This window comes from Nycticebus coucang, chromosome 5, assembly GCF_027406575.1.
Source record: "Nycticebus coucang isolate mNycCou1 chromosome 5, mNycCou1.pri, whole genome shotgun sequence".
NCBI classification, from domain to species: domain Eukaryota; kingdom Metazoa; phylum Chordata; class Mammalia; order Primates; family Lorisidae; genus Nycticebus; species Nycticebus coucang.
The window spans coordinates 56,086,262-56,158,350 of record NC_069784.1 but is presented as its reverse complement, the minus strand read 5'-3'; the positions used below and the strand labels follow the sequence as shown (position 1 = coordinate 56,158,350).

Genomic DNA, 72,089 nt, shown 5'->3' with positions numbered 1-72,089 from the left:
AGAATATGAAACAGAGGACCTGCCCCCAGTCTAAGGTGGTAGCAGATATGTTTCAGAAACATCTGACATGAAAGCTGAAAGGAAAGAGGGGAGAGGCCCTGAGGCCTGTGGGACAGCAAGGCAGAAAGAAAGTGACAGAAAAACTCAGCCACTGGCTCTGGAGTCCCAAACACAGAGTGGAGAGTATCAGGAACTCCAGGAATTATCAAAAGAAAAAGATGCTGTAAAAGTTTCTGAGACAAAAGGTCTAACCTCAGAGGGAGCAGATCAGAATCACCCTGAAATTGAAGGAGCAATAGCCCCAAGAGAAGAGGGAAGACCAGCTGTGGAAGGTACAGCAGAAGCATGTTCAAACAGCGAGAGTGGGTCACCAAGATGCATGACAAGCCACTCAAGGAAGATGACTGTTCCCAGAGGGAGGATCCTGAGTTGCCAGTCACACAGAATGATGAGGGGTCTTCCAAAACTCTCCATAGCCTGGCTCCAAAGACAAGCCACCACAGTTCACAGACAGGAGAACCGCCTATACAAGAGGAATCCCAGAGGCAAGTAGACTCACAGGGAGAGCCTGCACGAAGAGGTCACAGAAACCCAGATACCAGAAACAGGAAGCATCAGGCAAGAGGAGCAGAGCTTATGAGGCAGGGGTGCTGGCAGTCAGCAGAGAGACTGTGCGGCTCATGAGGGGACAGGAACTGCCCACCAGAGAAGAGCACAAGAGTCAAGGCTCAGGTACCAAAGGCCCAGGTGCAGCCGTGCAGCCCAGTGGTCACCCCGAGGCACAGGCATCCAGAGTAGGAGGCAAAAAAAAAGTCCCCGTGGATTCCAGGTTCCCTGGCTGCAGACTTCACTAACCAGCTTTCCACAGTGCAGCTCCCTGAGAAGGGAGACGGTGGAAGCAAGATAAATGGCCAGAACTCAAGTACCAAAGGTGAGGAAGGGAGAGCACCAGAGGCCCAGGACACTCTGTTGAAAAGTCTGAATGAGGACAATTCAGCCTCCCCCATAACACACTTCAAAACAGAGGAACTTGTAACATTGGAGGGGAAGAATAAAAGTCTCCAAGAGCCGGCAGGAGAAGGTGATGACCAACAAAGTCCAGCCAAGAAAGAGTACGATTCTTCAGTCCCCCAGTCAAGCTTTGAGAGGACTGGGAAAGACCAAAATCCCTGCTCTGTGGAGAGGGGTGCAGTTCATTGCCATCTGCTGTGCCATTACCTACAAGAGAAGGCACTGCAGCAAATAAACGTAACCCCAGAGAAGCACCAAAATCAGGCTCAGGTGGGCCAGGCATCAGGCTCAGAGCTTTGCAATGAGCAGTCGAAGGCTGCTCTCACTGGTGAGATCTCAGATTGTCTTGCCTTTTTCAACCAGAGCCCAGAATCCCCACAGTACAACAGGGAACTTCCACCTAAAGGGGACTCTGCTGATGAACAGCAAACATCAGCTCCCCAGACAGAGCTCCCCAGATAAGCAGGGTCACCGCAGAGAGAGGAGCCAGTGCCACAAGGAGAGGCGAGAACCACAAAGCAATGAATCATTATCCTTGTCACAGGAGGAGAAGTTGCACGGAGCTTCATACATCCCAATATCCCCAGACCTCTGTCTCATTGCCCTCAACACTCACATGCACACATTCAGATGCAGATTAATAATCTTTTAAATTCCCTTCCTAAATTTTTACAAGAGCAAACAATAAAGTATTCAGCAGTGGGAACCACCACCAAAGAAGCATCTGAACAAATATGACAGGTAAAAATCCTACCATAAAATGCTACTTCCAAGGGCCAAAAGGATTTTCCCATAAGACAATTTCTTTCAATTTACCTGTCATCAAAAATAGGAACATCTCTTTCATGTCCTTAACAAATACCAATGTTTTTCAACTGATTCACTGAGTTTTGTAAATGTAGCAGTAGAAGTTATAGGGGATTCTGCAATACTGTCTTATAATCACAAAACATTAAGTTATAGATACATATTATTTTGCTACATGACATTTCCTAGAGGAATTTCAAGTTCATCCAGAAGTTTTATCCTTCAAAATAATTTCAGGTATCACCATAACTTAAAATGATTTTCTAGCATCTAGTTAAAATAACTGTATGACACTAGGTACAGCTGAATCTAGGTACATATCTATGTACAGATAAATCTATGTAAATATCTAGGTACACATGAATCTAGGTACATATCAAAGTACCTACAAGAATCTATGTACATATGTAGGTACAGATGAATCTATGTACATATCCAGGTACAGATGAATCTAGGTACAGCTGAATCTAGGTACATATATAAGTACAGATGAATCTAGGTACATATCTAGGAATGTATGTACATATCTAGGTACAGATGAATCTACGTACATATCTAGGTACAGATGAACCTAGGTACAGCTGAATCTAGGTACATATCTAGGTTTAGATTAATCTATGTACATATCTAGGTACAGATGAATCTAGGTACTTATCTGGTACAGATGAATCTAGGTACATATCTAGTTACAGATCAATCCATGTACATATCTAGGTACAGATGAATCTAGGTACATATCTAGGTACAGATGTATCTAGGTACATACTTAGGTACTGATGAATCTATGTTCATATCTAAGTAAAGATGAATCTAGGTACTTATCGAGGTACTGATGAATCTAGGTACATATCTAGGTACAGATGAATCTAGCTACATATCTAGGTACAGAAGATCTATGTACATATCTAGGTACAGATGCATCTAGGTACATATCTAGGTACAGATGAATCTAGGTACATATCTAGGTATATCTGAATCTAGGTATATTTCTAGGTACAGATGAATCTAGGTACATATGTAGGTACAGATGAATCTATGTACGTATCTAGGTACATATCTAGGTACAGATGAATCTAGGTATATATCCAGGTTCCGATGAATCTAGGTACATATCTAGGTAAAGATGAATGTAGGTACATATCCAGGTAATGCTGAATCTATGTACATGTCTGGTTACAGCTGAATCTAGGTACATATCCGGGTACAGATGAATCTAGGTACATATCTAGGTACAGATAAATCTAGGTACATATCTAGGTACAGAAGAATCTATGTACATATCTAGGTACAGAGGAATCTAGGTACAAATCCAGGTACAGATGAATCTATGTACATATCTAGGTACACATGAATCTAGGTACATCTAGGGACACATGAATTTATGTACATATCTAGGTACAGATGAATGTAGATACATATCTAGGTACAGATGAATCTAGGTACATATCTAGGTATAGCTGAATCTAGGTACATACCTAGGTACATATGAATCTAGGTACATATCTAGATACAGCTCAATCTAGGTACATATCTAGGTACAGATGAATCTATGTACATATCTAGGTACAGCTGAATCTAGGTACATATCTAGGTACAGATGAATCTAGGTACAGATGAATCTATGCCATGGATTCATTCATTCATTTATTCATTCAACAAACTTTTATGAAATCCCATTGCTTACACGAACCTTTCCCAGCTTCTGGATCAAATAAGCAATCAATAATTATGAGAGATAAAATACAAATATAAAGTATGTTTGTTTTCATAAGAAGCTCTTATAACCAGCTCACCAGTGAGTTTGATAACCATTTACCCAGATGGTGTGCTAAGGACATTGAATTAAAAGTTGATAATTAAATAACCTGATGATTAACTTCCTTTGTTTTTTCCTTCATTCTTCATATTGTCTTGGAGACATTGATCACAAACTAAACAACCTTAGTTATTTGTGGTTTTTCAAAAGGCTGTATTATGCTCTCCGGTCTAGGTAGCTACCCAGGGAAGGAATAAAACAGTTATACAATGTTCCCTGAAGTGTCATTAATGCTTCCACCTCATGCTTCTGCCTCAGTGGTTCACCCTCCCTGAAGCGAGCCAAGGAGTTGGAGGTTAGCTGTGATGCCATGGCACTCTACCCAGGGTGACAGCTTGAGGCTCTGTCACAAAAAAAAAAAAAATTAATCAACAAAAATGAGCCAACCGGGAGCACCTTCGCTCGCCACCTGGGGACCCGCACCACGCTCCCCGCCCCCGCCCGTGCCCATCCCCAGCGCCCTCTGCTCGCTGGGGTTATAATTGCTTCTCACACCTCGGAGGGGTTATTTTGGGGGTGGTTGGAGGCGGTGCCGGCGGCGAGGAGGGGAATTTCCTTGGGCCTCCGTTCCCGGGAGGGGGGAACGGCGTTGGAGGCCACGGTTTCCAGTCAAGATTTAGAACATTTTGAGGAGGCGGAGCAAGATGGCAGCCAAGTAACAGCTTCCTTGCATCTGGGCACCGTGAATCTGGGGAGATAGGACTCCAGGCATCTCTGGCTGGTGGGATCTGCCTATCATCACCCCTGAGAGAATACAGGGAGTCAGCGAGAGACTTCTGGACCCCAAGACGAGGACTAAAACAGTGGAAAACCGGTAAGTGGTCGCGTGTGTTCAATCCGTCTAAACCCGCCCGCAAATTCCACAGGCACGAGAACTTAAAGAGAAAGAGGAAGTGAAAGGAAAATTAGGGCAAGGAAACAGATAAAAGAAATCACTCATGAGGAACAATCAGCAGAAAACTCCAGGCAACATGAAGAACCAGTCCAGAACAACCCCGCCAAGGGACCATGAGGTAGCTACTGCAGAGGATTCCACCTATAAAGAAATGTTAGGAATGACAGAAAGGGAATTTAGAATACACATGTTGAAAACAATGAAAGAAATGATGGAAACAATGAAGGAAACTGCTAATAAAGTGGAAATTAACCAAAAGGAAATTCAAAAACAGAATCAAATAAGAGATGAACGATATGAAGAATATAAAAAGGATATAGCAGAGCTGAAAGAAATGAAACAGTCAACCAGGGAACTTAAAGATGCAATGGAAAGTATCAGCAACAGGTTAGACCATGCAGAAGAAAGAATGTCAGAGGTAGAAGACAAAGTTTTCGAGATAACTCAGATAGTAAAAGAGGCAGAAAAGAAGAGAGAGAAAGCAGAACGTTCACTGTCAGAATTATGGGACTTCATGAAGCGTTCCAACATACGAGTTATAGGAATTCCAGAAGGGGAAGAAGAATGCCCCAGAGGAATGGAAGCCATACTAGAGAATATTATAAAAGAAAATTTCCCAAATATCACCAAAGATTCTGACACACTGCTTTCAGAGGGATATCGGACCCCAGGTCGCCTCAACTCTAACCGAGCTTCTCCAAGACACATTGTGATGAACCTGTCCAAAGTCAAGACAAAAGAAAAGATTCTGCAAGCTGCCAGGAGTAAGCGCCAGTTGACCTGCAGGGGCAAATCCATCAGAGTGACCGCAGACTTCTCTAATGAAACTTTGCAAGCAAGAAGACAATGGTCATCTACCTTTAATATACTTAAACAGAACAATTTCCAGCCCAGAATTCTGTACCCTGCTAAGCTAAGCTTCAAAATTGACGGAGAAATCAAATCATTTACGGATATACAAACATTGAGGAAATTTGCCACAACAAGACCAGCTCTACAGGAAATACTTCAACCTGTTCTGCACACTGACCACCACAATGGATCAGCAGCAAAGTAAGAAATCAGAAATTAAAGGACAGAACCTAACCTCCACACTGATGCAAAAGATAAAACTAAGCAATGGACTCTCACCAAATAAGACGAATAGAATACTACCACACTTATCAATTATCTCAATAAATGTTAATGGCTTGAATTCCCCACTGAAGAGACATAGATTGGTTGACTGGATTAAAAAAACACAAGCCATCCATTTGCTGTCTGCAAGAAACACACCTGGCTTCAAAAGACAAATTAAAGCTCTGAGTCAAGGGTTGGAAGACAATTTTTCAGGCAAATGGAATTCAGAAGAAAAGAGGAGTTGCAATCTTGTTTTCAGATACATGTGGATTTAAAGCAACTAAAGTCAAAAAAGACAAAGATGGTCACTTTATATTGGTCAAGGGAAAAATACAAAAAGAAGACATTTCAATTCTAAATATCTATGCACCCAATTTAAATGCTCCCAGATTCTTGAAACAGACCTTACTCAGTCTGAGCAATATGATATCTGATAATACCATAATAACAGGGGACCTTAACACTCCTCTTACAGAGCTGGACAGATCCTCTAAACAGAAATTAAACAAGGATGTAAGAGATTTAAATGAGACCCTAGAACAACTGTGCTTGATAGACGCATATAGAACACTCCATCCCAAAGATAAAGCATATACATTCTTCTCATTACCCCATGGAACATTCTCCAAATTGATCATATCCAGGGACACAAAACAAATATCAACAGAATCAAAAGAATTGAAATTTTACCTTGTATCTTCTCAGACCATAAGGCACTAAAGGTGGAACTCAACTGTAACAAAAATGCTCGACCCCACCCAAAGGCATGGAAATTAAACAATCTTCTGTTGAATAACTGATGGGTGCAGGAAGAAATAAAACAGGAAATCATTAACTTCCTTGAGCATAACAACAATCAAGACACAAGCTACCAAAACCTGTGGGATAACTGCAAAAGCAGTTTTGAGAGGAAAATTTATCGTTTTAGATGCCTACATTCAAAAAACAGAAAGAGAGCACATCAACAATCTCACAAGAGATCTTATGGAATTGGAAAAAGAAGAACAATCTAAGCCTAAACTCAGTAGAAGAAAAGAAATATCCAAAATCAAATCAGAGATCAATGAAATTGAAAACAAAAGAATCATTCAGAAAATTAATGAAACAAGGAGTTGGTTTTTTGAAAAAATAAATAAAATAGATAAACCATTGGCCAGACTAACGAGGAATAGAAAAGTAAAATCTCTAGTAACCACAATCAGAAATGATAAAGGGGAAATAACAACTGATCCCACAGACATACAAGAGATCGTCTCTGAATACTACCAGAAACTCTAGGCCCAGATTTTTGACAATGTGAAAGAAATGGATCAATATTTGGAATCACACCCTCTCCCTAGACTTAGCCAGGAAGAAATAGAGCTCCTGAACAGACCAATTTCAAGCACTGAGAGCAAAGAAACAATAAAAAATCTTCCAACCAAAAAATGCCCTGGTCCAGATGGCTTCACTCCAGAATTCTATCAAACCTTCAAGGAAGAGCTTATTCCTGTACTGCAGAAATTATTCCAAAAAATTGAGGAAGAAGAAATCTTCCCCAACACATTCTATGAAGCAAACATCAACCTGATACCAAAACCAGGAAAAGACCCAAACAAAAAGGAGAATTTCAGACCAATCGCACTCATGAACATAGATGGAAAAATTCTCAACAAAATCCTAGCCAACAGATTACAGCTTATCATCAAAAAAGTCATTCATCATGATCAAGTAGGTTTCATACCAGGGATGCAAGGCTTGTTTAACATACGCAAGTCTATAAACATTATCCACCATATTAACAGAGGCAAAAATAAAGATCACATGATCCTCTCAATAGATGCAGAAAAAGCATTTGATAAAATCCAGCATCCTTTTCTAATTAGAACACTGAAGAGTATAGGCATAGGTGGCACATTTCTAAAACTGATTGAAGCTATCTATGACAAACCCACAGCCAATATTTTACTGAATGGAGTAAAACTGAAAGCTCTTCCTCTTAGAACTGGAACCAGATAAGGTTGTCCTCTGTCACCTTTACTATTCAATGTAGTGCTGGAAGATCTAACCAATACAATTAGGCAAGACAAGGAAATAAAGGGAATCCAAATGGGAGCAGAGGAGGTCAAACTCTCCCTCTTTGCTGACGACATGATCTTATACTTAGAGAACCCCAAAGACTCGACCACAAGACTCCTAGAAGTCATCAAAAAATACAGTAATGTTTCAGAATATAAAATCAATGTCCACAAGTCAGTAGCCTTTGTGTACACCAATAACAGTCAAGATGAGAAGCTAATTAAGGACACAACTCCCTTCACCATAGTTTCAAAGAAAATTAAATACCTAGGAGTATACCTAATGAAGGAGGTGAAGGACCTCTATAAAGAAAACTATGAAATCCTCAGAAAGGAAATAGCAGAGGATATTAACAAATGGAAGAACATACCATGCTCATAGATGGGAAGAATAAACACTGTTAAAATGTCTATACTTCCCAAAGCAATCTACCTATTCAATGCCATTCCTATCAAAATACCAACATCGTACTTTCAAGATTTGGAAAAAATGATTCTGCATTTTGTATGGAACCGGAAAAAACACCGTATAGCTAAGGCAGTTCTCTGTAACAAAAATAAAGCTGGGGGCATCAGCATACCAGATTTTAGTCTGTACTACAAAGCCATAGTGCTCAAGACAGCATGGTACTGGCACAAAAACAGAGACATAGACACTTGGAATCGAATTGAAAACCAAGAAATGAAACTAACACTTTACAACCACCTAATCTTTGATAAACCAAACAAGAACATACCTTGGGGGAAAGACTCCCTATTCAATAAATGGTGTTGGGAGAACTGGATGTCTACATGTAAAAGACTGAAACTGGACCCACACCTTTCCCCATTCACAAAAATTGATTCAAGATGGATAAAGGACTTAAATTTAAGGCATGAAACAATAAAAATCCTCCAAGAAAGCATAGGAAAAACACTGGAAGATATTGGCCTGGGGAAAGACTTCATGAAGAAGACTGCCATGGCAATTGCAACAACAACAAAAATAAACAAATGGGACTTCATTAAACTGAAAAGCTTCTGTACAGCTAAGGAAACAATAACCAAAGAAAAGAGACAACCTACACAATGGAAAAGGATATTTGCATATTTTCAATCAGACAAAAGCTTGATAACTAGGATCTATAGAGAACTCAAATTAATCCACATGAAAAAAGCCAACAATCCCATATATCAATGAGCAAGAGACATGAATAGAACTTTCTCTAAAGACGACAGACAAATGGCTAACAAACACATGAAAAAATGTTCATCATCTCGGGGGAAGCAGAAAGAGGGATGGAGGGAGGGGGGTGGGGCCTTAGTGTGTGTCACACTTTATGGGGGCAAGACATGATTGCAAGAGGGACTTTACCTAACAATTGTAATCAGTGTAACTGGCTTATTGTACCCTCAATGAATCCCCAACAATAAAAAAAAAAAAATGTTCATCATCTCTATATATTAGAGAAATGCAAATCAAAACCACCCTGAGATATCATCTAACCCCAGTGAGAATGGCCCACATCACAAAATCTCAAAACTGCAGATGCTGGCATGGATGTGGAGAGAAGGGAACACTTTTACACTGCTGGTGGGACTACAAACTAGTACAACCTTTCTGGAAGGATGTATGGAGAAACCTCAAAGCACTCAAGCTAGACCTCCCATTTGATCCTGCAATCCCATTACTGGGCATCTACCCAGAAGGAAAAAAATCCTTTTATTATAAGGACACTTTTACTAGACTGTTTATTGCAGCTCAATTTACAATCGCCAAAATGTGGAAACAGCCTAAATGCCCACCAACCCAGGAATGGATTAACAAGCTGTGGTATATGTATATTATGGAATACTATTCAGCCATTAAAAAAAATGGAGACTTTACATCCTTTGTATTAACCTGGATGGATGTGGAAGACATTATTCTTAGTAGAGCATCACAAGAATGGAGAAGCATGCATCCTATGTACTCAGTTTTGATATGAGGACAATTAATGACAATTATGGTTATGGGGGGGGAAGAAAGAGGGAAGGAGGGAAGGGGTGGGGCCTTGGTGTGTGTCACACTTTATGGGGGCAAGACATGATTGCAAGAGGGACTTTACCTAACAATTGCAATCAGTGTAACCTGGCTTATTGTACCCTCAATGAATCCCCAAGAATAAAAAAAAATAAAATAAAATAAAAAATGAGCCAACAATCCCTATATCAATGGGCAAGTGAGATGAATAGAACCTTCTCTAAAGAAGGTAGACAAATGGCTAACAAACATATTGGGTAGAGTGCCATGGCATCACAGCTAACCTCCAACTCCTTGGCTCAAGCGAGTCTCCTGCCTCCACCTCCCAAGTAGTTGGTACTACAGGCACCCACCACAATGCCCGACTATTTTTTTTTTCTTTTGGTTGCAGCCATCATTGTTGTTTGGCAGGCCCAGGCTGGACTCGAACCCAACAGCTCAGGTGTATGTGGCTGGCGCCTTAGCCATTTGAGCCACAGGCGCCAACTGTTTTGCTGATTAATTTGAGTTCTCTGTAGATCCTAGTTATCAATTTTTTGTCCAATTCAAAATATGCAAATATCTTTTCCCATTGATGATTGTTTCTTTGCTTTAGTTGTTGTCTCCTTAGCTGTACAGAAACATTTCATTTTAATTAAGTCCCATTTGTTTATTTTTGCTGCAATTGCCACTGGACTCATAAAATCTTTCCCCAGGCCTATACCTTCAAGTGTTTTCCCCATACTTTCTTCAAGGGTTTTTATTATTTCATGCCTTAGGTTTTGATATTTTATCCATCTTGAAGGAATTTTAGCAAGTAGAGAAATGTGCAGGTCCCATTTCAGTCTTTTACATGTGGGTATCCGGTTCTCCCAGCACCATGTACTGAACAGAGAATCTTTTCCCCAGTGTATGTTCTTGTTTAGTTTGTCAAAAATCAAGTGGCTGTAAGATATTAGTTTGATTTCATGGTTTTCTATTTGGTTCCAGATGTGTATATCTCTGTTGTGTCAATGCCACCCTGTTTTATCACTATGGCCTTTTAGTACAGCCTAAAGTCTAGTAGGCTGATGTCCCTGGCCTTGTCTTTATTACAAAGAATTCCCTGAGCTTTGTGGGGGGTTTTCTGGTTCCATACAAACCAAAGAATTATTTTTTCCAAATATTTAAAATATGATGTTGGTATAGACATTTTCACAGTGTTGGTTGTCCCCAGCCATGAGCATGGTATATTCTTCCATTTGTTAATATCTTCTGCTATTTCTTTTCTTAAGGTTTCATAATTTTTTTTTACAGAGGTCCTTCACCTCTATATATACCTTTTTTAGGTATATTCCTGGGTATTTCATTTTCTTTGAAGCTACTGTTAAGGTAATTGTGTCTTTGATTAGCTTTTCATCTTGGCTGTTATTGGCATGTACAAAGGCTACTGATTTGTGGACATTGATTTTATATCCTGAGACACTACTGTATTTTTTTATCACTTCCACGAGTCTTGAGGTTGAGTCTTTGGGGTTCTCTAAGTATAAGAACAAACATATCATGGGCAAATAGCAAAAGTTTGACCTCCTTTGCCCCCATTTGGATTTGCTTTATTTCCTTCTCTTGCCTGATTGTATTGGCTAGAACTTCCAGGACTATGTTGAATAGTAGTGGTGATAGAAGACAACCTTCTCTGGTTCCAGCTCTAAGAAGAAAAGTTTTCCATTTTACTCCATTCTGTATAATATTAGCTGTGGGTTTGTTATAGATGACTCCACCTGAAAGGAGTGTGTTGAGATCTTCAGTAAAACTTGGGAAGTTTTCATTTATGATAGTCTCCAATAGGCTTCCATACCTTTGGGACAATCTTTTTCCCCTTCAGGGATTCCTATTATTCATATGTTTGGATGCTTCAAGGAGTCTTGTAGTTCTCTAAATACCTATCCTGCTTTTTCTTTCTTCTTTTTTGCCTCTGTAACTAACTGGATTAACTTGAACACTTTATCCTCTAGCTCTGATCTTCTTTCTCCTCCTTGGTCTAATCTATTTTTGTTTTTGTTTGTTTGCTTGTTTGTTTGTTTGTTTTTGCATTTTTCCAAAACAATTTAATTTTAAAAGGTGAAGGATCTGAAAAAAATCACAGGATTCTTTTGGGGAAGGGAAAACCCAAAAGAGCATATTGTGTAAGTCCACTGGCTCAATCACAAAGAAACATCATCATCAAAAAAAATATTTAAGTTTAATACAAATTTTATACAAAGAAAATGTGAAACAATAATTCTATATGCTAAAAGCAATTAGGCTTCACAAATAAGGCCAGCTTAGGCTAGTTTGGGGGCAGGGGAGGTTGACAACTACAATTCACAAATGTTTTCTCTCTCTCCTGTTTTCTTCTAATAGTCTCTTTATTTCTTCTTGAATATGGGTTAATTAGCTGGAAACTATTTAGTTTATCAACAATGAAGAGAAAGTAAATGAGACTAAAATGTACAACAGAATGTACTGGAATGATGTCATACAATTAATTTTCTTATATACATACATCGCCTTTTGCTTTGATCAATGATTTTTGTTTTACACAACATACAAAATGGTACTACACATAAGTAGTGTAACAGCATGACTGGGTCTTACTGGTCTAATCTATTTTTGATACTTTCCACTGCACCTTTACATTCCCCAATTGTCTCCTTCATTTCTTTAATCTCTGCTATATCCTTTCTATAGTCTACATATCTCTAATCCAACTTTTGGTTCTGTCTTTCCATTTTCTCATCCATTCCCTCTATTGTCTTAATGATCCACATTTTAAGTTCCCCTTCTGTCAAATCCATCAATTTTTTATAGGAGGAGTCTTCTGCAAGAGCTGCCTTGTGATCCCTTGGAGGAGTTGCTCTATTTTGTTCTTGGGGGGGTTGTTGTTGTTTGTTTGTTTGTTTGTTTGTTTGTTTGTTTAGACAGAGCCTCAAGCTGTCACCCTGGGTAGAGTGCCATGGCATCACAGCTCACAGCAACCTCCAACTCCTGGGCTTAAGTGATTCTCTTGCCTCAGCCTCCCAAGTAGCTGGGACTACAGGCACCCACTACAATGCCAGGCTATTTTTTGGTTGTAATTGTCATTATTGTATCACAGGCCTGGGCTAGATTCAAACCCGCCAGCTCTGGTGTATGTGCCTGGCGCCTTAGCCACTTGAGCTACAGGCACTGAGCCAAGTTGCTCTATTTTTGTTTTTGATGGTACCTGAATTTTTCTGTTGGTTCTTCCTCATGTGTTCTTTCTTTTTGTCCACCTCCTTGTGCTCCTTTTTTCTTCTCACTTCCTCCTTTGCTTCAAATTACCTTGTCATGGAGTTTAGGTGATTAAGAGGCCTCTTGGTATAAGGCCAAAAGGAGGAGAAAGGTAAAGAGCAAGGTAAAAACAAGAGGAAAAGAAAGAAAAAGGAAAAAGGAAGTAAAGAGGAAAAGAAAAAAAAAGAAAAATGCGAAGAGGGAGTAACAGAAAAAAACTTGAAGAATAGGAGATGAGGAGATCAATAAAAGAGGATAAGTGTGATGAAAGAAATGGTATTGATCAGCACAGTGCTAAGGCCATACCTGTAACTCAAGGCTTTTGAGGGGCTGGGGTGGGTAGGTTCCTCAAAATCAGGCACTCCTTATAAGCATAAGTGGAGCAGGACTCTTCCTCTGCCAAAAATAAAAAGAAGAAAAAGACCAAAAACAAACAAAAGAGGCAGTTTCAAGATGGCGGCCGAGTAACAGCTTCCCTGCAACTGGGCATGGTGAGTCTGGGGAGATAAGACTCCAGGCATCTCTGGCTGGTGGGATCTGCATATAATCATCCCTTTGAGGATACAGGGAGTCAGCAAGGGACTTCTGGACCCTTTTTCTAAGAGGAGGGGAAAAAAAAAACAGTAGAAAACTGGCAAGTGGTTGCATGTGTTCAATCAACCTAATCGCCCCAGCAAACGTAAGTACAAGCACAAGTGAGACTGGAAAGGCCTTACATGTGAACTGTTTTGGTGTTTTTGGACATCGGACTCAGTTGAACTACCTTGGGGAGAGATTGAGCAGGAGTGCAGAGAACTTTGGGCATTGGCTAGGGCCCCAGACTGACCCGCTGAGTCAGATGGAGCTAATAGTATTCAGCTGTGGGCCGCAGGGAGCCATTGTGAGAGAACTGCCCCAGTAAGTTCCACCCTCAGGATCGCAGAGCAAGGATCAGGCAGGAGCTAGTAACCTAGTGACTGAGCAGCCTAAAGGCAGAGACTGAGATGCCTTACACCTTTTACCATCGGGGTAGAGTGAGACCAGTTTTGGCACACTGGTGCCTCGGGCTGTTGCCCTGGGTAGAGTGCCATGGCGTCACAGCTCATAGCAACCTCAAACTCCTGAACTTGGCACTGCCCAGACCTCCATAAGAGCTGCTCCGCGACACCCAACCTTCGACCCACGCCCGCCGAGCCTCCGCATGCCCTGACCAGGAACTGTGGGAGCTGCAGAACCCTGCATCCTCCCTCCTGTGCTGTCCTTGCCTCCACACCGGCCCGCTCATCTGGCCAGGGACACTGGTAGCTGCAAGCCATCCAGAGCTCTCCCTGCCTCTGCACAGAGCCCTTCTCCTGGCCAGAGACTGCCGGAGCCTTGGGCTCTCTGTGCCAAAGTCACTGGGCGCCAGGGCACTCCCAGAACCATGCACACCAGCTCTCGCCCTGTTGCTGGATCTGGGTGTGTCACATTCCGGAGCTGCTTCCATAACCAGAACTCCTAGCTAAAATTGGAGAGACACCTCCCCAACTCTGAGGATAGCCAGAGGCAACGGTGAAAAACAATCACGAGGCGAAATCAACAGAAAAACTTTGGCAATATGAATAATCAGAGTAGATCAACTCCCCCAAGGATCAATGGAGCAGATACAGCACAAGATCCCATGCACAAACAAATAGCTGAGATGTCAGAAATCAAATTCAGAATATGGATAGCAAATAAGATCAAATTAGAATTCCAAGCAGTAACCCAAAAGATATCTCAAGATTTCAAAGAATTCAAAGACCAAATGACCAAAGATTTTGACACATTGAGACAAGAAATTACAGCCCTCAAAGATCTGAGAAACACAGTAGAATCCCTCAGTAACAGAATGGACCAAGCAGAAGAAAGGATTTCTGACATTGAAGACAAAGCTTTTGAATGCTCCCAAACTCTTAAAGAGGAAGAGAAATGAAGGGCAAAAACAGATCACTCTCTCAGAGAGCTCTGGGATGATTGGAACAAAGCCAATATTCATGTACAGGGATCCCCAAAAGTGATGAAGTGGCTTCACAACACACAGTCTCCTCTCCATGAGATTATGAAGGAGAACTTTCCAGACATGCCAAGAGATTCTGAAATTCAGATAGCAGACAGTTTCAGAACTCCAGCACAATGCAACCCAAATAAGACATCCCCCAGACACATCATAATTAATTTCGCTAAAGTTAATATCAAGGAGAAAATTCTGAAAGCAGCCAGATGAAAGAAAACCATCACCTACAAGGGCAAGAATATTAGAATAACTGCAGATCTCTCTGCTGAAACCTTTCAAGCTAGAAGAGAATGGTCATCGACTTTTAATCTCCTAAAACAAAATAATTTTCAATCCAGGATCCTGTACCCAGCTAAACTGAGTTTCATTTATGACAGAGAAATTAAATACTTCAATGACATTCACATGTTGAAGAAATTTGCCACAACTAAACCAGCTCTCCAGGATATTCTCAGACCTATCCTCCATAAAGACCAGTGTAATCCTCCACCACAAAAGTAAACCCACCCAGAAACTTTTGATCAAATTCCAACTTCCACAGCCACAAAAGGATTAAAAATGTCCACCAGACTCTCGAAAGTCTTCTCAATAGTCTCAATTAATGTGAATGGTTTAAATTGTCCTCTAAAGAGGCAAAGATTGGCTGACTGGATACAAAAACTCAAGCCAGATATCTGCTGCATACAAGAATCGCATCTTACATTAAAAGACAAATATAGACTCAAGGTGAAGGGATGGTCATCTATACTCCAAGCAAATGGAAAGCAGAAAAAAGCAGGCATTGCAATCCTATTTGGAGATGCAATAGGCTTTAAACCAACCAAAATAAGGAAGGATAAGGATGGACACTTTATATTTGTTAAAGGAAATACTCAATATGATGAGACCTCAATTATTAATATTTATGCACCCAACCAGAACGCACCTCAATTTATAAGAGAAACTCTAACAGACATGAACAACTCGATTTCCTCCAGTTCCATAGTAGTTGGAGATTTTAACACCCCTTTACCAGTGCTGGATAGATCCTCCAAAAAGAAGCTAAGCAAAGAAATTTTAGATTTAAACTTAACCATTCAACATCTGGACATAACAGACATCTACAGAACATTTCATCCCAACGAAACTGAATACACTTTCTTCTCATCAGCCCACAGAACATTCTCCAAAATTGACCACATTCTAGGCCACAAATCTAACCTTAGCAAACTTAAGAAATAGAAATTATGGGCGGCGCCTGTGGCTCAGTGAGTAGGGCCCCAGTCCCATATGCCGGAGGTGGCGGGTTCAAACCCAGCCCTGGCCAAAAACCACAGAAAAAAAAAAAAAAAGAAATAGAAATTATTCCTTGCATCTTCTCAGACCACCATGGAATAAAAGTTGAACTCAAAAACAACAAAAACCTGCATACGCATACAAAAACACGGAAGCTAAACAACTTTATGCTGAAGGATAAATGGGTTATAGACAAGATTAAGAAGGAAATCGCCAAATTTTTGGAACAAAAGAACAATCAAGACATAAATTATCAGAACCTCTGGGATACTGCAAAGGCAGTCCTAAGAGGGAAATTTATAGCACTGCAAGCCTTCCTCAAGAAAATGGAAAGAGAGGAAGTTAATAACTTCATGGGACATCTCAAGCAACTGGAGAAGAAGAACACTCCAACCCCAAACCCAGCAGAAGAAAAGAAATAACCAAAATCAGAGTAGAATTAAATGAAATTGAAAACAAAAGAATTATACAACAGATCAATAAATCCAAAAGTTGGTTTTTTGAAAAGATCAATAAAATGATAAACCTTTGGCCAACCTAACCAGGAAAAAAAGAGTAAAATCTCTAATTTCATCAATCAGAAATGGTAATGATGAAATAACAACAGACCCCTCACAAATTCAAAAAAATCCTTAATGAATACTATAAGAAACTCTACTCTCATAAATATGAAAATCTGAAAGAAATCGACCAATACCTGGAAGTACGCCACCTACCAAGACTTAGCCAGAATGAAGTGGAAATGTTGAACAGACCTATATCAAGTTCTAAAATAGCATCAGCTATACAAAATCTCCCTAAAAAGAAAAGCCCAGGACCAGATGGCTTTATGTCAGAATTCTACCAAACCTTTAAAGAAGAACTAGTACCTATATTACTAAACCTCTTCCAAAATGTAGAAAAAGAAGGAATACTACCCAACACATTCTACGAAGCAAACATCACCTTGATCCCCAAACCAGGGAAAGACCCAACAAGAAAAGAAAATTATAGACCAATATCACTAATGAATATTGATGCTAAAATATTCAATAAGATCCTAACAAACAGAATCCAACGACACATCAAAAAAATTATACACCACGACCAAGTGGGATTTATCCCAGGGTCTCAAGCCTGGTTCAATATACTTAAATCTATACATGTAATTCACACATAAACAAACTAAAAAATAAGGACCATATGATTCTCTCAATTGATTCAGAAAAAGTTTTTGGTAATATCCAACATCCCTTCATGATCAGAACCCTTAAGAAAATTGGTATAGAAGGGATATTTCTTAAACTAATAGAGGCCATCTACAGCAAACCCACAGCCAATATCATATTGAATGGAGTTAAATAAATAATTTCCACTTAGATCAGGAACCAGGCAAGGTTGCCTATTGTCTCCATTGCTTTTTAACATTGTAATGGAAGTTTTAGCCATTGCAATTAGAGAAGAAAAGGCGATCAAGGGTATCCACATAGGGTCAGAAGAGATCAAACTTTCACTCTTCACAGACAATATGATCGTATATCTGGAAAACACTAGGGATTCTACTACAAAACTTTTAGAAGTGATCAAGGAATACAGCAATGTCTCAGGCTACAAAATCAACACCCATAAATCTGTAGCCTTATATATACCAACAATAACCCAGCCGAAAAAAACAGTCAAGGACTCTATTCCTTTCACAGTAGTGCCAAAGAAGATGAAATATTTGGGAGTATACCTAACAAAGGACGTGAAAGATCTCTACGAAGAGAACTATGAAACTTTAAGAAAAGAAATAGCTGAAGATGTTAACAAATGGAAAAAACATACTATGCTCATGGCTGAGAAGAATCAACATAGTTAAAATGTCTATACTACCCAAAGCAATATATAATTTTAATGAAATTCCTATTAAAGCTCCATTGTCATATTTTAAAGATCTTGAAAAAACAATACTTCATTTTATATGGCATCAGAAAAAAACCTCGAATAGCCAAAACATTACTCAGCAATAAAAACAAAGCAGGAGGAATCACACTACCAGATCTGAGACTGTACTATAAATCGATAGTGATCAAAACAGTATGGTACTGGCACAAAAACAGAGAAGTAGATCTCTGGAACAGAGTAGAGAACCAAGAGATGAATCCAGCTACTTACCGTTATTTGATATTTGACAAGCCAATTAAAAACATTCAGTGGGAAAGGATTCCCTATTTAACAAATGGTGCTGGGTGAACTGGCTGGCAACCTGTAGAAGATTGAAACTGGACCCACACTTTTCACCATTAACTAAGATAGACTCTCACCAGATAAAAGATTTAAACTTAAGACATGAAACTATAAAAATACTTGAAGAAAGTGCAGGGAAAACTCTTGAAGGAATCGGCCTGGGTGAATATTTTATGAGGAGGACTCCCCAGGCAATTGAAGCAGTATCAAAAATACACTACTGGGACCTGATCAAGCCAAGAACATAGTAAGTAAAGCAAGCAGACAGCCCTCAGAATGGGAGAAAATATTTGCAGGTTATACCTCCGATAAAGGTCTAATAACCAGAATCCACAGAGAACTCAAACATATTAGCAAGAAAAGAACGCATGACCCCATCTCAGGGTGGGCAAGGGACTTGAAGAGAAACTTCTCTAAAGAAGATAGACGCATGATCTACAAACACATAAAAAAAGCTCATCATCCTTAATCATCGGAGAAATGCAAATCAAAACTACTTTGAAATATCACCTAACCCCAGTAAGCATAGCCCACATAACAAAATCCCAAAACCAGAGGTGTTGGCATGGATGTGGAGAAAAGGACACACTTCTACACTGCTGGTGGGAATGCACACTAATACGTTCCTTCTGGAAGGATGTTTGGAGAATACTTAGAGACCTAAAAATAGACCTGCCATTCGATCCTATAATTCCTTTACTAGGTTTATACCCAGAAGACCAAAAATCACAATATAACAAAGACTTCTGTACCAGAATGTTTATTGCAGCCCAATTCATAATTGCTAAGTCATGGAAAAAGCCCAAGTGCCCATCGACCTACGAATGGACTAGCAAACTGTGGTACATATATACCATGGAATATTATGCAGCCTTAAAGAAAGATGGAGACTTTACCTCTTTCATGTTTACATGGATGGAGCAGGAATATATTCTTCTTAGCAAAGTATCTCAGGAATGGAAAAAAAAGTATCCAATGTACTCAGCCCTACTATGAAGCTAAATTATAGCGTTCACATGAAGGCTATAACCCAAGTATAGCACAAGACTATGAGGAAAGGGCCAAGGAAGGGGAAGGGAGGGGGGAGGTTAGGGTGGAGGGAGGGTGATGGGTGGGGCCACACCTCCAGTGCATCTTAGAATGGGTACAGGCGAAACTTACTAAAGGCAGAATACAAATACCTACATACAATAACTAAGAAAATGCCATGAAGGCTACGTTGAACAGTTTGATTAGAATATTTCAGATTGTATATGAAACCAGCATATTGTACCCCTTGATTGCACTAATGCACACAGCTATGATTTAATAATAAAAAAAAAAACAGAACACCAGCTCAGGATTCAGACAATACCCAGGTTAGAATCGAGCATGGATCCTCAGGTGTGACCTCAGCAAGTTTCTTATCCATTCTGTACTTTATTTTGTGCATCTGTTTAAAATGTTATGCAAAATCTCAAGAAGTTCACCAGCTAGTCCTGAACAAAGGTTAGGAATTCCTCTCTAGGTATTCCTGAACCTCAGAACAAGATGTCAGCTCACAGTCTTCAGAAAGGCTGTGTGACCCCAAAGAAGGGAAGTTACTTAGTCCCTGGCAGGGGTTTGTAGTGGGGGAAGCCCAGGCTGGGCCAAAGGCTTCCCAGATTCCCAGCCCTAGCTCCTTCCAGGTCTCAGATTTTGGCCCCCCTGGGCACAGGACACATCAGCATATGACTTCAGTGCTTGATTAACAGGAGGGTGTTCGGGTTCTGGGTGCATAAATCCAGGTGGGACACCAACCCACAGACATGCAGTAGTCTAAAGAAAATAGCCTCTCAAAGTCTCACAAACACCGCCCTTTCCTGGGAGACATCGTGCTGAGTCAGTGACTGAACCTAAGTGCTGCCAGGATTTTGAGGGACCCACTGAAGATGCAAGTGCTCTGAACAGTGCCCCTGATCAAAGCCTTCAAAAAGAGCAGGCAGAAGCCAGTTTCCCAAAGCCTATAAGAATCACCTCGTAATTAAATCTAATACCCATTCTGCTTGCCCCACCAATGTACACAAATGTGCACAATGCTTTCAGATGATCCAATGCTTATTACTCACAGAGTACAGTAAGTCAAGGATTCCACTATGCAATTAAAAGAAAGATCACCTGCGTGGCCCACCTCCCAGAAGACACATGGCAGTCTCTTACCCAGCTGAGATGACTGATGGGCGCCTTTGTTTTCACATCATCCTGCCTGACACTTGCTCTTCTGTTTCTCACAGTATAAAGATACGCCCTCCACCACAGTGCCAAGGGAGCACCAGCAAAGCTAACATCCTCAACACTCTCACTGGCCAGATACCCTAAATTCTATCCCTGGCTTGAGCTAAATACTGAGAAAGCTAGAAAGAGGGACTACATTCACTTACACTTCAGAAATGCCCTCATCAAGTTACACATTAAAGTCATAGTGTCAGTTGTTTTATGATCATCGAATAACAACTCCCGGTTCACATCCTCAGTTTTTGTCAAGACTACAATAAATACACATATGAAATTCACCACTGGTTTGGCTGTCAAAAACACTATTGAGAACTTTATTCATTCCATCAAGAGATACTCACCTTAATAAAGTCCCACATGAGATTTTTTTTAGAATTCACTTATAAGAAATGCTCTTTTCCCACCCCACCCCCCAAAAATGTCATCTCTCTTGCTTTCTGATCACCAGGGCTAATGGGGTTTTCTTTGGATATCTGCTGCCACAAAGCTCTGAGCTAAGATCAAAGTATAATTACAGCAATTATACTGACCCTTATAGTTGGTGAATTTTAATTTTCCTTTATCCAAGTTCTAATTTTATACTTCTTTTTTATTTTACTATTTTGAAGTAAGCAGCTTTGAATCTATTTGAAGAGACTATGAATAAATACATTAAAAAGGGAAAAATCAGTCTGGGCACAGTGGCTCACACCTATAATTCCAGTACTTTGAGAGGGTGCAGAGGGAGAATTGCTCGAGTTCAAGACTAGTATGGGCAACACAGCAAGACCCCATCCCTACAAAAGGTAGAAAAATTAGCCAGCTGTGGTGGCATGCACTTGTAGCCCTAGCTACTTTAGAGATTGAAGCAGAAGGATCACTTGAACCCCAGAGTTTAAGGATGCAGTGAGGAATGGTCACACCACTGCACTCCTACCTGGGTGACAGGATGAGACCCTGTTTCTAAAAAAAAAAAAGGGGAGGGAAGGAGGATTAAATCTCTCAAAGATTACTTTACAAATAGTGTACAAAAACATAATTCAGTTTATATGCAGTGATACATGTTTCCAATTTTACAACCACTCTTAATAACAGGAATGTGCTTATCAGGGTCTAGTAATAGATGGCAGAAGGAAGAGCCAACTACCTGCAACATCGGTCAGAGATGCCAAATTTCACCAGATGCAGCTTCCAACAGCCAAGTCCACTCTGTTCTTAGGGTCAGTTTGGTCCCATCAGGAGTTGCCCCCACTGATCAGTCAGTCAATACCTAGTTACCGACCATACCTTGTGATCTCACCTCTAGCAACCATCAGTCCTTTTATAATTACTAATGGAACCCAGCATCATATCAGGTGTTAAGTAGTTAAGAAGAAGAATAGAATTCTTCTCACAATATAAACAAAGAGAGAAGACTCACACATGGAGCAGTTAAAGAACAGGTGGTTGGAGGTGGAGGCCTACATAAGACCTCATCTTGGACTCCTGCAAAGTGCCGTGGGACGGGCCTGGTGAGGCATGGCACCAATAATCAGCATAGAAACTGTCCAAAAGGTCAAAATTTATGGACATTACAGTCACTGGCTTGTTAAGTCAACAATATTTGCTACATGCACCTTCTGCTACCCATTTTCTAGATGTTAGGAATAAAACAAAGACCAAAATGGATCACATTTCTGCCTTCATGCAATTATGTTTTAGTGGGGAAAATAGAAAACAAACCAATAACTGCACACTAAGTCATGGGGTGAATGTCAAAGGAAGTAAAAAGCAAAGTGGGTCAGAGAGAGTCTGGGGGGATGAGTGCTGCTGTTGAGAGTGGCTGGTAGGACAACACCTGGGCAGAGACCATAGAAGGTGAGGGAGCAGGGAGCCAAGCGATGGCTACTAAGGGGAGAGAAGCAGTGCCTGCTAAGACCCCGAGATGGGCATGTGTAGCAGGTTCTAGGGACAACAAAGAGGCAGCTGGAGGGAACAGAGCCAGCAGTGATGGGGCCAAAGGAGAGGATGAGATTGGAGGGAGTGTGGACCCTACCCAGTCAGCAGGGAAAGTGCCCAAAAGACACAGCTTGGCTACCTGGGGAATGAGGGTGGCCCTGCTCAGGCCTAGGGCACACCACAAACACAGGAGTGGAGCCGGGGAAGCCTCAAGTCCAGATGTGAGTGAACCAGAGAAGAACCTGGGTGGTGAGGGGAGCCTAAGGTGGAGTCTCATAAAAATATCCATAAAGCTTATTTCTCAAGGGCTTCTCAGAAAGCACTGGGATAGGAGTAGCAACCCAGATTGTCGTTTCCACAGGGACCCAGTTTGGACCCTACATCAGGCGCCTTCTTAAGGAAAGAAGAGAAAGCAGAAAGAAAACAGCATTTGGTAAAAAGATGAAATTCCTCCATGTCTATAGATATGCATCTGACTGTACATGTTGCCAGAAGGGGTAATTGTGGCTCGGAGTCTGTAGCTCAAGAGTCTGGGGCACCAGCCACATACACCAGAGCTGGCAGTTTCGAATCCAGCCCGGGCCTGCCAAACAACGACAGCTACAACCAAAAAATAGCCAAGCGTTGTGGCAGGCGCCTATAGTCCCAGTACTTGGGAGGCTGAGGCAGGAGAATTGCTTGAGCCCAGGAGTTGGAGGTTGCTATGAGCTGTGATGCCACGGCACTCTACCCAGGGTGACAGCTTGAGGCTTTGTCTCTAAAAAAAAAAAAAAGAAGGAGCAAGCGTGGCTAGCAAGAACTTTCACATTGTTCCAGAACCTCCACAAAATATCACAAACATTTCTTCCTGCCCCCTCTAAACCACTGAAGAAGAACTTGGGAAATGTTTCTGAGCCAACATCAAGGCTGGCTGACTAGATACAACCCCTGAAGGGGTTTCCACTAAAATAAAAGACAGTCTTCTTTAGGTCCCCTTCTGGGAAAGCCACACATAAGGAGAAGCCCCGAGAGTGAGAAGTTCCTTTGAAAAGAGAGTCTGAATGAATGTTAAGCCCTTTGCATCCAGTTTAAAGCCCTAGGCATTTTTTTTAAATCCATAAGAAAATATTCTGGCTTCTGCTAACTAGGTTGGGTGGTTTTGAAACACGGAGTCTGAAACTCTCCCAGCCCTATTACTTAACCCTATGTGAGTAAAATGCTGTACAATGCTTCTTCTCCAACAAGATTTTATTTAACTATTCCTCCCGATTCCACTGCCCTCTGTGATTCTATACCAGGTTTGGGAGTGTGGTGGAGAGGGGCAGAATCCTCCCTTCAGATCAAGTAGGTCAAATGGTTTCTAGTCTCAAGAAGAATTCAATCTGGCCAAGGACACAGGCTAAGCCATGAGGGAAAGTGCATGGGGATTTGTGTGCCACGTCCACCTTGGCCTGCTCTACCTATAAAAATAAAAAGGCACATTTTGGGAGGCTGAGTTGAGAGGATTGCTTGAGGTCAGGAGTTCAAAACCAGTCTGAGAAAGCATAAGACTCCGTCTCTACAAAAAACAGAACACTAGCTGGGCGTTTTGGCAGGCCGCTTGACTCCCAGCTACTCAGGAGGCTGAGGCAGGAGGATCACGTGTGCCCAGGAGTTTGAGGTTGCTGTGAGGTAGGCTGACATCACTGCACTGTAGCCAGGGTGACAAAATGAGATCTTGTCTCACGGAGGGGGGGGGTGGGGCCTTGGTGTGTGTCACACTTTATGGGGGCAAGACATGATTGCAAGAGGGACTTTACCTAACAATTGCAATCAGTGTAACCTGGCTTATTGTACCCTCAATGAATCTCCAACAATAAAAAAAAAAAAATGAGATCTTGTCTCAAATAAAAAAAGAAAGAAAGAAAAGGCAAAGACATAATCTGAAGGCTGAAGGGGAAAATGCCAAATTGATAATGGTTGTTACCTCTGAGAAGAGAGAAAAGGGGACAGGAGTGACAGTAGTGCCGCGGACCGCCTGTCGATGGGCCTCAGTCCGAGGGTGTTCAGGGTGAACGTTACAGGTTGATTGAAAGGTCGACGCAGGATGAAAATGACAGACTGCCACACACCGAGTGATGAAGAAAGCAGCTGTGACTTTACTTTTTTAAGCATGGTATTTATACATTTTCTTTCCAGGGTTAAAACAATGTAATCATTATTTTGCTTATGCTTGTAAATTATCTTTATGTCTCCATATGTGGTTTATCATGCACTATATGTTTTCAAGGTTTTTCTTTTTGGAGGGAGGTGGTTTATCTTTTCAAGGTTTTTGCTCTAGGGAGGTGGTTTTATTAGTAACACTTGGTTGCTTCCCCTTATCTAGGAATGTCAAGGTTTGTGACTTCTCTTAGTTCTGTAACTCTTTTTAGTTTCTTATGATCTTATTTTTAAAACAGCTGAACATGTTCTTTTATGTATAATGCTTGATTACTTCTATATATATTCTATGTATTTTTACTCTAATTAGTAACTATATTTTGATTCATAGTTAATTGCTTGTTAAACATTAAACTACTCTATTGATTTGTGTTACATATGAAAATTAGTGAAGTAAGATGTTTTTCTAAGTAAAGTTTTATTGCAGATGGTGATAATGCATGTTGTGTTAGAGAAAAGTTTTCCTGTGAGAGGCACCGTGGATGGTGGGTGTGCATATTGTGATGGAACATTTTGTTTGCCGTGTCTGCATTGTCTCAAGTCACTGACATTTATGGTAGGGACGTGCTGTTGACCAGGCTTACTTGGAGCCACTGAGTTCGGCACAGCCATTCTTGCTGTGTTTAATTGTGGATCAGTAAGTCACTGTGTTTATTCTTAGTTTCTCAAAACAATCAGGCAATAATCAGTCATTCAACTGAACAGACAGGTTTCAGGGTAAAGGTTTCTTAGGCTTTTATGCCGCACCTCATGACTTCCTACGTTCACTAAAAGGCATGCTAGGCAACTTATGCGCTGCTGTCGCAAGCCAGGGGGACTGGGGGTAACGCTCCGGGGAGCACAGACCGCCTAACCACGTACTTTACAACGCGGACAGAGCCATCCCACCACGGCCAGATGCCGGGGGTGCGGCATTTCCCCCTTTTTTGTTAATGAAACGTAGTTCAAAGAGGTCTTGGCGAACAGCCTTTAAGGAGGAAAAGACACAACGAAGGAGACATGGTAACAGTAAGACAACACAGAATATCAGGCATCCAATAATGACAATAAACACAATGTACTGAACCCAGGATAAAGGACTTAAAGATTTAAGATTGTCAGAGAGTGACTGAGCCAGTGCATCGAGAGACGTATCAGGTAGATGGGCTTCACTGATGGCAGTGATATCCTTTTGAAGGGTATGTAAGTCATGTGTAATGTCATTATCCTTCCACACACCTTGCAAATGTGCCTTTGTTTTGTCCTAAGGAGTAGAAAGATTGTAAGGTAAAGGAGTAACACAGATAGCTGGAAAGGCAGAGTGACATTTAGTTTGAAGTTTATGTTGTATGAACTTTATATCTTGTCCGAGAGCTAACACTACTTCCTCTAGGATGTTGAGTTTAGCTTCAAGTTTATTATCTATACTAGCCTGAGTCATTAAAGTTAGAGTAATGTTGCTACTTAAAGAGTTAACAAAGTGAGCTGTATGAACTTCTTGAACTAGGGCGGTAGTAGCCACTGCAAAAGTAGTAACTATAGAAATTAAAGCTAAAATACCTAAAATTAATGTTGTTATAAATCTCTTAGGTTTAATTAATTCATTAACAGTGTGTAAAACTTGTAAGGCAGAGTTATCATACCAAGGATTATTCTGTAAATTAACAGGTAACATTACATAAGAAGGTTTTTTTTACAATTAACATAACATTCAGCAATCTATTATTTACATGAAATATACCAGAAGAAGCAATACAATTGGTTATTTTTACAAGTTAAAAGATTTTAAAGGAAATACATAGTCAACTGGATCACATGTAAATTCTTTCACAAATTCTCTTTTATGAGTTTCATTTAACTTGCACAGACCATCTACAAACATTTTAAACTTTCTTGAACTTTTGTTCTGCCTTTTACTTTCTTACATAACTATTCTGTTTCAGGACAAAATTTATCACACAAGATTCTTTCTTTGCACAATGTCATTCTCTTTTCTGCTTAATTTCTCTTACTCTCAAAAACTCACTTTCCATCAAACAGGATTCCAGTTTACCATGAAGTTACTTATTCACTCAGCCAAACTGATAATTAGAAGGTTTAAAAGACAAGAATTTTATCCGTTGACAAAGATTCAGTTTGTAAAAATATTTTTCTTATTTATATAAATTACTAGTGGCAAAGAGTCAATAATAAAGGTTCTAAACCTCACCCTTGGGATTTCGTCAGTGCTGCTGTCTGGGGGCTGTAACACTTGGGAGGCAGGCCCGCCCCACGAAGGGCAGGGGGGCCCTTAGCTTCCTTCCCCGCTGGGTCTTTTCAGCCGTCTTGGAGTCAGTGGAAATGTGCCGGGTGCCGGTGGTTTTGTTTGCTATCAGCGAGTGTACTTTCATTTTCTCTAAGCGGCGGGTGAGATCTTGCAGCAGCCGCTGGCGTCTTCTTCTGCGTTGTCTTTTCTGAATCTGAGTTAACTACTCCTGGAATAACTTCAAAGTTTTTAGTATAATTTGAACTTTTACCAATTATAATTTCAACTGTCCCCGGCAAGAGTTGCCCTTTTACTGCAGTGGGGATTAAAGTAACACCGTCCCATTTGGATAATAAGACATTCCTTTCACTTGCTAAATTTAAACCTGCACTCTCAGGCGTGCCCCGTGAAAGGTCATGAATAGTAAATTCAGGGGCTTGAGGATTTAAAGTAGATGAGGGCTGTGTTTTACAAGCTACAGCCTGCTCTCCCTTGGGGCCTGGGCTGGGAGAATGCCCCTTTTACTAGTTTTTTGATCTCCGTACGTCCTGATCCTCAGGATCAGTGTCACCCTTGTTATTCAAGGGGGTTCCATCCTTATGAAATTTTGATTTACATTCATTTTTCCAGTGTCTGCCCTTCTTACAGCGAGGGCATAAGCCGGGTGGGTCCCCCCTCGGCTTATTGGCATGGGACTGTTTACAGTCCTTCTGCATGCGTCCTGGCTTGCCACAATTGTAGCAAGTGTTGGTAGGAGCTGTTGGCCCCTTACCTTCTTTATTGAAGGTATTTTTAACATAGGCGCTGAATTTCTGACCTTGCATTGCTGCAGCAAACGCCATTCCCTGTACGATTGCTGGTGAGGCATCCATGCATGCTTCTAACTGTTTGAGCAACAGTGATGTGCCCTCAGACGGGGGGAGCATTCTGTTAATGGCTTCTTCCAGCCTTGAAATAAAGTCTTGGTACGGCTCCTCCGCACCTTGCTTAATAAGAAAATGTATAAGCTCCTCCAACCGTTTGAGGGACACATTGAACCCATTTTTAACTAACAAATGCTGTAACATGACATTGAATATACGTTCCTCTTTGATCAATGCGTGCCTCATGGTACCTGTTGATTACTCACACTTAACCGGTCAGCCTTTACCGGCGGGACTGCAGCTCCCTGGTGAGAGTCGCCTTCAACCTGAAAAGAGAGAGAAAGAAAGAAAAAGAAAGATCACCTGTCCTTCAAGTCCCTGTTCGAGGGCGCCAGCTGTCACGGACCGCCTGTCGATGGGCCTCAGTCCGAGGGTGTTCAGGGTGAACGTTACAGGTTGATTGAAAGGTCGACGCAGGATGAAAATGACAGACTGCCACACACCGAGTGATGAAGAAAGCAGCTGTGACTTTACTTTTTTAAGCATGGTATTTATACATTTTCTTTCCAGGGTTAAAACAATGTAATCATTATTTTGCTTATGCTTGTAAATTATCTTTATGTCTCCATATGTGGTTTATCATGCACTATATGTTTTCAAGGTTTTTCTTTTTGGAGGGAGGTGGTTTATCTTTTCAAGGTTTTTGCTCTAGGGAGGTGGTTTTATTAGTAACACTTGGTTGCTTCCCCTTATCTAGGAATGTCAAGGTTTGTGACTTCTCTTAGTTCTGTAACTCTTTTTAGTTTCTTATGATCTTATTTTTAAAACAGCTGAACATGTTCTTTTATGTATAATGCTTGATTACTTCTATATATATTCTATGTATTTTTACTCTAATTAGTAACTATATTTTGATTCATAGTTAATTGCTTGTTAAACATTAAACTACTCTATTGATTTGTGTTACATATGAAAATTAGTGAAGTAAGATGTTTTTCTAAGTAAAGTTTTATTGCAGATGGTGATAATGCATGTTGTGTTAGAGAAAAGTTTTCCTGTGAGAGGCACCGTGGATGGTGGGTGTGCATATTGTGATGGAACATTTTGTTTGCCGTGTCTGCATTGTCTCAAGTCACTGACATTTATGGTAGGGACGTGCTGTTGACCAGGCTTACTTGGAGCCACTGAGTTCGGCACAGCCATTCTTGCTGTGTTTAATTGTGGATCAGTAAGTCACTGTGTTTATTCTTAGTTTCTCAAAACAATCAGGCAATAATCAGTCATTCAACTGAACAGACAGGTTTCAGGGTAAAGGTTTCTTAGGCTTTTATGCCGCACCTCATGACTTCCTACGTTCACTAAAAGGCATGCTAGGCAACTTATGCGCTGCTGTCGCAAGCCAGGGGGACTGGGGGTAACGCTCCGGGGAGCACAGACCGCCTAACCACGTACTTTACAACGCGGACAGAGCCATCCCACCACGGCCAGATGCCGGGGGTGCGGCACAGTAGTAGTCAAAGAAGTGTTGGATATTATCTGCAATGTTTTCATTTCTTCTAGGACTGGGGATTTATGCATTATTTGTGTATAATCAAAAACTACTTTGAGAACTATAACTCCATCAGTATGTTTGAATCCCAAAAAAGAAAATCATATTCCAGACTCATTTGAGTCTTATTTAAAATCTAGGACAATCATTGTTTAGAAGTAGGTCCTGATACACAAGAAAAGTCAATTAAATGTCACTATTTTTTGGCCACTGAGTTTATAATTTTCTTCCAAGAAAGACACACAGGACAAGAGTTGTCTGGTTGCTTACATTTTCCAATCAAGAAAAATTTGACTGAGCTGCACAAGAATGTGTCAAGGATTTCAGAATTTATCTCATGCCCCAGTTCATTCTGTTACACCCCTTCTTAATTGTGAGCACATTGAGGGGAGTCCTAAGCTTCCGTAATTACAGGCCCCAGTGTATTTAAAGGAGCCTCATTCAGGCAGAACAAATGCTTCCTGATGGATCATGCTGAGCCCCTCAGTGAACACAGCGATGGGGATCTGCACAGCACTTGTCCTTGGTGGGCTTGAAACACACCACAGCACTGTGTCCCCCAGAGCCACACAGTAACACTTAATTGTGTACACACAGCAGGCATGACCACTCCGTCTCACGCCTAGGCTCGGAGAAGATTTTGTAAGATGCCTGACATCGCACAGCAGGCTGCACCCCAGAGAGTGCTCAGGGCAGCCACCCTCAGCAGCAACTGTCACCAGGCTTCTCCCCCAGAGGACTTGATGCCTTCAAATAACTGTTTGAAGTTTCCTCTTGACTGTAGACACTCTGCAGGGAACTTCTTACACTAAGTGCCACAGATACACCTCAGTGCTGAGGGGCTAAGGCCCCATGAGCAGAGGAGCATCCCAGGTGAAGTCATCCCTGCACCATTTCACTATGGACTTTCTGTCAAGAAACCTCCTCACACAGGCAGTGTGGGTGAATGGGTGGAAAAACCAAGGGCCCCGACATGTGCAGACTCAGGTTGAAGCCAGTGTCCTCACTGTGTGACTGTGGCACAGCAGGGTGGGCCAAGTAGTCATTCCATAGGTGTCCCTTTCCTTTCTCAGAGTGGGAACTGGAGTTATCTGTTTTCAATATACTTTGCTTTTATTTTCTTTGAAGGAAAACAATAAAGCTTTTGTCTCTTGAACAAAAGAGAAGACCAGACTGAATGGAGATTTCAGATGTTCTAATGGTGGGAATAGAGAAAGGGAAGACACCGAGGTAAGAAAAGGCACAGCAATAAAGAAACAGAAACAGGGTGGCACCTGTGGCTCAGTGAGTAGGGCACCGGCCCCATATACCAAGGGTGGCGGGTTCAAATCCAGCCCCGGCCAAACTGCAACAAAAAATAGCTGGGTGCTGTGGTGGGCACCTGTAGTCCCAGCTACTCAGGAGGCTGAGGCAAGACAATCACCGAAGCCCAAGAGCTGGAGGTTGCTGTGAGCTGTCATTCCACAGCACTCTACCGAGGGCAACAAAATGACACTCTGTGTCTAAAAAAAAAGAAAGAAACAAAGAAAAGTAACAGAAAGAGAGTGAAATGCTGAAAAGAAAAGGAAGACAAAAGAGAGACAAAGGAGATAACAGACAGAGATGATGAGAAAATGAGAAAGAAACAGGAGCTGAGGGGCAAGAAGACCCAGGAATTAGATGAGGGAAACTCAAGACAGGAGGCCAGCAGGCCATGTGCCTCAGCAGCAGAAGCCCAGATAACACACACAACCCATCCAGCTGCCAAAGACTGATTTACAAAAAAGGTGGGGAGACATTTATGCAAGAACAATTTCTCTCAAAAGGTTGTTCAAAGCAAGATTATAATTATTGGCATTATTCTTATTAATCACTCTAATGGCATCAAATGACCATAGGGAGCCGTTGAGACATGCAAGGCAACCGGCTCCTCCAGGGTCATATGGGGTGGGTGGCACGAGAGCTGGGAAATCAGCCCTCCCTCCTGCTTCAGAAGCCAGAAACTATTTCTGCCCATGCCTGGGGTCCCCGAGCACCGGCATGAAAGAGTTTCCTACACAGATTCAAAAATAATGAAATAGGGGTGGTGCCTGTGGCTCAGCGGGTAGGGCACCGGCCCCATATGCCGAGGGTGGCGGGTTCAAACCCAGCCCCGGCCAAACTGCAACAAAAAAATAGCCGGGCGTTGTGGCAGGCGCCTGTAGTCCCAGCTACTCGGGAGGCTGAGGCAAGAGAATCGCCTAAGCCCAAGGATTTGGAGGTTGCTGTGAGCTGTGTGACGCCACGGCACTCTACCGAGGGCGATAAGGTGAGACTCTGTCTCTACAAAAAATAAAAAATAAAAAAATAATGAAATAGTATTGAGCTAAATATCAGGAAAACTTCCTTACAAAGGCTGTTTTTGTTTTGTTTTGTATAAATAAATAACATATGTTGGACATTCTGTGCAAATAAGCTGCCCAGAGAGCCCAGGAAGATGCTCAGAAGAGAAACCAAATAGAATTGTCATTCCATGCTTTTATTAAAGACACATGGAAAAAGCTCAAGATGTCTTTGTTACACACAGTATTGGAAATCACGTAGGAGATTTTAAAACAAAGAAACCAAATCAGATGTAAAAAGATTTAGGCCCCAGCCCTGTGTTCCTTTGGGAAACAGCAGCCTCCCGTGGCCTGTGTTCCCAAGCAGGAAATGGAGATGGCTTGTGGGACTGTCCTCAAAATCAGTATGACTGGCAAAGAAAGAATCTCCATGCTCCCAGAAAATACATTTGCCTGTATTCACTTAATCTGATTTTGTGAGTCTTCAATCAGTTTGTCATATTCACAAGGCTATTAGAGATTTCTCCAGTACTGTTTACCTCATAGCCATTAATAAGATTGTAGGACTAGCTGCCTCTAACAGGAGTCTACAAAATCACTGCAAAAAAAGTGAGTGGAAATAATTGCTATTGTAAAAGATTCGTTTAAGTGCATCCAGCTATACATAATTTCTTTAGGAATTTTAAAAAATTTATATAGGCTGGTGAAATTAAACATGGTTTTTAATAATTAAGCTCCTTCTAGGCTCATGACACTTAAGGTGATATAATCAAATAGGAAAGATGAAAGCAAAATTTCAGCAGATCACCAATTCTGTAGCCCACAGAGTCTCCGGGGTTCAACATTTTGCTTCTATGATCATCAGAAAAGAGAGGCTGGTATCTCTAACACAGTGTAGACCCCCTCATGCTTTGACAGCATTTGAACACAGAAAAAGGGGCTATAACGCCTGGAGACAGACCTGGTGGAGGTTAAGACAGGTCTACGTCTGTGTTTCCCATCACATTGTAGCAAGCATCTGATGTAATAGGGCTCTTTAGCCTTGACATATCCAAGTAACATGTGCTGTCACAAATTGTGGAAGAGACCTTGTTTGGGACTAAAGTGATTCAGTTTAGTCCCAAACAATCTGTTTCACTTTTAGGAGATGAGGCCTCTCTTGGTTCCTAGAGTTATTCTTGAGAGCACAACAGCACACTATCAATACATGCTGGGGGCTCTGTGGCTGTACAGTGGATATGAGGTGGAGCTGTCACTCAAGGCAGGCTGTAGACATAGAGCAAACACACAGGAATGACATTCAAGGAAACACTAAGTTTAAGGTCCCAAGGAAGAAGAAAAAGGTGGAATGGGGTTTGTTTGGCAATGAATCAGACCATTATATAACAAGGGCGTTGTCTGAAAAAGATGTCTGGTTAAAGGGTACAATTAACACCCCTATTTAAGCACCAGGATCACCAAGCCCTGTGTTCCATGAGCTCTCAAGCCTGAGTCCTCCATTTCTCTTGGCAACCTAGATAAATCCTTCAAGAAAAACTTCTGCTTCTATAAATGTTTGCCTTTCTTGGCACTCTTACATAGATAATTAGACTGCACAGATGTATTTTTGGCTTTCTAGGGAATTCTATAACATTTCTAACACTGACAGTTCTTAATAGAATGAGAGAAGAAAATTCTAATGGACTTTATCCAAAGACTAACTTTTCCAAATACTCCTCCATCGTGTTCAAGAAGACGGACTTCTGAAAAACAATTCCTGTCTTAGTCCCCAGCCACTGCTATGTGTCCATTAAGAGACTATATTGAGATAAATCTTCATCTCCTCCTCCAGATTTCAAATCCTTGAGGAAAAATCAGTTTCTTATTCATCTCCTATTCCCAGAACACACATCTGTTAGCAAATGCTTGCTGAATGAATGAATGAATTCATTATTATTGCCATCACAGAACCTCCTGGCTGCAAAGAAATTCAGTGGTCACATGACCAGTGGTTCTTGAGGCTGCATCAGAATTAGGTGTTTTTCTTTTTTTTTTTTTTTTTTTTTTTGTAGAGACAGAGTCTCACTGTACCACCCTCGGGTAGAGTACCGTGGCGTCACACAGCTCACAGCAACCTCTAACTCTTGGGCTTACGCGATTCTCTTGCCTCAGCCTCCCAAGCAGCTGGGACTACAGGCGCCCGCCACAATATTTTTTGTTGCAGTTTGGCCAGGGCTGGGTTTGAACCCACCACCCTCGGCATATGGGGCCGGCGCCCTACTCACTGAGCCACAGGCACCGCCCTAGTCAGGTATTTTTCAATGCAGAGTCTAGGATCCCACCACAGACCTCCTGGATCACCCACTCTGGAGGTGTGGCCTGGAATCATTTTTTTTCTATAGATCCCCCAGTGATTCTAAAGGACAGCAAAGATAGAAAGCACAGATCTCATCCAACAGACCACTCAAGCCAGGCAACATTCATTTGTTCATGTTTCTACTCACCAAGGGTTGATTGAACTGCTACTATATTCTAGGCACTGGAATAAATAGAAAGGACATGCTTCTGGCTCTCACAGAATAATTTCTAAAGGAGACAGATAAGAAACAAGTAATTAATATACAATGTGACATGTATCATAACAAAGTAAGTACAAAGAAAAAGGTAATTTGATGTAAATGATTCCTAGACCTGCTCCCTACTTCCTGGGACAGGCAGTCTAGTGTAGACAACCTTCTGGAACCCCACTATCAGTACTGTCCTCAGGGGACATCTCAGATGTAGAAGGAGAGGTCACCCTGTCTTCACTCCATTTGAGCTCTGTGGGGTGCATTCGTGGCTACAGGCTAAAGAGGCCTGTTCAGTTTCTTCTTCTTCTTTTGAGGGATTATAGTAAGAGCATTGGAAATGAAAGGTGAACTAAAAATGCTAAATTTCACAAATGAGTTACAAATGGCATTACAAATAGGTCTGATCTTTATACTGTAATCTGCCTCTAGGAGATGGACAAAGAAGGGATGATATAAATTCAGGAAAATAAAAGGAGTTGGATATTCTTCAACACATTCCAAGTGCACTCCAGTTGGCAAAAAAGATGGCTCCCTGTCTTCTGAGGAGCATCATCAGCAACATCAATGTGTTCCTTCAGCATGCAAAAAGCGACAGAGACTGCTAAAGGCTCAATAAGACAAAACTCAAGTCACTTCTCAAACAAGAGTTTGGAATTACCCTGGAGGTAAGAGGGACAAGGACTCACTCACTCTCCTTGTCCACTTACTCTGTTACTTGAGACTGTCTTCACCAGTGACACTACCTTCTCCTGATTTCCCTCCTACCTCTCCAGCTATTTCTTCTCAGGGCCATTTCAAGTTGCTCTTCTCTGTCCTTTCTTTAGGGTTGATATTCACTAGAATCCCATTCTCACTCTGTGCATTCCCCCTAGTAAGTTTACAACTCTCTTTGCTGCATCATTCGCTCTATGCTGGTTTTTCTTGAAGGACTTACCTAGGTTCAAAGTCACCTCATCAGCCAGAACTCTCTCCTGAGCTTCAGATGCACTTAGTATCTCCATTAGATATAGCACAAACATCTCAAATTCAACCTGTGGAAAAAAAGAAACAAAAAAAACCTGTCCCTCAAACACTTTCCTCCATCTCATCCTATATCTCACAGATGAGCATTTGTCTAAGAGCTCATTTGTCTAAGCCAAGAAAGGCACCAGCCTTAACACCCCCATCTATTTTACATCTCACATCTAATTACATCACCACATCCTCTGACTTCTAAAACAAATGTCTCTCAGATCTGCTCGCTTCTTTCCTTAACCACTGCCCCCTGATGTGAATTATTACAATAATTTCTAATTATTAGAAAATAATTAATTATTTTCTATTATTAGTTTCTTTTAAATTAATAATAAATAGTTTAAAAACAATGATGAGAATGAGTGAGAGTAAGATGGCGGCCAAGTAACAGCTTCCCTGCAATGGGGCACCGTGAATCTGGGGAGATAAGACTCCAGGCATCTCTGCCTGGTGGGATCTGCCGATAATCATCCCTTTGAGGATACAGGGAGTCAGCGAGAGACTTCTGGACCCCAAGAGGAAGACAAAAACAGTGGAAAACTAGCAAGTGGTTGCGTGTGTTTGAGCAGTCTAATCCTACCAGCAGCTGTAAGTACAGCAGCAGCGAGACTGCAAACCAGAAAGGCCTTACTGGTGAACTGTTTTGGTGTTTTTGGACTTGGCACTCAGTTGACCTGCATTGGGGAGAGCTTGAGCAGGAGTGCAGAGAACTTTGAGTGTTGTCTAGGGCCCCAGACTGAGCCGCTGAGCCGGACAGAGGTAATAGTGTTCAGCTGTGGGCTGCAGTGAGCCATTGTGAGAGAACTGCCCAAGCAAGCTCCACCCTCAGAGTTGCAGAGCAAAGATCGGGCAAGAGCTAGTAACCTAGTGAATGAGCAGCCTAAAGGCAGGGACTGAGCTGCCTTACAGCCTTAACCCTCAGGGGCAGAGTGAGACCGGTTTTGGCATGCTGGGTAAGTGGATAGCCACTTCAGCAGTGATCCCAGCGACAAGCACTTTCCTGGGAAAGCTTCTGCTTAGCCAAGTTTAGAAGTTTAAAGTGCCTTTTAAGAAGGATGAAAAGACATGTAGGGTCTCCACCCTGTGGGGTTTGAGAAATCAGCGCAGGCCTCCAGTTGTATCAGCATTGTGATTAACATCTCACACCCCCGAAGACCACCTGTTGCCCAGACAATATTCAACAAAATATATATACTGCTTTGTATTTGGTTGGTTTTTCTTTTTGTTTGTTTGCTTGTTTTTTGTTTATTTTGTTGTTGTTATATTGGTTTTTAATTTCAACATTTTCCCTGCACATTCTTTCTTTTCTTCTTTTTTCTTTCTTTTCTTTCTCCGTTTTTCTATTTTAAATACAATTTCCCAGTGCTGCCTTTTTCAATAATTAGAACTTCATTTTTGCTAGTGTTTCTACCCCTATTATTTGGTTTTTCACCCAATTTTATCCCGTAAAGTTTTCTGTTTGCTTGTTTTGGTTTGATTTATAGCATTTTTGCCTTTTCTCTCTACTTGGTGGAAGTAGAGTACTATGTCCAATCAGTTTAGCAAAGAGCTGCTGACATCAAGGGAACCATCTAACCGGGCACCCCCAGATGTTGGAGGGCTTTTAAGGTTGTGTCAAAGTACCCTACTGTACACCTATATTGCTCTGTCACCCTCTTTCTGTGCCTCTCTTCTTTTTCTCAATATTCCCTTTTACCCACCCCCTCTCCTTTCTCTATTTTCTTTTCTTTCTTTCCTTCTTTCTTTTTCTTTCTTTTATCCCTTCTTGCTCTTCAACATTCTCATCCTTCTGGTCCTGTACCAAAAGGACTCATTGAAACCTTAAGCCACAGGCACGGGAACTTAAAGAGCAAGAGGAAGTGAAAGGAAAATTAGGGCAAGGAAACAGATAAAAGAAATCACCCATGAGGAATAATCAGCAGAAAACTCCGGGCAACATGAAGAACTAGTCCAGAGCAACCCTACAACTGACCATGAGGTAGCTACTGCAGAGGCTTTCACCTATAAAGAAATGTTAGGAATGACAGAAAGGGAATTTAGAATACACATGATGAAAACAATGAAAGAAATGATGGAAACAATGAAGGAAACTGCTAATAAAGTGGAAAATAACCAAAAGGAAATCCAAAAACATATTCAAATAAGACATGAATGATGTGAAGAACATAGAAAGGATATAGCAGAGCTGAAGGAACTGAAGCAGTCAATTAGGGAACTTAAAGATGAAATGGAAAGTATCAGCCACAGGTTAGACCATGCAGAAGAAAGAATTTCAGAGGTAGAGGACAAAGTTCTTGAGATAACTCAGATAGTTAAAGAGGCAGACAAGAAGAAAGAGAAAGCAGAACATTCACTGTCAGAATTATGAGACTTTATGAAGCATTCCAACATACAAGTTATGGGAATTCCAGAAGGGGAAGAAGAATGCCCCAGAGGAATGGAAGCCATACTAGAGAGTATTATAAAAGAAAATTTCCCAAATGTCACCAAAGATTCTGACACACTGCTTTCAGAGGGATATCGGATCCCAGGTCACCTCAACTCTAACCGAGCTTCTCCAAGACACATTGTGATAAACCTGTGCAAAATCAAGACAAAAGAAAAGATTCTGCAAGCTGCCAGGAGTAAGCGAAAGTTGACCTACAGGGGCAAATCCATCAGAGTGACTGCAGACTTCTTTAATGAAACTTTCCAAACAAGAAGACAATGGTCATCTACCTTTATTCTACTTAAACAGAACAATTTCCAGCCCAGAATTCTGTACCCTGCTAACCTAAGCTTTAAAATTGATGGAGAAACCAAATCATTTACACATATACAAACATTGAGGAAATTCGCCAAAACAAGACAAGCTCTACAGGAAATACTTCAACCTGTTCTACACACTGACCATCACAATGGATCAGCAGCAAAGTAACAACTGAGAAATTAAAGGACAGAACCTAACTTCCACACTGATGCAAAAGATAAAACTAAGCAATGGACTCTCACAAAATAAGATGAATAGAATACTACCACACTTATCAATTACCTCAACAAATGTTAATGGCTTGAATTCCCCACTGAAGAGACATGATTGGCTAACAGGATTAAAAACACACAAGCCATCCATTTGCTGTCTGCAAGAAACACACCAGGCTTCATAAGACAAATTAAAACTCCGAGTCAAGGGTTGGAAGACAATTTTTCAGGCAAATGGAATTTAGAAGAAAAGAGGAGTTGCAATCATATTTTCAGATACATGTGGATTTAAAGCAACTAAAGTCAAAAAAGACAAAGATGGTCACTTTATATTGGTCAAGGGAAAAATGCAAGAAGTTTCGATTCTAAATATTTATGCACCCAATTTAAATGCTCCCAGATTCTTAAAACAGACCTTACTCAGTCAGAGCAATATGATATCTGATAATACCATAACAACAGGGGACATTAACACTCCTCTTACAGAGCTGGACAGATCCTCTAAACAGAAATTAAACAAAGATATAAGAGATTTAAATGAGATCCTATAACAACTGTGCTTCATAGACACATATAGAACACTCCATCCCAAAGATAAAGACTATACATTCTTCTCATCACACCATGGAACATTCTCCAAAATTAAAATTGATCATATCCTGGGACACAAAACAAATATCAACAGAATAAAAAGAATTGAAATTTTACCATGTATCTTCTCAGACCATAAGGCACTAAAGGTGGAACTCAACTCTAACAAAAACATTTGACACACACAAAGGCATGGAAATTAAACAACCTTCTGTTGAATGACAAATGGGTGCAGGAAGAAATAAATCAGGAAATCATTAACTTCCTTGAGCATAACAACAATGAAGACACAAGCTACCAAAACCTGTGGGATACTGCAAAAGCAGTTTGGAGAGGAAAATTTATCACTTTAGATCCCTACAGGAATGTAAATGTCTTAGCAAAGTAACTAAGAAAATACCAGGAGGGCTATGTCAACTAATGTGATGAAAATGTGTCAAATGGTCTATGAACCAAGTGTATGGTGCCCCATGATCATATTGATGTACACAGCTATGATTTAATAAAAAATAAATAAATAAATAAAAACAGAAAGAGAGCACATCAACAAACTCACAAGCCATCTTATGGAATTGGAAAAAGAAGAACAATCTAAGCCTAAACTCAGTAGAAGAAAAGAAATACCCAAAATCAAATCAGAGATCGATGAAATTGAAAACAAAAGAATCATTCGGAAAATTAATGAAACAAGAAGTTTGGTTTTTGAAAAAAATAAATAAAATAGATAAACCTTTGGCCAGACTAACTAGAAATAGAAAAGTAAAATCTCTTGTAAATTCAATCAGAAATGATAAAGGGGAAATAACAACTGATCCCACAGAGATACAAGAGATCATCTCTGAATACTACCAGAAACTCTTTGCCCAGCAATTTGACAATGTGAAGGAAATGGATCAATATTTGGAATCACACCCTCTCCCTAGACTTAGCCAGGAAGAAATAGAGCTCCTGAACAGACCAATTTCAAGCACTGAGAGCAAAGAAACAATAAAAAATCTTCCAACCAAAAAATGCCCTGGTCCAGATGGCTTCACTCCAGAATTCTATCAAACCTTCAAGGAAGAGCTTATTCCTGTACTGCAGAAATTATTCCAAAAAATTGAGGAAGAAGGAATCTTCCCCAACACATTCTATGAAGCAAACATCACCCTGATACCAAAACCAGGAAAAGACCCAAACAAAAAGGAGAATTTCAGACCAATCTCACTCATGAACATAGACGCAAAAATTCTCAACAAAATCCTAGCCAATAGATTACACCTTATCATCAAAAAAGTCATTCATCATGATCAAGTAGGTTTCATCCCAGGGATGCAAGGCTGGTTTAACATACGCAAGTCTATAAACGTTATCCACCATATTAACAGAGGCAAAAATAAAGATCACATGATCCTCTCAATAGATGCAGAAAAAGCATTTGATAAAATCCAGCATCCTTTTCTAATAGAACACTGAAGAGTAGAGGCATAGGTGGCACATTTCTAAAACTGATTGAAGCTATCTATGACAAACCCACAGCCAATATTTTACTGAATGGAGTAAAACTGAAAGCTCTTCCTCTTAGAACTGGAACCAGACAAGGTTGTCCTCTGTCACCTTTACTATTCAACATAGTGCTGGAAGTTCTAGCCAATACAATTAGGCAAGACAAGGAAATAAAGGGAATCCAAATGGGAGCAGAGGAGGTCAAACTCTCCCTCTTTGCTGACGACATACATAGAGAACCCCAAAGACTCAACCACAAGACTCCTAGAAGTCATCAAAAAATACAGTAATGTTTCAGGATATAAAATCAATGTCCACAAGTCAGTAGCCTTTGTGTACACCAATAACAGTCAAGATGAGAAGCTAATTAAGGACACAACTCCCTTCACCATAGTTTCAAAGAAAACGAAATACCTAGGAGTATACCTAACGAAGGAGGTGAAGGACCTCTATAAAGAAAACTATGAAATCCTCAGAAAGGAAATAGCAGAGGATATTAACAAATGGAAGAACATACCATGCTCATTGATGGGAAGAATCAACATTGTTAAAATGTCTATACTTCCCAAAGCAATCTACCTATTCAATGCCATTCCTATCAAAATACCAACATCGTACTTTCAAGAGTTGGAAAAAATGATTCTGCATTTTGTATGGAACCAGAAAAAAACCCGTATAGCTAAGGCAGTTCCCTGTAACAAAAATAAAGCTGGGGGCATCAGCATACCAGATTTTAGTCTGTACTACAAAGCCATAGTGCTCAAGACAGCATGGTACTGGCACAAAAACAGAGACATAGACACTTGGAATCGAATTGAAAACCAAGAAATGAAACTAACATTTTACAACCACCTAATCTTTGATAAACCAAACAAGAACATACCTTGGGGAAAAGACTCCCTATTCAATAAATGGTGCTGGGAGAACTGGATGTCTACATGTAAAAGACTGAAACTGGACCCACACCTTTCCCCACTCACAAAAATTGATTCAAGATGGATAAAGGACTTGAACTTAAGGCATTAAACAATAAAAATCCTCCAAGAAAGCATAGGAAAAACACTGGAAGATATTGGCTTGGGGAAAGACTTCATGAAGAATACTGCCATGGCAATTGCAACAACAAAAATAAACAAATGGGACTTCATTAAACTGAAAAGCTTCTGTACAGCTAAGGAGACAACCAAAGCAAAGAGACAACCTACACAATGGGAAAGGATATTTGCATATTTTCAATCAGACAAAAGCTTGATAACTAGGATCTATAGAGAACTCAAATTAATCCACATGAAAAAAGCCAACAATCCTTTATATCAATGGGCAAGAGACATGAATAGAACTTTCTCTAAAGACGACAGACAAATGGCTAACAAACACATGAAAAAATGTTCATCATCTCTATATATTAGAGAAATGCAAATCAAAACAACCCTGAGATATCATCTAACCCCAGTGAGAATGGCCCACATCACAAAATCTCAAAACTGCAGATGCTGGCGTGGATGTGGAGAGAAGGGAACACTTTTACACTGCTGGTGGGACTGCAAACTAGTACAACCTTTCTGGAAGGAAGTATGGAGAAACCTCAAAGCACTCAACCTAGACCTCCCATTCGATCCTGCAATCCCGTTACTGGGCATCTACCCAGAAGGAAAGAAATCCTTTTATCATAAGGACACTTGTACTAGACTGTTTATTGCAGCTCAATTTACAATCGCCAAAATGTGGAAACAGCCTAAATGCCCACCAACCCAGGAATGGATTAACAAGCTGTGGTATATGTATACCATGGAATACTATTCAGCTATTAAAAAAAATGGAGACTTTACATCCTTCGTATTAACCTGGATGGACGTGGAAGACATTATTCTTAGTAAAGCATCACAAGAATGGAGAAGCATGAATCCTATGTACTCAATTTTGATATGAGGACAATTAATGACAATTATGGTTATGGAGGGGGAAACAGAAAGAGGGATGGAGGGAGGTGGGTGGGGCCTTGGTGTGTGTTACACTTTATGGGGGCAAGACATGATTGCAAGAGGGACTTTACCTAACAATTGCAATCAGTGTAAACTGGCTTATTGTACCCTCAATGAATCCCCAACAATAAAAAAAAAAAAATTGAGGAGGAAGGAATCTTCCCCAACACATTCTACGAAGCAAATATCACTCTGATACCGAAACCAGGAAAAGACCCAACCAAAAAGGAGAATTTCAGACCAATATTACTTGTGAATATAGATGCAAAAATTCTCAACAAAATCCTAGCCAATAGATTACAGCTTATCATCAAAAAAGTCATTCATCGGGCGGCGCCTGTGGCTCAGTCGGTAGGGCGCCGGCCCCAGATACCGAGGGTGGCGGGTTCAAACTCGGCCCCGGCCAAACTGCAACCAAAAAATAGCCGGGCGTTGTGGCGGCCGCCTGTAGTCCCAGCTACTCGGGAGGCTGAGGCAAGAGAATCGCTTAAGCCCAGGAGTTGGAGGTTGCTGTGAGCTGTGTGAGGCCACGGCACTCTACCGAGGGCCATAAAGTGAGACTCTGTCTCTACAAAAAAAAAAAAAAAAAGTCATTCATCATGATCAAGTAGGCTTCATCCCAGGGATGCAAGGCTGGTTTAACATACGCAAGTCCATAAACGTTATCCACCATATTAACAGAGGCAAAAATAAAGATCACATGATCCTCTCAATAGATGCAGAAAAAGCATTTGATAAAATCCAGCATCCTTTTCTAATTAGAACACTGAAGAGTATAGGCATATATTCTTTTAGGCACATTTCTAAAACTGATTGAAGTTATCTATGACAAACCCACAGCCTATATTTTACTGAATGGAGCAAAACTGAAAGCTTTTCCTCTTAGAAGTGGAACCAGAGAAGGTTGTCCTCTGTCACCTTTACTATTCAACATAGTGCTGGAAGTTCTAGCCAATACAATTAGGCAAGACAAGGAAATAAAGGGAATCCAAATGGGAGCAGAGGAGGTCAAACTCTCCCTCTTTGCTGATGACATGATCTTATACTTAGAGAACCCCAAAGACACAACCACAGGACTCCTAGAAGTCATCAAAAAATACAGTAATGTTTCCCGTCTCAGAGGTATGTGGGCCCTAGAACATCATGCTCGGGACTTGCGCGCGCCACCTTGTGGTAACCAGCTGCAACATCTCAAGCAAACCCATCCTTAAGCAATAGGGAGTGGAAAAGGACTTCACTTCACTACCCTGCCCTTAGTCTGACCCTGAAGGGTTATATCTGGAGTTCCTTCTTTGGAATTTCAAGTGGACAGGAAAATATCCGTTTCTCATGTACATCTGTAATTTATGTTGTAAGGCAAAAAGTGCTGCACCATCTCTAAACCCAGATCCAGATCCTTTGGGCATGGGTGGTGGTGGTCTAGCACATTTCTGTTACTCCAAGACACTGTATTGTAAGAGGCATCATTGATTTAAAAGGAGGCTTTGCGGGGAAGTTGTGAGCACTATACTTAATGCACCCTTCAATTTTTTTTTTTTTTTTTGAGACAGAGCCTCAAGCTGTCACCCTGGGTAGAGTGCTGTGGCATCACAACTCACAGCAACCTCCAACTCCTGGGCTCAAGTGATTCTCTTGCCTCCACCTCCCAAGTAGCTGGGACCACAGGTGTCCGCCACAACGCCCGGCTATTTTTTTTTTTTTGGTTGAAGCCGTCATTGTTGTTTGGCGTGCCAGGGCTGGATTGGAACCCACCAGCTCAGGTGAATGTGGCTGGTGCCTTAGCTACTTGAGCCACAGGCGCTAAGCATGCACCATTCAATTTTAAGACACATCTGGAGTTCAGAAATATTAAATCATGTTTATAAATGGGTATTAGAACACGGTTTTTGTCTGTAAAATCACCTAGACAGGAAGAGCAGAGCCTACTACACGGTCTGCATGCTTATCTCAGCATCTATGATTCTGTACATGATTGCAGCCAGCTCTGGAGAGCAAGAGTTTTAAAAATCATTACCCAGAGGAGTCCTCCTGCCAACCACCCTGATAAGAAAAATGAGAGAGACAGACAGAGAGATTATCAAACCTGTATAAGAAGACCAAGACAGGCGGCGCCTGTGGCTGAAAGGAGTAGGGCGCCAGCCCCGCGTGCCAGAGGTGGCAGGTTCAAACTCAGCCCTGGCCAAAACTGCAAAAAAAAAAAAAGAGAGAAGAAGAAGACCAAGACAGGAACTCTGTAAGTTTTATAAAACTCAGGAACTTCTTTTGGTGGACCTGTGCAGAGCTAACAGATGGCCATTTATTGGTAATGACCAAAAGTGCAGCCTGAGAACAGGCTGCCAACACCAGCCTGCAGCTTGCTGAGAGGTAACCATGGACCCAGAAACACTAGCTGCTCCCCACCCTACTCCTGCCACTGATACAGGCTCAGGCAAGCACCTAAGAAAGGAGGGATTTTTTTTAAATAACAAAGTATCTCTTCCTTGGAATAAGACTGCCAAGAAAAATGTCTTAACATGAATTCAAGGTGGAGGGTGAGACTCAGAGGACACACACAAGTCAAAGATGACTGATAAACTGCTAGCTATGGGCACAGAGGAATCTGGTTTGCTCCAAGGAAAGAAAAAAATGGGGCCGAGTCCACAGGTGGTGGCAGGCTGTGTGAGGCATGATGTGACTCTGCCCAGGACCCCCAAGTCTTTAAAATACACACACACAGAGATGTTTATGTGTAGAGAGAGAGAGAAAGTGTGTGTGTGTGTGTGTGTGTGTGTGTGTGTGTGTGTGTGTGTGTGTGTGTGTGTGTGTGTGTGTGTGTGTGTGTATAAATCTGAAAGAATTATCTTGGTTAAAGAGGCAGAAACCTGTACTGGGAAGAGGGAACCGAGAGGATGTGAGCCATGGGGACCCACCAAGATCATCCAGAAAGGTTTGGGACTTGTGTGGGATTTAGTGTGGGGGTGATTTACATTGATTTTCTTCAGTCTGGCACACAGGTCATATGTGACACAGACCTGTGCAAGTAAATGTTCAGCCTCGTTGACTCCACATCTTTCAGCCAAGCTGACCTGCCCGTGGACCAAGCACCCAACAGCAGGGTCCCAGGCCTCTGCTCCACTCTGTCCAGTTCCTCCTGTCTGCTAACCTTCAGTTTCATCTCGCAGTTTCAAACATCCCCTTCCCTTTAGATCTGTTACAGTGTTTCCCTGAGCTCTGACCCCAGCAGTCCCCCCACACCACCTCCAATTCAATCCTCTGGTTCATCCTTTTAAAACCTGGGTGTAGCTTTAACTTCTTACCTTGAGGGGAATCTAACTCTCAAGACCTCTATGGAGTGGACAAGGGACTTGTGACCCTATAAAGTACTATTTTATAAGTCATACCAAAGATTCTCTACTTCACAGCCCCCAATTTGTGAGAGTTTTTTTTTTTTTTTGTGAGAGTTATTAAAATGCAGACTCATGACCTCCAGAATGTAGCCCAAGAACCTGAACTTTTTTTTTTTTTTTTTTGAGACAGAGTCTCATTTTGTTGCCCTGGGTAGAATGCCATGGTGTCACAGCTCACAGCAACCTCCAGCACTTGGGCTTAGGCGATTCTCTTGCCTCAGCCTCCAGAGTAGGTGGGACTACAGGTGCCCGCCACAACACCAGGCTAGGAGAACCTGAACTATTAACAAGCTTCTGCATGCTAAACAAAAGTGACATATGTTCATGTCAACACCTGCAGGTAGGTGCTGGATACCCTTGCCCAATTTTAAACTCTGATAAAATAGATTCCAATTGTATCATGAAACCATTAAAAACAAATAATATTTAATGACATGAAAAGGTATTTACAAATGTTAAAATAATCAAATCTTACCACACTTTTGAGTAAAATGTGAACGTTTATATATGTATAGAGCACAAGGAAGGGAGAACGTACCCTGGAAAACTAACCTGCATTGCAAAATTGTGGGTGCTTTATTTTTTCATCTATCGACATTTTCTACATTTTTGCAACATGTAAACAAGTACATGAGGTTAATGTGATCTCCACAAGAGCAAGGACTCTGTTTTTTTGTTGTTGTCAGTTTTTTGGTTTACTACAGCAGTTCATTTTCTTATACAATGATGTATTGCTGGGACCTAATGTTCTCACATAACAGTAGAAAACCAAAATTTGTTCTCATCTAGTTTCTTGTTCAACAGGAAGAACTGCATCACACAGATTGTGCAAGAACCTGAATTACTCCATTTTGCTAAAAAGACATCTGACATTATTCTTCATCTCTTACAATGTTTACGCTCCAAAATTTACTTAATAAAGTTCATAAGCAGACAAATGTTAAACACAAGCGAATGGAACAAGGCTACTAGACGGGTCATTTGAATTGTCATGTATAAGTAAAAATGAAATGTTTTGCAGTACGTAACAAAAATGATGGTCAAATCTCGTTAAAGACGTAATAAGCCATCAGAGTTTTTTAAATTATTATTGCATTTTAACTATTCAAGTGCCAGAACCAGAGGTAACGCCAAGCTAGAAACTACCATCAAAAACGCCTTCGAAATCTGGTGTCAGTCATTCACAGGTTGGATGAGCTCCCGGTTCACACATGAGAGTTAGCTCAACTCAAATAAAAATAAGCAAATATACATATATCTTCAAATCTAGAAAAATACGGAATAAAATTGGGGTTTGCTACATCTAAATTCTTATAATTTGTAATAAGGTTACTATTCTTACTTCTATAAATTATTTATAAAATGATTCAAAAGATTAGAGAGACATAATAAAAACGTAAAAATGGTCCGTCAGACCCGCAGCTCCTGGGCCAGGGCTGCCCGGCAATTTTATTACCCCACTGTCTGTCTGGGTCCTCGTCCTGGCTACCGAGGTCAGGACACCGCAGGGAGCCTGACCCACCGCGCGCGACTCAGCCTCCGCGGGCGGGTGAGTCACTTCTCGGGCAGAGCTCCGCGCCTCCGCGCCCCTGCCCCGCGCCCTCCGCGCCCCCGCGCCCCTGCGCCCCTGCCCCGCGCCCTCCGCGCCCCTGCCCCGCGGCCCCGCCCAGCGCCCTCCGCGCCCCTGCCCCGCGCCCCAGCTCAGCGCCCTCCGCGCCTCCGCGCCCCTGTTCCGCACCGCGTCTAAAATCCCTTTCCTCTCAGATCACGTCACCGCTCCAGCTTCCGGCCCCAGCGGGCAGACCTTGCCCTGAAGGGGACAGACCCGGAGGCAGGGTTCCCAGCCACCTCTGGGACGGCTGACCAGGGCCTTCCCGGGTGCCCGCAGCTCTTGGTCCGCACGCATGCGCTTTGTACCCTGACACATTGACTTGGCACAGGGTCAGCGCACAGTAAACATTTACTGACTATAATCTATCCGCTCCCACACTGATTCCCTGCAAACTGCTGTCTTTCGTGTGTTAAATTTGCCGCTTAAATTCCACGGCCTTGCTGGAGCGGAGCGTTTGCTTTTCTCTCTTCCTGCCACACCCACAGGGAGAGGCCCTGCAAAATAACTGGAAAATCACAAACTGTTCTGGCAACCAGGTGTGGACTGAGAAACAGGTAACTCCTGCTCACGGGGCTGTCTGGCTTTGTGCTTTGGCTCCCAATCAACAGGTGACTACAAACGGTGGGGATTTTTCCAGGTGCTGAGACTCAAAGTGGAGCGAAGAGAGCCCCGTGGGCTCGGCTGGGAAGTGAGGCGCGCGGGGACGAAGAGCCAGGCAGAGCAAGGCGCCAGTCCCAGCCACTGCTCCAGAAACGCCGGCACCGGGGCTGGAGCAAGGCCCACAAACTTCAACTCCTGGGTGCCCACTTGATGTTCGGGGGTCTCAGCAGACTTGCTAACTCACGAATTCAAGAAGTGACTTTCCCTATCAAAAAGTACTAAGCTTTGAGGGAAAATCTTGCAATATCTGTCAAAACTGTAAATGCTCATCTCCTAGAAACCAATGACTCCACTTTCAAGATTTCTGCAACATTTCTTAGGGGAAGAAAAATGAAACCATCTAGATATCTTTTGATTAAAACCCACTACTGGACATTTGATATTATATCTATATTATGCAATACTGTGTAGTCATTAAGAAAAATAGGGGGAAATACAGGGTAACCATTGACAAAATCAGGTACCTGCCCAAATATACTTGCCACACCCAGGCAGGTTCATGGCCTGCCCAGGCAGGGTCGCATTCATGTCCCCACTAGGAAATAGCAATGCTACCAATCCTAGCGGCCCTAACCCTTTAAATCCCTGTCTGCCACAGCCCACGTGTGGATTTCTTCCTGGTCAGGAATCTCACCCTATCGGCACTCTGGGTGGAATAAAAACCACTTTAATTGCATGAATTGGATCTCCATTTTCCTTTCATCTCGTGCCTTGAAATGATTTTATCCTTGGGTCCGGAACCTTTCAGCCATAAGGTGCACAAAAACTGTATGGCCACCCTATATATTCACTAATATGAAAAGATGCAAAATAGATCAAGTGAAAACAGTGAGTGGCAAATGACTGCATACAGTATGCCTCTGCTACATAAATCAGAACAATTACAGTCACGCTTCTTAAAAGTGGTGATCCATTCTACTTAACAAATCCATCATTGTGCCAACATCACAGAGGGCACTTACACAGACCTAGATGGGAGCACCCACAGTACACCCAGGCGGGGTGGCATCACCTGTGCGCCCAGGCTATACCCCACACAGCATGTTCCTGCACTGAACACTGTAGGCAGTTCTAACACAGTGCTAAGTATTTGTGTATCTAAGGATATTGAAACATAAAAAAGGTACAGTAAAAACATGGTATGAAAGATAAAAAATGGTTCACTCATGTAAGGCACTTACCATGAAAAGAGCACACAGGCCTGGAAGTTGCTGTGGGTGAGCCAGGGAATGGAGAGTGGTGACTGGGAAGGCCTCAGACACCTCTGGGCACTAGTATAGACTTCATGAACACTGTATACTTAGGCTACACTAAATTTAGAAAATATAATTTTTTTCTTAAAAAATAAATTAGCCTTAGCTTATTGTAACTGTTTTACTTTATAAACTTTTAATTCTTTTTAACTTCTTGACTCCTTTGCAATTGACACTTAGCTTAAAGTACAAGCATATTATACAGCTATACAAAAATGTTCTATCTTTACATCCTTAAAGTTTTTATTTTTTTATTTTCTTTACTATTTAACTCTTTTGTTAAAAACTGAAACACAGTCTGTAGTCCCAGCTACTTGGCAAGAGAGCAAGAGAGCTGAGGCAAGAGAATCACCTAAGCCCGGGAGTTTGAGGTTGCTGTGAGCTGTGACACTACAGCACTCTACTGAGGGCGATAAAGTGAAACTCCATCTCCAAAAAAAAAATTTTTTTGAGGCCCACCCCCACAAAAAAAATGTGAAACACAAACACACAGGGTCAGGATCATCAATATCACTGTCTCCCACCTCCACGTCTTGTGCCACTGAAAGGTCTTCAGGGGCAATAACACATCTGAAGCTGTCATCTCCTAAAATAAAAATGCCTTTTTCTGCAAAAATCTCCTGAAAGACCTGTCTGAGGATCTTTTACACATGTAAGTAAAAAGAGTAGATTCTAAAATAACGATAAAAGCCAGGCATGGTAGTGCATACCTACAGTCCCAGCTGCTCAGGAGGCTGAAGCAGGGGGATCACTTGAGCCCAGGAGTGTGAGGCTGCTGTGCACTATGATGATCCCACTGCATTTTAGCCCGGGTGACAGAGCAAGACTCTATCTAAAAAAAAAAAAAAAGATAAAGGGCGGCGCCTGTGGCTCAGTTGGTAGGGCGCCGGCCCCATATACCGAGGGTGGCAGGTTCAAACCTGGCCCCGGCCGAACTGCAACCAAAAAATAGCTGGGCATTGTGGCGGGCGCCTGTAGTCCCAGCTACTCGGGAGGCTGAGGCAAGAGAATCGCTTAAGCCCAGGAGTTGGAGGTTGCTGTGAGCTGTGTGATGCCATGGCACTCTACCCAGGGCCATAAAGTGAGACTCTGTCTCTACAAAAAAAAAAAAAAGATAAAGCATATAGTAAATACATAAACCAGTAACATTAATTCATTATCATTATCAAATATTACATACTATGTACACTTTGCGGGGGGTTGGCTTGTTTTGTTTTGTTTTTAGAGACAGAGTCTCATTCTGTCACCCAGGCTAGAGTACAGTGGTATCATTACAGCTCACAGCAACCTCAAACTCCTGGGCTCAAGCAATCCTCCTGCCTTAGCCTCCTGAGTAACTGGGAATACAAGCATGGCCCCCACACCCAGCCAATTATTCTATTTTTCACAGAGACTGAGGTCTTGCTCTTGCTCAGGGTGGTCTCCAACTCCTGGCCTCAACCAATCCCCCCTCCTTGGCCTCCCAAACTGCTAGGATTACAGGCATGAGCCACCACACCCAGCCTCATTTTTTCATAATTTTATGTGCCACACTTTTACACAAGTAGCAGCCAAGGAAGCTTGTTTACACCAGAATTACCACAACAACATAAGTAACATGTCACACCACACTTTTAGGATGGTTACAACAGCACTAGGCAATATGAATTTTTCCTCCATTATAATCTTTTGGGACCACCGTCATTGACAGAAATACCATTATGAGGCTCCTGGCTAGACTGAAAAGACCACAAGAAACTGACTGCAGAAAGCAGTGAGACTAACTCGTCCCTTTAAACCTTTCTGCATTGTTTAAATGTTTTCCAATAAGCCTATATTGGTTTTCTGTTTTTTGCTTTTTGGTAATATACCAGTTTAAGGAGAAAAAACTAAAGGGTACATATCTATACAATATCTAAGGAAAATGCTTATAAAATGATGAAGCACTTAATCTGACAGACATGGTCATCAAGAGGAACATAATGTTTGAAATTCACTAATATGGGAGAAAAATGTACACTGTGAAGTCACTATACTCATTCAAACAGTCATTCATTTGCACATTGAAGGTCAAAATTGTTATTTGTTGCAAATTGGAAAAAAAAGAGAGAGACCCAAGATATGGCCTCTGTCTGCACATAGCTTGCAGTCTTTTCCAGAAGAGATGTACATGCAAAGAGCTGTATGTTGAGGACATCCACAAAAAAGGTACTCTGGAACCGAGATCAGCTTTACAAGGTGGGGTGAAGGAAAGCCTTCACAAAGACAGGCTGCCCCAGAGTTTAGATGGACAACTATTTGTCCTAAGGCCAAGAAACCTTAGTTCCAAGCCTGCCTCTGCTTCTCCAAGTCCTGCTACCTACCCATTTGGGCTTCTTCTTTAACTCTAATGTAATTAGCTCCAAAAGCCCAACCCATGTAAAATCATTCATTTATCCAACAAATACTTACTGAGTGTCTTGGTGGCCTGCATGACAAAAACCCTGAAATAATAAAAATTCACAAATGAATGTCCCAAGAGACAACTAGTGAGATGCCATATCACCTTTTAGGATCAAGTCTCAGAAATCATGTAGCATCACTTCCAAAGTAGTTACAAGCCCAACCAGATTCAAGGAGTAGACCCCCTCCTCTTGATGGAAAGATTATAAATGTCATACTGTAAGAGAGGATAGAAGGCAGATATTGTTATGCCCGTTTCTGGAAAATACAATCCACCACAGCTCCCCGACATCCATGCCACTCCAGATAAATTGTCTGAGCTAACAGAAAGTAATTGTGTCCCTTTGGGTAGCGATTGGTTCAGGAATAGGCAGAGAGACTCAAGAAAAGCTTTTTCATGGTTTCTGAGAAAGAGAGAAGTCAGTGTCTTGAACAAGAAAATTCAAGCCTCTGAAGTGCCACCTTCCACTGGTGACCATTACAAGGGCAATGCCGACCACAGTGAAGACAGAAGAGCCTCATCCTTGATGACATCACTAAACTCTTGAGTCAGCCTGGACCTCCTTTTGTGGAGATAATAAATAAAAATCTCATGACTGCTTAAACCAGCTTGAGTCAAGTTTCTATCACTTCCATACAAAAGCTTCCTAGCTATACAATTTCTTCCTAAAGATTGGAAACTTTGCTGAGCTAATCTGCCCATCCCCCAGGCCCTGTGAGAGCTGAGGTTGGGGTGTGTGGGGTAGAGAGAGATGAAGCCAGGGGAAGTCATTGTGTGAAAATGTTTGCACCTCAGAAAAGACCACAAGAACCTATAAATCCTTCATTTTTCACATAAAAGTCCTCATGCATAATATGTGTATTAACGCATCACAGCCTTGCCATAGGCCCAAAGTAAGTGTAAGGACAAGGACTTTAAGTGCATCTAGAAAGTGGGTAGTACCACGGATGCCCAACATGTGGATGCTGGACCCTGCCTCAAGGAGCTGCAATCTGACAAGGGCTGCACGTAGTTAGCTGTAACTCAAGGTAGACTGTCCTGCACACCACAGGAAAGGTGCAGGTAAAGGGCCAGGGCAGATCAATGAAGACAGACCTGTTTTTTTAGTTGGAAGAAGTAAGTGAAAGCTTCATGGAGAAAGTTCTTTTTGAGTTGAGGCATCATAAAGGTAAAATTTGGACATGAGAACATTGGGAGAATGTTCTAGATGAATGGGGGAAAAAAATCACAAGAACAAAAATCAGTAAGTGGGAAATGGTGGGACTCCTACAGGCTGAAAGATCTTCAAAATGTGACCCAGCATTGACCAATCAGAACAGCAACCAGTCTGCAGGGCTGAAGCAAGTCCTAGAGCCCCTCTGTCAGGCTGAACATTGACCCTTCAGTTACTGGAGGGATGAAGGCCGGGGCTTCAGGTGGACAGCACACAGGGCTCCACACAGGAGGCTTTTTAGCAAGTGACAGACAAGAATTCCAGTGTTTTAACAACTTGTGTGGCTGGAAGCCAGTGAGAATCAGTTCCTAGTGGTAAGAACCTGCAAGAAAATCAACCCTACCTGCAGGCAATGGCGAGGAGAGTCTCTTGACCAGAGCTCACAGGGAAGGAAGCAAAATTATGAACAAACAGCTGGAATCAGGCCACAAAGGAGCTTGAATTTCAAGATGAAGAATTTGGACAAAAAAAAATTAAGTAATACAGATCCACTGAGAATGTTTTGATGACACAACACAACAGTGAGTTAGACACAGCTCTGACAAGGCGTGGTCTCCTTATTGTGGAAATGTAACATGTATGTGACAACTTGCTGTGGGTCACTGTGAAAGAAATTTTCTCATGTCTGCTTAAGAATGATTAAAGATCTAAGAAAAACTGTCCGGGAATTCTTTAAGGGATTCCAGTCATCAGCAAGGAAGATGCCTAGAAGAATAGGAAGTAAAATTGCCACTGCAACAGGAGGAGAGAGGGAATTAACACCCAGGGCCCGAGTCAGGCCAAGAGGCAGCAGGGAGGGCAGGCAGGGTAACAGTAATCACACCCCACATTGGCAGAGCCGCCTACAAGGTGGCTGTATAGTAATTAGCATTAGTATGACACGGTACCATTGAAAGAGCCCTGTCATATTTATCTTTTTGATTATTATCTCTATTTTACACATGAAAACTGAAGCTTAGTATTAGAAAAGAGCTTATCTAGTAAGGGAGAGAGCTGGAACTCCAACTCAGGCCTTTAGATTCCTTGTCCAGAACTTTCCATCTCACCACAGGGGCCTCAGACACTCTAGGGCAGTGATTTTCAACCAATGTGTTGTGGCACACTGGTATGCCATGAGAGGATCTTAGCTGTGCCACAAAAATTTTAAAGATCATTAATTAACTTATTTTCTAAAGACGTTCAAAGCAGTGTTTCTTTACTTTTTTTTTTTTTTTAGCCACATAATGTAAGTGTGTGCCACAGAGCTTTAACTATAGGTTCAGGTGTGCCATGAGATAAGAAAGTTTTAAAAACATTGCTCTAGAGTCATCCCTTTAATCTTACAAAGTGGCCTCAGTATTCTCAGCAGTAGCTGTAGATGGAGGGAAATCTACAGATCTCAGTTCTTATCTTCAAGAAATAAACCTTCTAGACCAGGACTTAGATAGAAAGAGCCTCATCTGAGAGCCTAGGTGAACACCTCCTGACGCAGGGGGCTCAAACAGTTTCTGGAAGGACCCCATTCTGTGCTATTAATCAAGTCAGGATTTAAAGATCCCCAAAGGCAAAGACCATGCTTTTTAATCTTGGCGTCCTCAGACCCTAGCACTGATAGAGCCAAATGTAGGGACCCACCCAAATAGAATCAACCCCACCCTTCCGTTAGGTGTCCCACCAAGGAAAAGGAAATGTGCCAACCCCCCATCCACCATTACCCACATGCCGATTTCCTTCTTGAACTCAGCTCACCCTCACCTGGGTGGAAATAAAAGCCAGTGTTGCCCACACAGAACCTGGATTCCGTTTTCCTTTCATTTCGCATCTTGGAATGATTTTTGGTCTTCGACCTCTCATTTTGGTGCCTTGACTCAGATCAGGGAGAAGCCCCTCCTTGGGGAGCTGAAATACACCCGGTTAGACCCAACTAGACGGACTCTCATTCCAACGAGATGAAGGACAACGGGAACCTCTCTGACTCCCGCCCGAAATTCCTCCATTTATTTATGAGGTAAGCATTTCTCTAGAATCCCTTTCTGAACCTTTTTTTTGTAGAGACAGAGTTTCACTTTATGGCCCTCGGTAGAGTGCCCTGGCATCACACAGCTCACAGCACTCTCCAACTCCTGGGCTTAAGCAATTCTCTTGCCTCAGCCTCCCTAGTAGCTGGGACTACAGGCGCCCACCACACCCGGCTATTTTTTTGTTGCAGTTCAGCCAGGGCCAGGTTTGAACCCGCCACCCTCGGTATATGGGGCCTGCGCCTTACCGACTGAGCCACAGGTGCCGCCCTCCTTTCTGAACCTTTTTAATTCGTTTCCCCACTTCAACTCCTCTTTACTTTTTTTTTTTTTTTTTTTCAGTTTTCGGCTGGGGCCAACGGGTCACCTCCGGTATATGAGGCCGGCGCCCTACTCCTTAAACCACAGGCGCCGCCCCCAACTCCTCTTTCTCTCTCCCTCCATCCCTGGAGCTCTTAAGCAGTTGTATATAGCCCCTCTCTTGGTTTTAAAAAAATTTCTGGCGGTCGGTGCCTAACCCTGGCAAGCCATGCTCACCCATCCAGTGCCTCCTGTTTGGGGATGCCCTCCTGCGGGCCTGGGCCACTCCTCTGGCTGGTTAACCCCAGCCTCACTTTTTCTGGCTGGTGTCACATGCAGAGGCCTAGTACCTCCCTGATCCCAGTCCCAGCCACTTACGGGCTCTCATCACATTCTGGATTTAACCTTTTTTCTTTGGCAATTTTTGGCAAGGGCCGGGTTTGAACCCGCCACCTCCGGTATATGGGGCCACCACCCTACTCCTTGAGCCACAGGTGCCGCCCTAACCTCATTTATTTCTTTACCTCCAGTTTCCAATATGGTGACCGCTCAGTCACAGATTCCTCCTTCTTCACCTTTAAGCTGCCTTTTTAACTCACCTCAAGCCCCTATGGCTCTATCCTGACCCTAAACCTAATTTCTGTAATACTGCTTGGCCTATGTACAGACTAGACAATGGTTCTCCATGGCCTGCAATGGCACCTTTGACCTCTCAATCCTCATTGATCTCAATAATTACTGTCAGAGATTAGGCAAATAGTCAAAGATCCTCTACATCCGGGCCTTCCTCCTCCTCTGAAATACTCCTTCTCTGTGTTCCTTTGTGAACCCTCTCAGATTCTCCTTTGGTGGCCAAAACACCCCTCTCCACCCATCCAAATCTCCATTGTCTTCTTTCCACCCAGCAGAAAACCCTCCCCTTCTGCTGCTCCACAGCCCCCCTTCCCTCAACCTCATTCCTACCCACAGAATTCCTACTAGAAGAATTCCACACGATCCCCCTCTCTCTCCACCCCGCCCCACCCCCCCTCCACCTCACATGGTACCAAAAAATGGCAGAACCAAGTGATAAAAGAAACATAGCAGAACTCCAAAAATCCCCCCTGGGAGATGTCATTGATCTGGCCTTCAAGGTGCAGCAGCACCTCTCAGAGCTCCAGTTATTGGTTCTACCATTAGACAAAACCTGGCTACTTCTTGAAACTCCGCAGGGTGCAGTAAATTATCATTAATTCCCACCACTGAGATCTTTGTTTTAGCGGGCCTTTATAAGGTGGCAGCATGAAAACATTATTCCCATGTTTATTAGAAAAGAAAAAAGAAATTGACTTACCTTACACAAGCAAAAATATCCAGAGTTTAGTTTTCTAAACTAAACAAAAACAAAATTCCCCTCCCAGGACCATGTTTTCAGTGCACCAAACCAGGCCTTTGGCAAAGCAGTGCCCAAATCCAAACCCTCCTTCCAACCACGTCCAGCCTGCAAAAGTCCTCACTGGAACTCTTGACTGCCCAGGTCTTTCTGAAGATCTGGTTTCACAGTTACTCCCAAGACCTATCGAAAATTCCCAACCTCAGCCTAACTGCAAAAGACTGATGATTCCCGGAAAATCAAGATGCTCCTTGGATGCCATCCTAGAAAACTAAACTCTGGATATTTTTGCTTGTGTAAGGTAAGTCAATCTCTTTTTTTCTTTTCTAATAAACATGGGAACAATGTTTCCATGCTGCCACCTTATAAAGGCCCGCTAAAATAAAGATCTCAGTGGTGGGAATTAATGATAATTTACTGCACCCTCAGGCTACTCCACCCTCATGGAGCTGGAATCATGGCCTCCTTGGTTATTTCCTATGTTAAGGCCACCCACCAATAACGATTTTTCTCATTCTCAGTTTCGAACCAGTAATTCTCAGTCTCATCTCTTGATTTATTGACCAGGCAGTCACCAGGAAAACAACCAACTCACATCTTTACCCTAAGTGGATATCAACTGGTTCAGACTGAAAGCCCAAGAGTGTTCCTATAAACATCACTCCTGTTCCCCACCCCCAGCCCCATTTTCTTTACAGGCAGCCCACATCGCTCCTCATCCCCACAGGAAGCAATCAAAGAGACACTACACCCATCACCCTGCCTCCTTATAATAGACTAAAAAGACTGGGATGATAGTCATATGTAGGGACCCATCCAAATAGAATCCAGCCCCCAACCTTTCCATGCACACCCACCCGGGAAAGGGAATGTACCCAGGCCCCACCTTTCCGACCTTTAAAAACCCCATCCACCATTACCCACGTGCTGATTTCCTTCTCAAACTCGGCTTGCCCTCACCGGGGTGGAAACGGATATTTTACATGAGTTAACTGTTAATCCTCACAGGAACTTCTATTCTCTCCATTTTACCAATGGGAAAACTGAGGCAGGGAGTAGATAAACTAGCCAGGGCTCATTTGCTGATATGCTGTGGCACTGGGATTTGAGCCCCAGTCAAGTGCTAGAGTCTGAGCCATACAGCTGCGCTGCTCTTTCTGGCTTCGCCGCCACACCCATCTACCTGATTCTCATTTACCCTCCAGTTCCCAACTCAGGCATTACTTTCTCCATGACAGTTTCCCTACTCCCCCAAAGTTAACCACTCATTTCCTTCCCAGCATTGTCATTGTACCTTGGTCACACCCTATAATTACATTTGTCATACTCTATTTAGTCTATTTAAGAACCAGCACAGCCCTACCTAGAGATCAGGTTGCACATGAGAACTATCCCGGACTGTGAAAGTTCCTACATTTATTTCCTGAACAGCCCTGCCACTCTCTGTGCCTCATGATTGTCTCTTGCTACCGATTTTCTAGCTTTCACGCATCCTCAGCTCCTTGCCTGCCTTTGGCCCTTCAACTTGACCCAGTGGTTTACCTACTTTGCCAATCTGCCCTTGCCTGATACCTTTGCTGAAATCTCCCTCCTTTGGCTGATAACCTGGCAATGAGCCCCTTTCAGCATGACCTTGGGAAGGTGGCACCAGAGGCAACCCTAACTGGGCGGGGCTAATCCCCCAAAGTACATCAGACACTTTGTACTTAATCTGGTTTAGCTCCTTTTTTGGTTTCACTCAAGCTACCTCTTGAGGCTGAGGAGTTATGGGAAGAATAAATGACTTAGAGCAAACCAGGAAAACTAAACAACTGGGCTGAGGAAGAGCAGAAACACTAATAAAATTGCCTCCTGGGTTCATCCTCCCAGCACTCCGCCATTTACAAACTCAGCAAATAGTGGGCTCCCGGCCAAAAACTGCAACAACAACAACAAAAACTTAGCTAATAGCCAAGTAGTCTCTTGTTTTACTTCCAGTTAGCAATTGGCTTATTTCCCTCTCTATTCTGTGTATTTCTTCCAAATTTCATAGCTTCTATTTATGGTGTCTTGGCAGGCAGCAGCTCCCCAAAAGTATTTGTTGAACAAGTAAGTTGAACAATGAATGAATAAATTAAGGTTAAAGAGGTTAGTCAGAGCCACATAGAGGCTAAGAAATTTGGATTTGATGTAAAAGGAATTGGAAAGCCATTTAATTTGCTTTGTTTTGTTTTTTTTCCTTAACTCTGAGTTATTTGTTTTTATTGTTGTCTGTTTGTTTGGGGGGGTTGTTTTGTTTTGTTTTGGCCAGGGCTGGGTTTGAACCTGCCACCTAGGGCATATGGGGCCAGCGCCCTACTCCATTGAGCCACAGGTGCCGCCCTGTTTGGGGGTTTTGTTTTGTTTTGTTTTTTGCAGTTTGGGGCTGGGGCGCGGTTTGAACCTGCCACCTCCGGTATATGGGGCTAGTGCCCTACTCCTTTGAGCCATAGGCGCCACCCTTAATTTGTTTCTTTGGTTGTATTATATTTTGGTTTTGAAGGAGCTAATGAAATTTCACCCCAAAATATGATTCCTTGGTATAAAGATTATTTTGAATTAAAGGCTATTTATAATCAGGAAACTCTGAACTAAGACTTTCCTCTATCTACCTAAAATCTTAAAGGGCTGCTAGACTCCTTGTCACATGCTAGTAGACCTGGCTCTGAGGTCATTTGAAGCATAATACCTACCTCAGGTTAATTTACTAATCAATCTGTTTCCCTCTATCTACTCATCTCCCCTTAGCAACCACTTGCTACAAGTATACTTTCCAGTTTCTCTCCCTCTCCCTTCTAAAAGGCATCTTTAAAAGCCACTGACTAACACTGAAACTTTGGGAAGTCATTCTTGTGGTTTCGCCCCATGCGCATGGTATTTGGAAATAAATCTTTCTCTTTTTAATCTAGAATAACTGTGAGTTGATCTTTTCAGCAAACCAACATGGGGGAAAGGGCATGTTTCCCTGAGACCCCAACAGTTTTAAATAGGCAAAAACACATTAGGAAATGTGTGTTTTGTGTTTTTTGGTTTTGGGGTTTTTTTGAGACAGAGCCTCAAGCTGTCACCCTGGCTAGAGTGCTGTGGCATCACAGCTCACAGCAACCTCCAACTCCTGGGCTCAAGCGATTCTCCTGCCTCTGCCTCCCAAGTAGCTGGGATTACAGGCGCCTGCCACAGCACCCAGCTATTTTTTGGTTGCAGGCCTCATTGTTCATGGGCCCACGCTGGATTCGCACCTGCAAGCTCAGGTGTATGTGGTTGGTGCCTTAGCCGCTTGAGCCACAGGCACCGAGCCAGGAAAATGTGTTTTTCACAATCAGTAGAACAGATTGAAGGGCAAAAGACCAGTTAGGAAAGTGGAGGAAAGAGGGAATGAAAACCTGAACTAGAACGGTGTAAATGAGAAAGAAAATATGAGGAATGGAGCCAACACAGAGGGTACAGGTAAACTCATTATTACCCGGTGCTCAACAAGAATATGGGACAGAAAGAGGTTTAGAGACAAAACGCGCTTCTAATGTCCTCAACTAGGGAAAATGTTAGAATGGCGGTTCCATTTGCAGAGATAAAGAAGCGAGAGATACAGATTTAGGCAACCGGAGCCAGGACTTGGAGGGTGGATTTGCAGCAGTTGGGGTGACCAGCTCCAGCTGTGACAGCAGAGTCACACCCTGCCTGGCGGCCCATCGTCTTCATTCATATCTACTCTGCAGTTTGGGGGCCTTTCAAAAGTCATTTCATGTGAAATGTGATGAGAAAGGCCTCAAAAGAGAGGGAGGGCGGGAGAGGGAGACCTCTTTCACGATCTATTTACAGATAAGGAAATGGAAGCTCAAAGAGGTGAGGGTCTTGCCAAAAGTATTGTAATGAAGTAACAAATTCAGGATGAGAACCCAGAGCTTCTGGTTCTGGATAAAACGCCCAACCCTACTGCAAACTGCGTATAAATGCATTACTAGTTTTAATTGCAGTAATTTGGTCTTTTGTCCTTACTCCGTTTAGAGAAAAACTAGAGAAAAGTGTGGCAATATTCCTTGGCAATCCATTTGGCAATAACCACCACCGTTTATTAACTATCTTCAGTGTGAAGGAACAGATAGCCCAGCTTCTAGAGAACTTCTCTACAATGAAGACGCACACTATCAATACTCTGCCAACTTAACCTAAGTACCCAAAATAAGTAAACACATGACGAGATCCATGGTTATGAATAGACTTCCTAAAGACTTTTAATTCTGAAAAAGCAAAACTCTTCAAGATGACAGGACTGGGAGAGAGAGAGATTAAGTCTCAAGAGTGTAAATTGCAAGGCAAAGCTGGGCGCTCTGCACCGCGGGGGGGGGGGGGGAGGGGCTGGGCAGGGCTGGACGTGGGCGGCCGCTGGGATCCGCTCCCGCCCGCTAGTCACAACTTGCTGCGCCGCTCCCAGCCACAGCCTCGGTACCTCGCTCAGCTCCAGCATGGTAAGGCTCACTTTTTCTTCCTATTAAATAAAACGAAAAGAGCGACAGCTTGCTTTCCTCCAGGCTTTATCTCGGTGTGTGTGCGGGTCTGGCAGAGCAGGAAATACGAACCTCGGGGAGGGAGTTAGAAAAGAGAGGATGGAGGAAGTCCCAGTTATAGCTGTTAACGACAGCCTAGAGGTGGCAGCCGAGCTTCCTTTGCTTTCCCGGGGCAGATAAAGGTATAGGACCGGAGGAGAGGAAGTCGGCGAGGCGGCCGCTGACCTCGGGCAGTGCCCCAGCTAGGGAGGCGCCTCCCCAGCTCCCGGGGCCGCCGCGGCCGCCTCCCTCCCTGCCCGGAATGCGACCAAGGCGACCTCCGGGGGCTGTGCTTCAGGTCCCTCGCCACTGGTCTCCCGAAAGGCCGGGAGAGCCTGGGCCAAAGCTAAAGACGGGGGTGGGGTGGGTGGGGGTTGGATTCTGAGTTACTTCTCTAGACCAGAAAAGGAACTCTCGTCAAGTACCAGGGAAAATCCAAGTTTCAGTAAGCGACCGGAAGGGGCCAAGACACGCAGAGCCCGAAACCCCGGCCTGTGGTCGCGGGCAGCGCCGCCACCGATAACGTGGGAGGCGCGCATCCGGCCGGGCCCCCTCCTTCCCCCTCTCCCTCCGGCCCCACAGTCTTTTCGGGCACTACGTCCAAGACCAGTTTTTCTCCCTTCAGCTCCTTTCTTCTCCACGTGGAACTCCCTGTCTTTTCCACTAATCCACCTCCAAAATCTCCCTCTTTCTTTACCTCTCCTTAGTGGGAAGAGTCAGCCACTTCTGGCCCGTGGGCCAAATCGAGTTTTCTGTTTTACCCACAAGCTAAGGATGAACTTTACATTTGTAAATAGTTGAAAGAAAACCAAAAGAATAACACTTTATGACCTGTGAAAATTATATGGAAACCAAGCTTCAGCGTCCATAAATAAAATGATACTGGGACGCCGCCACACCCATTCACTTCTGCTCTGTTTGGAGTTGCAGTCCCGCTAGGGTGGGGCAGGGTGACGGAAGAGGAAGGTGTTGGTTAAGAAAGAGACTGCAATACTGACTTTTTACTGTTACTTCTTTTTCATGTTCTTGTTTTTTTTCCTTTCTTCGCATGTTGAGTCCTAGGCATGCATTTTTAAAGTTATTTCACAGTATCTTTATCGTTTTCTCCTTCCTATCAAGGTCCCCACCAGATAAAACTCCGAGGGTGCAGACAGCTGGTTCTCCTCTCCATCAGCCACCGCTCCACCGGGGGCAAAGCCTTGCCATCTCCAGAGTCCCCTAGAGCTCAACAAATTGTGCAGTTCCATTTCAGTAATTTGATAATTGTGGAATTGTCTTTCTTTCTTTCTTTCACTTTGGAGAATGGGGGGGAGTGCAAGGAGGTTTTAATTTTCACCACGTGACTGATAGTAACAATTTTCAAAAGAAAATAACATTCTAAATTACATCAAGACTGATGTTAAGGAGAGAAAAAGTGTAAAGCAGAAATCAAAACTATCTAAATTCTGCAAGGAAAAGAAGCAGGGGGAGTATCTGTATTTCCAGAAAAAGCTCACAAAGCCTGTGCCCCTTCACCAGCCGCCTTCTTGTCATCTGGTAGGAGGACAGTGGGATTTTAGTCCTGATAAGAGCATTTTGTGTGACAACACTTCTGCTTCAAGGCTGTGGTATTTTGTTTCTGTCCCCAAGTCCCTGAAACTAGCAATGATTTCCTTAAGAAAAAGTTTTCTTTAGAGAAAAAAAAAAAAACACCTCAGTGTGATTATTGGGAAAGGATTCGCCTGTGCACGAGTTAATGGGCACCGGCAGACAGATGTAAATAAAGGCTGAAGGAGGGACGGTACCAACCGCAGCTGTGCCATTAGGGGCTCAGAGCAATCCTTACTTAGCACGTGTGAATTGCGGAGCCAGAAAGCTCTAGCTCTAGGAGCCAGAAAGTCCATCCGGAGAACAAATTAAAGGCTAAACGTTAGATTGCCGACGCCACCACCCAAGTTTAACTCGGGGTTAGTACCAAGAGATGAAATCTCAGAGGAAGGGAGTGGCCCAGCAGTTTTCCCGGCAAACCTGCACTTGCCGCCCTCGCCCAACAGGGGACGCCACAAGGGCCGCGCGGCGGGGCCCGGGCTGGGGCAGGAATGGCGGAACCTCGCCGAGGGATTCTGCTGTGAGGGAAGAATCTGCGCCCCCCGCTCTGGGGGGCACTGGTGTGAACCTTCCTGTTTGGAAGTGGTTTCTAGAAAGTCCCGCTGGCTCTTACCGTGGGAGGCGGCGCCAGACCCGGCCAGCTACCCGTGTGTCCCCTGCCGCCGCGGCTGCATTAAAGGTTCCACACTCAAATATCAAACTTTGAACATGAGAAACATTGGCAGGTCTCCCACACCATGCACGCTGACAGCCATGCTTTCGGTTTTCTTCAAGAAATTTATGAGTCCAGGAACCCAGTCTTGTTTTAACGAGGACAGGCACTTCATTCTCACAAAAGCCCCTGTACAGTCTTGAAAAAGAGAAAATTATTCAATCTAGGACAGAGGCTGGCGCGCAGGTGGGTTCATGGACCTGGTCACACGTGTATTAATCTGCACTGCCTGACGTCACTCGGGCTGTGCGCTGCTTTGGGACGCGCCCTCGGTGCTGCCAACACTGGGTGGTTGCAGCTCACAGACGTGACCTTCTATGTTTGTCTTGGGCCCCGGAGTCCCCTGAAAAATGACCCAGTCACTGCTGTGACCCGAAGTAGACAGGAGTCTCTCCAGTGCCGCTAGCATCCAGCCCCTTCCCCTTGTCTGACCCCTGGGTTATTTTCTCTCCAAAGGCAAAAGTCCCCAGCCCCACTGAGACCGAGCGGTGCATTGAGTCCCTGATCGCTGTGTTCCAGAAGTATGCTGGAAAGGACGGCTACAGCTACACCCTGTCCAAGACTGAGTTCCTGAACTTCATGAACACAGAGCTGGCTGCCTTCACAAAGGTCCTGGTCCCAGACTTCTCCCCACCCCATCCCACACTGCCCACAGCATGAAACAACACCCTGGCAGAATGGGCAAGGACCAGAGCTGGCACCTGCTCCATGTATCCCGGGCTCCTAGCACTCCTTCCAAGATGGGTGGTCCACAGAGCAGGCCAGGCCAGGCCCCTGAGCCTCAGAGGGCTCCCAGTGGATACTAAAGGGCCTATGCTTCTGCTTGTTTTTTTTTTTTAATTAAGAAGTGTTTTAAAGATTAAACTGCATGATATAGGGAATGGTGATTGCTTTTCCATGTAGGGGGAGAGGTATATGAAATGGTATATGACGCTATAGAACTGTTTTCTCATTTTTATTCTTCCACCCCAAAGGCTCTAGGGCTACCCTGTCCAATAGAACTTTCTGCAGTGATGGAAATAATGTACATCTGGATTATCCGATATGGTAGTCAGCACTCACATGTGGCTAGTGTGACCAAGCAATTTCCCAAATTAATTAAATTTAAATGGAAATAGTGGCTGAGGTGAGAGCATCGCTTGAAGTCCTCTTAGGCTGGACCAGTGAGACCACTGTCTCAATTTTTAAAAAGTAATTAGGGTGGTGCCTGTGGCTCAGTGAGCAGGGCACGGCCCCAAATACCGAGGGTGGTGGGTTCAAACCCAGCCCCGGCCAAACAGCAACAACAACAACAAAAAATAGCCAGGCGTTGTGGCGGGCGCCTGTAGTCCCGGCTACTCGGGAGGCTGAGGCAGGAGAATCGCCTAAGCCCAGGAGTTGGAGGTTGCTGTGAGCTGTGTGATGCCACGGCACTCTACCAAGGGCAATAAAGTGAAACTCTGTCTCTACAAAAAAAAAAAAAAATTTAAAAAGTAATTAAAAATAAATGTACATAGCGATGTATAACCAGTGGTTATAAAAGTGTATCTGCTGGGAGTCCCACGAGTGGAAGACGAGGCAATTAGGGCTTGCACGCTCTTTCTACTGAAATCCTTCTGTGCAGCATTTGTAAGAAGTGTTCTGCTGATTCTACAAAACTGAGTAGATGTCATAGAAAGACTCCTGAACTAGGAGCAGGAAAACCTTGCTTAAGCCCCAGGTCTTCTCCTTAGGCTGGTCACTTTCCCTTTTAGAGTCTGTTGCTGGGTCTGTTATATAGAAGTATCACTAATCCCTATCCTATGCCTTACACTCCTGTGAGAATAATAAAGGTGGTGGTATTATTAACTTTGCAGAATCAGAAGGACCCTGGCGTGCTTGACCGCATGATGAAGAAACTGGACCTCAACTCTGATGGGCAGTTAGATTTCCAAGAATTCCTTAATCTTATCGGAGGCATGGCTGTGGCTTGTCATGAATCCTTTCTCAAGGCTGCCCATCCTCACAAGCGGATGTGAGGACCCCACCTGGCCTCAAACCCACCCCATTTCCTTCTAGACCCCATCATCAACCCCTCCTCAGAGCCCACACATCCCCTGAGCCCAGCACACCCACCACCCCATGCAGGCCTCACTTGCAGTTAGCAATAAAACAGTATCATTTTTTTAAAAACAGGAACTGGAGATGAAGTGAGTTTGTGTGAGGGTAGAGTGGGAGGATCGTAAATCAGATTGACGGAAGCTGTTACCAGGAGCTACATAGCAAATGGTAAAAATGCATCTCAGGTGTACATAGAATCCTGACTAATGATACAACCAGAACCGTCTCTAAATTACTTAGACTGGTGGAGAGGTCTCACTTTCTATTCACTCATTAAATATCTATCCCCTCCTACCACAGCCCCACAGACACAACCAGAAAGACAGGCAAGGTCTTGCCTTCACTGAGTGTAATTTCTAGTCCAGAGACAAATCCTGAATGAGTATACAAAGGACTGTCAGAATGTTATAAATTTGAGGAAGAAAAAATTACAATTAAGTATAGATTAAGCGGGGCTGGGGGAGGCACTATTCAGAGGAGATGACATTTGGGCCAATGGAGGTGGAGAATTTAGGAGAAGGAAAAGAAAGGGCAAAGGTGAGAAGAAACCGAAGTGTCTGGGGAATAGAAAGGAGGCTACTTTTGCCAAGGTCTTTATGTTTAGCTGTTAACACAAGTTTTCATTTTCTAAACCCTCTGAAACAGCCACAGGGAAAGAGCCCAGAGAGAATAAGAAGGCTGACCCAGGGTTAAATATGGCAGATTGGAGAGAAGGAGAGGCAGCTGTCAGTGGTCCACAGTCATCCCCAAGAAGCACAGAGGGAAAGTGATGTTTCTGAAAAATCTGTGATTCCTTATCCATCTATGTAAGTTTTAACTAATTAGTATAAATCTCTCTGGATCACAGTTTAGTCTTTCACAAACTGAGTAGAATGGCTTAGACAATTTCTGAGGTCATTTTTTGGCTCTGAAATTCCAAACTGAAGACTAGTGCCTCAGACGAGCAAGTCTAGATTTTTTTTTAGCGGGGTGAGGGGACAGTCATTTTGTTGCCCTGGACAGAGTGCCATAGCATCACAGCTCACAGCAACCTCAAGCTCTTGGGCTTAAGCGATTGTCTTGCCTCAGCCTCCCAAGTAGTTGGAACTGTATACAATCACCCACCACAACACCCAGCTATATTGTTGTTGTTGCCATTGTTGTTTTAGCTGGCCCAGCCGGTTTGAAACCACCAGTCTTGGTGTACGTGGCCGGTGCTCTACCCACTGAGCTCCGGCGCCGCCAAGTCTAGATTTTTTGAGTTGAATTGTACCTGCCTCTTGCAGGAGTTCCTTACAGTGCACTCACCATTCTACTGAAACCTCTATGCTACTAGTCACCATCCCAGCAAGTGGGCTTCCAATCATCCTTCCTGACCTTCAAGGAAGTAGAAGCTTTGGATGTAGACACATGTTGTTCTGCCCAGGAGATCCCCCAAAGACCACACAGCCAGACAAGTCAAATTAAAAAGGAGTCCTTTTATTGAAGAGCTGGCTGGTGACTGCCTCAGTGACCCAACATGAGGTTTCTGAGAGCAGCCTGGAGTTGACTGACACTCTTTTATAAGGCAAAATATTTCCAAGGGGCAAGCAAGCATAGAAAACAGCAGTTAGGGGAAGTCACGAGGATAAGGTGGCTTCATCAGTTTACAATGCTGTGATCACGAGAGCACTTAGGAATTCTTTTTACAAAACAAATACAATCTAAAATGTCCTAAGGTAGTATAGGGAGGGGGACTCGCAGATGAGGGTTATAAACAGCATGATCACAAAAAGTGATAATCACCAAGGATATATATAATCATGCATGCAGTCAGTAACCTACATCACTAACAATCCTAGTTAAATGTATTCCCATTGTTACACAATGGGAGGCAAACAAGAAGAACCAGTTTTGAAGGTAACAAAATATAACAGAAAAGGAGTAAACAGTAAAGTGGAATCAAACTTGCTCTTTCAACATTTCCATATCATATACAGATGGCACAAAGACCACCTTAACATAATCACGAGGGTTTTGTCACAACGGTAGTTAGTGACTTTCTACACAATACTGATAGTTCTAATAGTTCTAACCAGGTACACTTAAAATAGCATGCAATGGGTGGGGAGGCAAGTAGAACCGTTTTATTATTATTAATAATGCAATAAAATGTAGTGAAACAAAAAAATAGAATCAGGCCTGTTTTGCCTTCCCACTGATTGTCAGGAAAAGGAACTATATCAAAATAGAATTAGGCTTGCTTCTCTTTCACATTATTGTGTTTTTAATGTGTTTTTAACATAAAAACACAATAATGTTGACCAAAAAGAGCTATCTAAGGCAGAAACTTGAGGGTGTGGAAGTGCTAAGAGTCTTTTGCTTTGTTTTCCTTTTAGGAAGATGAAACACTTGAGACCAGGTGACGTGGCTCTCCCCTGTAACCTTAGCACTCTAAGAGGCTGAGGTGGGTTAATCCCTGTCTCTACTAAAAATACAAAAAGAAAAAAAAACCTAGCCCAGCATTGTGGCATGCCCCCATAGTCCCAGCTACTCAGGAGGCTGAAGCAAGAACATTATTCAAACTCTGAATTTGAGATTGCTGTGAGTTATGATGCCACAACACTCTACCCAGGGCAACAGAGTAACAGAGTGAGACTCCATCTAAAAAATAATAATAATAATAATACACTTGTCAAAAATTAAAGTGTTTGAAATGACTGCTATTTTGGTTGTGAGGGGATCAGCCAGAATTTCTTTTAAGAATTATAACTGTGGCTTGGTGCCTGTGGCTCAAGTGGCTGAGGCGCCAGCCACATACACCTGAGCCAGCAGGTTCGAATCCAGCCCGGGCCTGCCAAACAACAATGATGGCTGCAACCAAAAAATAGCCGGGCTTTGTGGCGGATGCCTATAGTCCCAGCTACTTGGGAGGCGGAGGCAGGAGAATCTCTTGAGCCCACGAGTTGGAGGTTGCTGTGAGCTGTGATGCCACTGCACTTTACCCAGGGTGACAGCTTGAGGCTCTGTCTCACAAAAAAAAAAAAAAATTTATAACTGCATTAGCTATTCATTACTGTGTAACAAATTACCACAAGCTTAATGACATAAAACAACACAATTTCACTGTTTCCCAGTTTCTGTAGGTCAAGAGCCTGAATGTGGCTTACCTGGGCTCCCTGCCTCAGGGCCTCTCAGAAGGCTACAGCCAGTGTCATCCAGGGCTGGGGTCTCATTTGAGGTTCAACTGGGCAAGAAGCGCCCCCAAGCTCACATAGCAGGATTCAGTTCTTCAAGGGCTATTAGACAGTGGGCTTCAGCTTCTGGCTGACTGCTAATTGCAGGCATCCTCAGTTCCTTGTCAAATCAGGCTGTCCATGCTTGTTTTATTAAAGCATGCAAGCTGAGAAGTAGAGAATAGAGAATCTGCTACCAAAATGAAAACCAAGTTTGGTATAACCAAGTAGTGGAAGTGATAACATCATCACCTTTGCTGTATTCTATTGGTTAGAAGCAAGTCATAGGTCCTGCTCACACTCAGGGAGAAGGAATCGCACAGGAATGTGAATATGAGGAGAGGTGATTATGGGGGGCCATCTTAGTGTTTACACACATAAACCATATAGCAAGAATTTAGCTCTGAGAATGAGAACATTGGCATCACGGGAACTGGAAAGAAGTTACAAGATATGTTCCCTAACCCTACATCCTACCTTTCCTCTTCCCATCACTGGACAAACTGTTCAAAAGATTGGACTACTTACACTGCCTTTACTTCCAGATCTACCTTTTAACAACACCCTCCCCCCAAAAGTGATTTTTATGCAGGTGCTGTACAGACCATACTTTAGGAAATTCTCTGCTCATTTTCTCTGGTTAACCTCTGAACCCATGGCTTTGGTTTATGTGCTGATGACTCACAATTCTATATCTTTAGCTGAAATCTCTCTCAAGAATTCCCAGCTCATCTGTTTAACCTAACTTCTCCACTTGCCTGTCCCACAGCTAGGGATTCTTGTTAAAAGTGATAAGAAATTCAATTCAGGCTCAGCACCTGTGGCTCAAGCAGCTAAGGCACCAGCCACAAACACCTGAGCTGGCGGGTTCGAATCCAGCCTGGGCCCACCAAACAACAATGATGGCTGCAACCAAAAAAATAGCCAGTAGTCCCAGCTACTTAGGAGGCAGAGGCAGGAGAATCGCTTGAGCCCAGGAGTTGGAAGTTGCTATGAGCTGTGATGCCACGGCACTCTACCCAGGGTGACAACCTGAGGCTCTGTCTCAAAAAAAAAAAGAAAAAAGTAAAGAAAAGAAATTCAAATTGTCTTAAGCAAAAGCAGGAATTTATTTTTTTTTAAATCACAACTAGGATTCTTTATTTGTCATTATTAAAAGCCTGAATTTTAGACAGATTCTTGGACTGGTGGTTCATATCCACCAGCTCATTCAACTTTAGCACCTGTCTCATCCCCAGTAATTTTTCCAGAACTACGACCTTCACCCTGAAGCTCCATGAGTTTTCCCAATTCAAACTTGGGTTTCTTCAGCATTTTTACCTTTCTAACAAAGACATCATGGAGAGGATAAATAGATTGGCGTGCCTTTTCTGTCTTTTCCAATGCTGGCCGGAATCAATTTATTGACAACTTCTTTCAAGTCATTTTCTACACCTCTTTGGTCATGATTTTCATCATTTTGGATTTGGTGAACCTGTTGGTACTGGGCATGCAAGGTCTTCCATATCTGATTGTTGTGTTTTTTAGTAAAACCAACACAACACAGACAAAGCAAATAACCATCGTTAGTCTTAACATGAACACGAGCTTCAATCACCATTTTTTAACCATAGCACACAGATTGTCACAGGTAAGATCCATGCCATGGAAGTTATCAGGAAGTTTTTGCCCTGAACATCTTCAGTAATCAGCTTGAGTTTTCTAAATGCAACTTCATCATTCTGCAGATCAGCAAGACTCACTTCAAACACACGACCTTTGAGGCATCAGATGCAATTTTGGTTCCTTGAGTCCTAGTGACTAGTGTTTTCCCAATATTTCTTATATTGAACATAGCAGGTGCCTTCACATCATACCAATCTTCCTTAGAAAATGGGTCAACCACTTTCTCCTTGGCTCCTTTTTTGCCGACTTCTGTAAGGCAGTTGTTCTTGCCGACCATGGTGGTAGTCAGCAAGCCAAAAGGCCGAAAACAGGAATTTATTGACTCATACAGCTGGACAATCAGGGGACAGCCTCAGCTTTACACACCTCCCAGAGCTGGTGTTTTTCCTGAATTCCCTGGCTCTGTTTCTTAAGCATTGGCTCCAGTCTCAGGGCCTTTCCATGTGGTCTTGAAGACCATTGGCAATTCTAAGGCTACAAACTCTCAGAATACATCAGGAAGGGGGGTGGCGCCTGTGACTCAAAGGAGTAGGGCGCCAGCCCCATATGCCGGAGGTGGGGGGTTCAAACCCAGCCCTGGCCAAAAACTGCAAAAAAAGAAAGAAAAAGAATACATCAGGAAGAAGAAAAAAAACAATTGCCTTTATCCCAGAATTTTTGGCAAAGGTACTGAGAGACCCTTTATTTGGACCAACTCAGATCAGTTGACCACCTGTAGGCCCAGCACTGTGCATTGATTAACCTGGACACAGGCTATGTCCTTGACTCCTAGTACTGGGGGAGTGGACACCTACCCAAACAAAGACAACCAAGAGTCAGAGAGTGGAGCAGGAGTTATTTCAGAAAGAAGGGAAAATGGATGCTGCAAAGACAAGGAACAAATCTCAAATATGACGTGCTTTAAACTGGACCCTACAGTTGTGGATCACCCAAAACCTGACCCTCTTGCTTCATTCCCGATTTCAGTGAATCTCATCACCCAATTACCCAAACCTGAGACTAAGCCTACATTTCTCTTTCTCACCACTACATCCAGTCATCATTTCTTAGGTCTTACCTCTTACATACTCATCCCCGCCATCCTCACTGCCTTATTTCAAAGTCTTAACTGGTCCACTGACCATCTTCTCTCCATTCTCTTTCTTTAAAAAGTGTTGGCCAGACTTTCTCTTCCTGTTTCCCATCATGGCGCAGGATCAAGGTGAAAAGGAGAACCCCATGCGGGAAATTCATATCCGCAAGCTCTGCCTCAACATCTGTGTGGGGGAGAGTGGAGACAGACTGACCCGGGCAGCCAAGGTGTTGGAGCAGCTCACAGGCCAGACCCCTGTGTTTTCCAAAGCTAGATACACTGTCAGAGCCTTTAGCATCAGGAGAAATGAGAAGATTGCAGTCCACTGCACAGTCAGAGGGGCTAAGGCAGAAGAAATCCTGGAGAAAGGTCTGAAGGTGCGAGAGTATGAATTAAGAAAAAATAACTTCTCAGATACTAGAAACTTTGGCTTTGGGATCCAGGAGCACATCGATCTGGGTATCAAATATGACCCAAGCATTGGTATCTATGGCCTGGACTTCTATGTGGTACTGGGTAGGCCAGGTTTCAGCATTGCAGACAAGAAGTGCAGGACAGGCTGCATTGGGGCCAAACACAGAATCAGCAAAGAGGAGGCCATGCGCTGGTTCCAGCAGAAGTATGATGGGATCATCCTTCCTGGCAAATAAATTCCCGTTTCTATCCAAAAGGCCAATAAAAACG

The 72,089-nt window shown here is 42.7% G+C and overlaps 4 protein-coding genes across 4 annotated transcripts in view; 3 read left to right on the top strand and 1 right to left on the bottom strand.

Annotated features, from left to right (window-relative positions):
- The window catches only part of TCHHL1 (trichohyalin like 1), a 9,508-nt gene extending 8,035 nt beyond the window's left edge, over positions 1-1,473 (top strand). The window contains 4 exon segments of the mRNA XM_053590581.1: positions 1-362; positions 365-595; positions 598-820; positions 822-1,473. The exon segment at positions 1-362 is cut by the window's left edge and continues 664 nt beyond it. Coding sequence (XP_053446556.1) covers positions 1-362; positions 365-595; positions 598-820; positions 822-1,473 — 1,468 coding nt within the window.
- Positions 1,474-27,169: 25,696 nt separating this feature from the next.
- LOC128586268 (endogenous retrovirus group K member 5 Gag polyprotein-like) lies at positions 27,170-34,236 on the bottom strand. Its single transcript, XM_053591957.1, has 2 exons — positions 34,221-34,236; positions 27,170-28,214 (listed from the first exon to the last, which is right to left on the bottom strand). The coding sequence occupies exon 2, from the start codon at positions 28,132-28,134 to the stop codon at positions 27,550-27,552; it is 585 nt and encodes a 194-aa protein (XP_053447932.1). The 5' UTR covers positions 28,135-28,214; positions 34,221-34,236; the 3' UTR covers positions 27,170-27,549.
- A 26,594-nt stretch (positions 34,237-60,830) lies between these two features.
- S100A11 (S100 calcium binding protein A11) lies at positions 60,831-65,548 on the top strand. Its single transcript, XM_053592269.1, has 3 exons — positions 60,831-61,018; positions 63,852-64,004; positions 65,231-65,548. Exons 1-3 carry the CDS (start codon positions 61,016-61,018, stop codon positions 65,390-65,392), a joined length of 318 nt encoding a protein of 105 aa, XP_053448244.1. The 5' UTR covers positions 60,831-61,015; the 3' UTR covers positions 65,393-65,548.
- Positions 65,549-71,503: 5,955 nt separating this feature from the next.
- LOC128586466 (60S ribosomal protein L11-like) overlaps positions 71,504-72,089 on the top strand; it is a 610-nt gene continuing 24 nt past the window's right edge. The window contains exon 1 of the mRNA XM_053592268.1: positions 71,504-72,089. This exon is cut by the window's right edge and continues 24 nt beyond it. Within this exon, the coding sequence (XP_053448243.1) occupies positions 71,519-72,055 (537 nt within the window). The 5' untranslated portion in view covers positions 71,504-71,518 and the 3' untranslated portion in view covers positions 72,056-72,089.

Bases quoted from the DNA above. Each gene is read 5' to 3' on its own strand.
- LOC128586268 (XM_053591957.1), bottom strand. From the start codon at position 28,134: ATGAGGCACGCATTGATCAAAGAGGAACGTATATTCAATGTCATGTTA.
- S100A11 (XM_053592269.1), top strand. The intron at 64,005-65,230 runs GTCCTGGTCCCA...TTAACTTTGCAG, and splicing joins AGCTGGCTGCCTTCACAAAG to AATCAGAAGGACCCTGGCGT.